This window comes from Vigna radiata, chromosome 5 (genome assembly GCF_000741045.1).
Source record: "Vigna radiata var. radiata cultivar VC1973A chromosome 5, Vradiata_ver6, whole genome shotgun sequence".
NCBI classification, from domain to species: Eukaryota; Viridiplantae; Streptophyta; class Magnoliopsida; order Fabales; family Fabaceae; genus Vigna; species Vigna radiata.
In genome coordinates this window covers 10,206,639-10,278,727 of record NC_028355.1, presented here as the reverse complement: position 1 = coordinate 10,278,727, position 72,089 = coordinate 10,206,639, and the positions used below count along the sequence as shown (strand labels likewise).

At 34.2% G+C, this 72,089-nt stretch overlaps 2 protein-coding genes, 1 long non-coding RNA gene and 1 pseudogene across 8 annotated transcripts; 1 reads left to right on the top strand and 3 right to left on the bottom strand.

The window, feature by feature from the left end:
- The first annotated feature begins 457 nt into the window (after positions 1-457).
- Positions 458-2,417, top strand: LOC111241604. The gene is made up of 3 exons (XR_002667628.1): positions 458-537; positions 1,558-1,795; positions 1,878-2,417. It is a non-coding gene; the product is annotated as an uncharacterized LOC111241604 (long non-coding RNA).
- A 2,270-nt stretch (positions 2,418-4,687) lies between these two features.
- Positions 4,688-18,587, bottom strand: LOC106762703 (F-box/LRR-repeat protein At5g63520). The gene is made up of 10 exons (XM_014646739.2): positions 18,292-18,587; positions 18,092-18,199; positions 17,917-18,009; positions 17,707-17,841; positions 17,094-17,195; positions 16,948-16,987; positions 16,369-16,527; positions 6,920-7,095; positions 6,555-6,673; positions 4,688-5,460 (listed from the first exon to the last, which is right to left on the bottom strand). The coding sequence occupies exons 1-10, from the start codon at positions 18,538-18,540 to the stop codon at positions 5,019-5,021; spliced, it is 1,623 nt and encodes a 540-aa protein (XP_014502225.1). The 5' UTR covers positions 18,541-18,587; the 3' UTR covers positions 4,688-5,018.
- Positions 18,588-48,481: 29,894 nt separating this feature from the next.
- Positions 48,482-52,745, bottom strand: LOC106759633 (squamosa promoter-binding-like protein 13A). Of its 6 annotated transcripts, none has more exons than XM_022780592.1 (5): positions 52,423-52,745; positions 51,722-52,296; positions 51,227-51,603; positions 50,225-50,358; positions 48,482-49,317 (listed from the first exon to the last, which is right to left on the bottom strand). In XM_022780592.1, the coding sequence occupies exons 3-5, from the start codon at positions 51,577-51,579 to the stop codon at positions 48,707-48,709; spliced, it is 1,098 nt and encodes a 365-aa protein (XP_022636313.1). In that variant the 5' UTR covers positions 51,580-51,603; positions 51,722-52,296; positions 52,423-52,745; the 3' UTR covers positions 48,482-48,706. The 6 variants fall into 6 exon arrangements, with proteins under 6 accessions (XP_022636313.1, XP_014498399.1, XP_022636314.1 ...); XM_014642913.2 differs by having other exon boundaries at positions 52,234-52,296; XM_022780593.1 differs by lacking the exon at positions 52,423-52,745 and having other exon boundaries at positions 51,722-52,416.
- A 4,064-nt stretch (positions 52,746-56,809) lies between these two features.
- LOC106760310 lies at positions 56,810-59,613 on the bottom strand (annotated as a pseudogene).
- Positions 59,614-72,089: the final 12,476 nt, after the last annotated feature.

Sequence of the window (72,089 nt, the reverse complement as noted above, 5' to 3'; positions counted from 1 at the left end):
GTTTTACTCTGCCAAAGTCATAGTTTCTTTTCCTTTCCTGAGAACGTTAATTTTCTCTTTCACTTTTCAGAAACTTAACGTGTCAACAGTAGTCAAATGTTTTTCCTCTTTTATGATATTTAATCAACTTTAATAAAATACCAAAATGTCCTTTATTGAAGTGAGAAGAAAGGGATTGATTTTAATAACTCTAAAATAATCCCTACAACTTTAATACCTTATATTCTAATAATCATCACATTAGAATTTGTACATCAAAGTCATACTTTAAATTATATGAACCAATTATTAAATTAATATAATTTAACATTTATTTTGTTTCTTTCAAGGTGAATGTAATTAGTGAGTTAATGCTTCTTCCTGCATTTCCATAATCTTGTCCTACATCTCCAACTTTTTTTTATTCTTAACATTTTTTACTATCACAATTTTTACCTCTATCACTCACTTCTGACATTAGAATCAAAATGTGTGATAACGTTGCGATGGTCTTCCTCTTATGGTCATCTTCTCGTGATTGTTGCTCCGCTACTAAAGGTTAGTTTCTCTTCCCGCTTCTGCTCATTTGTGTTATTCATGCTTGTGTTGAATTGAGATATTGTGAATTGAACATAGATAAATGTATATAATTTAGATGTGAGAATGCAGGGATGAAGGCTTAGAAGTCATATTTCAAAATACAGTTTCGTCAACTTTCAAAAGTCGGTTAAGGTCTCGTCATAATTCAAAATATGTCAAAACCTTAATTGGTTTTCGAAAGTCAGTGAAACCTTAACCATATTTTAAATCATGTTTTTATTATTTAATATGTTTTTATGGATTTTTTTTGTGTTTCTAATTTTTTTTTAATTTTTTATGTTTTTTTATATATTTTGTGTGTGTATTTTAATGTTTTATTTTTGTATTTATATATATTTTATTTATTTAGAAAAAATATGTTATTTAATTATTTTGTTATTTATTCCATAAATTTAGGAATTTAATTTAGTTTTCTTATTTGTATTTAAAATTTGTAATTTTATCATTTATTTATTTAAATATTTTTTATTTTGTAATTTTATAATAGATATATTTTGTTATGTTTTCTATAAATTTAAGAATTTTTTTGCTTTGTTTTATGTTTATATAATTTGTAATATTATATTTTTTTATTTATTTAAATATTTTTTATTATGTAATTTTATTTTAATTTTTTTAAATATATTATATATATATATATATATTATTATGATTTTTTTATAAATTTACTAATGTAATTTTCTTTTGTATTTTATTTTTAAAATTTCAATTTTATAGTTTTTTATTTATTTAAATAATGTTGATTATTTTATCTTTTTTATTACATATTTATAATATATTTTTAATATCCTTGAGAAATTTAAATTTTCAAATATTTGATATATTTTAGCAATAATATTTTTATTTAGTGAGTTTGTATTATATTTAGTGAAGTATATATATATATATATATATATATATATATATATATATATATGGTTGATAAATATGGCTAGAACTAGAGGTGCGCTTGTTCACCGTGGTGAGAGTTTATCACAGGGTGGGAGGAGAAGATTTACAATATCAACTCATAGAGGACATATAGAAGAAATTAATGTTGATGTCGTTGAGGATCAATTGATTACTTAAGAGCACAAGAAGTATATTGAGCAAGACCATGTTGAGCACAAGCATGTTGCTCAACAACAACATGAAGAAGGTGGATTCCCAGGAACAGGACACCTTGCTGCTTACCCATTACATGTAGCATGTTGCATTTGCCTTATGGCAAAGCTGAGTTAGTACCCAACCTAAATTTTAATTCGTACTTAGTTGGTTATATTTATTTTGTTATATATTTTGTTCTTGTTGTTATGTAGGATCGAGCGGGGGGGCAAAGTGATCTCTCATGGCAAAAAGAAGTGAAAAAATTTGGATTATATCATGAGACTGTTGAGCTTTTTATCATGATGTCTGGATTGAATTCCTTAGTGAACTTATCCTACGAGTACGCCGATCATGGATTGATCACAACATTTGCGGAGAGCTGACACTTGGAGATGAATAATTTCCATCTTCCAGTAGCTGAGATGACCGTCACATTAGATGAGATGAACAATCTGTTGCACCTGCTCATTAAGGGTTATGATTTAAGGAGGCTCGATCTCTTACCATGAATTTAAGGATCGAGCTACTAGAATTTTCCATCGCTCATTAGAACCGTTTCCTTAAGTTCTATTAGGAACTCACTCTTGAGGTAAACTTTGATGCCAACCGAAATTACAGGGAAAACAATAAATGGGACGGGGGGAGGGAGGGGTGAATAGTGCTTTTAAAATCTTTTCGCAAAGCAATATCTAATTACTTATAAAAAGAACGTGTAAGGGTTTTAAGATGATTAGATGTTAGGTTTTACAATACGAGCAAATGGAAAACGTTTTGAATAAGAAAGTGATACATTGTCGTTGAAGTTATCAAATTAATACTACTTTACAAGGTGACATCAGTATTTCCAAGTTAGTAGTCAAGAAAGTAGATAGGGTTAAAGTAACCCTAAGTTGTTTCTCAATGAATACGAAATTGTTTTTCAATACTTGACTCTTATGAATACTCTAGAAAGGTTAATAAATGCTATGTAATGCTTAAAAATAGGTTTAATACATTATTTGGTCCCTTCTTATGGTGCTTTAGTTCAAAATAGTCCCATCTTTGAAAAACGTTCACTAAGGTCCCATATTTCAATAAAAATTGTTCAATATCGTCCTTTTGGCAGACGACATTAAAATCTTAACGGTGCATATGCTAGCATGACCAAATGATGATGAACTGTTATATTGGAAGCTTACATGGCTGTGTAAAGTCATTTACATGTGTAAATAATTAAGATTAAAATTAAAAATGACAAAAAAAGGTTAAAGTAAAAAACCCTTACCCTTATCTGATTACTTTACGCCATTTCTGGGTTTTGTACTATTGTGAAAGTGGTCATTTTTGGATTCTACTACTGATTCTACTGTTGAATCCTTGAAGGCGCAAGTGGAACTTCGTACGGAGGTAAGGTAAGGGGTCATTATCTGAGCCTATTTCGTTCATGTTGTTTATGTTTTATTTGGGGGTTAAGGTTTATTTTGAGTGTATAAAAAGTTGTTCTTTAAATATGATTAGAATCTGTTGAGTTGTTTTGTAATGCATTGTGTATTGTGTTTTAATTTATAATTATATTTAGTATATTCTGAAAAAAGATATTTTGTGAATTTGTAGTGTGAATTGGATGAATTATAGCATTAAGATTTGTAGGTGATAGCTGAGCATAGTAACAGATCGCGTTGCTGAATTGAAGATTAATGTGAATGTGATGTAAAAGATGGTGAAGCAAGGGACAATAGCTTGCAACAAATTGACTGATGAACCTCTATTCTTCAATCACTGTAGAATCTGATGACGGTCACTGATAATCATGTTCACTACCTTTATAATGAGGACCCATCAACCTTCTCCACAAGCGAACCCTAACTTCAAAGAACCCTAACTCACCCCTTTTATTAACCTCAATTTTAAACATTTCAGCCAACACACTTCATTTCACACAGCCACGTAAGCTTCCAATTTGACAGCTCATCAACGTTTGGCCATGCTAGCATCTGCACCGTTAAGATTTTAACGTCGTTTGCCAAAAGGACGATATTGAACAATTTTTATTGAAATATGGGACCTTAGTGAATTTTGTTCAAAAGTGGGACTATTTTGAACCAAAACACCATAAGAAGGGACCAAATGATGTATTAAACCTTAAAACTAAGAATGAAAATCTATCCTAATGAATTTAATGTTGAAGTCTGTCGTGAGTTTAATTAAAGAACAAATGAGAAACTTAGAAACAATTATAATGAAATAGGCTAATTCCAATACTTTTCCAAGATAGATTTATCATAGTTATCTGCATATTATTGTTCAGGTTTCAAATTAATTAAAGTACATTCTTAATTAATTTGAGGGCGATCTTACAATCAATCAAAGCAGATTCTCAATCAAAAGCAAGACATTCCTAGATTATTCACAATGAATTCAACCAAAGTACATTCTCGATCGAATCTTATTGTGTTTAATCATGTCTATTCTTAAAACTCCTAACCATATTTCATCTTATGTTTTCCTTGCACTTTTTCTTCAGTGATACTTGTCTTGTTTTTATGTTATATAGGAATAAACAAGTTCTAAGTGTATGTTTGGTGTCATGTGTCTGAGTTATGTGAATGTTATTCTTAAGGGCCAAACTACACTTTAAAAAAAAAAAAAAAAAAACTGAAATGGAAGACCAAGAAGCTTGAAAGAAAAATGCTGGTAGCATACACCAAATCATATAGTATGGAGCTATAAATTGGATTAATTTTTTTTCTATTTCTAAAATAATGGTACCTTAAATCGTTATCTGTAGCTTTTTCTTATTTATGCATTCTATGCTGCTTAATGTTAACCAACGTTCAACTGTTTTTGTATTTTGTTTAGAGTCGACGCTTAATACTCATTGTTTCACGTGGAGGGTTCAGATGTTCAACTCATTGTTCAGATCACGCCGAACACTGAATGGTTAATTAAGGGTTAACATCTGAACGCCTCCAACTACGCCACCTAATTGTGGTGGATGAACGCGTATAATAAATACATCAGTGAAAACTGAACTGCGAAAACAAACACCGAGGAAGCAGTGAACATTGTATATATAACTACCACAAGTAGGACTTTGGCTCCAAGATATTAACCTTCATCTCCAGTCTCCATCACAACACCCAGCAATCTTTAGGTAGCGGTTCCCAGCAGAAACAATGACTTCATTTCATTGTATCCTGTCCAGCTTCTAACTTCAAGAATTTGTATTTCAGAAGATATGGACAAAGTTTCATAATGCTATTATGATAGATAAATAAAAAACACAAACTCCAAAACTATTAGCTACTAGGCAGAGGGTAAAATGGCATCCTACTTAACTAAAAATTTACACTATGGAAGGAAATTATGAACGTCTAATCTTCCACAGAGGGAGGAGTATAAGACATTGCCAAGTAGACAGTGCTGTAGACATGCAGACAACAACTAAAGGGGCTTGCTCCTTCACATTGACCAATCACAGTGGTACAGGGGCGCACCATTTCTCCACCACAAAATATTCCAGAAAAAGGCACTCCTGGAAAATTCTCCAAGAAAGGGGAGCTATCAACATTGGGACGTCCAAAGAACGATTCTCCCCGGCCGTAACAAGCAAAGATTAGACCTCCAAAAACATTGGCAGCACTGTCTCCATCACCCTTGAAACTCTTGGAATTTCTTTCCAGTGTAATATTCTTGAGGGCTTCATGGACCTTGGTTAATGAGGCTGAGGCAGTGTTCGGATCTGAAAAGTAGAATTGAAAGAAATCTCCTGTTTTTATGCCGATGCCGTCCACATACAGATACTCTTCATCACCTCTGTCCAGACACAAAAACTTAGCCTTTTTATTAAGAGCACATATACCTGCTACGGAAATCGAGGTCTCATAAAAGAGCAAACAAAAAAAAACAAACCCACACATGGTCATGAGCCTCATGATGCCAATGGTGACAGTTTCACTAGAGGGCTATGGAGAACCTTAGATGCGTGTTTTAAAGGCCAAGGATTGCAAGTACACCCATAATTTTACGTGAAAGAATGGGAACAAAATTGATTATATAACAGGGCATGTCCAAGCTCCACGAAAAGAAACCAATATAAAAACATCAAATGGCTGTCATAAAAGCTAATGAGATTCATTTCCAATTTCAGCAAAAGCATCTTTCCCATTATTTCTGTCTGGGCACCATTTTTAATATTTAAGTGATCTCAATATTAAAGTAATAAATTAAAACCATCTATCAAAATAAAAAATTAGCTTAGACTTACAATTATGTTCAAAAATATTGTGTGCATCCGTATTTCATTCTGGACAGAATTCATGTCATCTAGGATTGTACAAAAAGAATTTAGGCAATCATGCATACATGCATTTGTCCTTTCTCAGAATTTAAGCTCAGATTAACAGTTACAATTTAAACACACGTAGGAGGATTTATGCCTTACTCAACCTCACAAAATCACCAAACAAGCATTAAATGAATTAGAAGATTGCTTCTAGTTCCATATACTCAGCATCCAGGAATTTAAAGTACAATAATAATTGCACATTGCCACTCCTACAATTGTTTTTCAACATAGCACAAGATTCCAAAACAATTGGTAAAACAACTTTTTAAGACTAAAGGAAAACAATTTACCAAATTTGTAAATTTAGACTACCATATCTTTTAGCTGAGTTGGTTATAAGCACTGTAATTCATCACCTATCATCTAAGCTAGATAAACCAAAATTAATATCAGCAGTTGAAAATGACAGTGGATGGAATAATGGGATTATAAGATATAGCACTAAAAAGGTAGATGTCGTAAAATTGAGTCCTTTTCAAAAAATATTAAAACGAATCCAGAGAATGAGAGAAGAATAGATATTGATGAGGAAGTAGAACATCTAAAGTAGTTTCAATCATACCCCACAATTCCATGATATGCAACACAGGTTCTTGGCATTGGCTTCTCTGCTCCCGTGGAGAATTTCCTATGTTTAATTACCCCGATGTACAGATCGGGAGATTCAATATGATTGTCCAGCTGCAACATTTTTTAAGTTGAGAAAATAAAAACCATATTTAAGAAGAAATAAACCCCATACTAGAAATCCGTACCTTGCAATTGGATCCAAACAGTCATTTGTAAATTTCTTCACAAGGGTATTTTATTTATTACATGAAATCTAATGGTCATTCTTTAAAACTTCGTTTTGACGAATTCTAAATAATTTAAACATATTTTTTCCATATTTTAATTTTGCCTAAAAATATGCATATAAATGCGCACCAAATTATTGATATCAAGTAGAATACTCTGACCATCAAGAAGTTCTTGTTGCCCTTCCCTCCTAGCAGTTAGCCATGTTGCACAATCAGTGGGGTTTGATCTAACTGAGGCTGCCTTGTATCTGGGACCCACAGTTGAAACACCATCTGACAATGCAACATGAAACCTAATAGTTCCTGCAGTGAAATCAATCCATAGCAAAGGTAAGTAACTTGTAAGAAACAAACTATGTTAAAAGACTAGTAAATCATGCCATGTGACTGGAAAATTTCACAACAGTCAAACAATGCACAAGATAGACTATTATTCAACTTGTTCACACATACAAAGGCAGAACAAAAGAGAGGGAAACATGGTAAAGAAAAAACAATGAGGGTGCTTATCCTACGATGCATGGATACTAGAAAATTGGTGACATTTGTATTCAATATTGATAATTTGTGTTTTTGGACACGATTAGGTAAAAAACTTAATAAAGCTTTTATTCAATAAACTCTTGACTTTGATTCAACTTATTTTGGAGAAATAATCACTTATTTTTGCCAACTTCCTCAGACAAATTTTAAAAGTGACCACTTCAAATTTAAGATTAACAAACATGAAAGTAAATACTGGGGTAAGTGTCATCATCATGAAGCTCACTAAAACAAGTCAACTGATAGAACTCCATAATAAGTGATTCTATCAAGTAAATACCGGGCCTGAGCCTGGTTCATATCAGAGATCCTCCCAAGAAATTTCAAGTCAGGCAATTCCTTCCATTTCATTAGTACTTTTGTTTCTCGTGTCCTTCTTAATGGTGAAAGCTTCTTCAAGCTGACTTGCATCTCCCAATCCTCACCCAGTATGGGGAAGTGGTTGACCCAATCTAACATATCCTGTCCCGCAAAAGGCTGAACATCTCATGCATGGGAATAGATATTCATGAATGGTTTGATAACAACCGATAGTGAGTAACACAATAAGGTCAACAAACCTCTAAGATAGTGACAAGTTTCAACTAATATTTTTAGCCTGAATTAGAACTTGTTATGAATTATGATTTAGTTTTATATCACAAACAACAATGAACATGGAAACTCAAGGAAGTTTAGCCACTGAACACAAATTTAATCTAAGCGTACATGGAAACTCGAGGCCACCTCAAGAAATAAGCATACAAAGTATATGACTTCTTGTTTATGGCCTGCTTGTGGGAAATATCGTTTCTACCTTTTTTATGTTTGTTATATTAGCTAGCTAGATATTTTATTTTCTGTTACTATGGTAGCCTGGCTGTAATTCCTTTTTCTTCTTTTTCGTTTTGTGCAATGCTGAATATATATTCAACATTCTCAGACTCTCTGAATAAAATGGAATAGTGAGGATTGAAGTTCACTTTATATTACATTACCATTTCTCTGTCATTGTATCATCACTAACACCCACTGTTTCTTCCACCTAAGCTTTCTTTTCCTCTTCCTCATTTTCTGGCAATGGCTTCCCTTAGCCATCATATTACACAGACACCAGATCACTTAGTGAATCCGGCGAACCCGCTTTACCTTTATCCTTGGGAAAACCCAGCATTGGTGCTTGTTTCACCTCTTCTCATGGAGAGCAACTTTCACCAATGGGAAAGAGACATGGGTGTAGCACTGGAGACCAAAAACAAGGAGAAGTTCATTGATGGTACTCTCCCTTGTCCTCCTATCACAAGGCTTGGCGTCGCTCCAATCGAATGGTGATGTCCTGGCTCACACGTTCCATGACTCCTTCAATCAAGCAATCAGTGATGTGGATGGACACCTTCGCCTTCGAACCCTACCGATAAGCTCAAGGATGATGACGATGATCATCTTCCAGATCCTACTCCTTATAGGAGATTAATTGGCAAGCTGCAGTATCTAACAAACAGCCGACCTGATATTTCTTTTGTTGTCCAGCAAGTTAGTCAGTTCATGTCCAAGCCCAGATCCTCTCATCTCAATATTGTTTTCAGGATCTTGAAATACATTAAAGGTTGTCCTGGATTACACCTTCTTTATCCTTCCAGAAATCCTTACAGACTTCAAGATTTTTCTGATTCAGATTGGGTTGCTTGTTGCATCTCTAGAAAATCCACCACTGGTTATTGTGTATTCTATGGGAATTGTCATATCTCTTGGAAATCAAAGAAGCAATCCGCCGTGTCCAGGAGCTCTACTGAAGCTAAATATAGAGCTTTAGCCTCTGTTGCTTGTGAATTGCAATGGTTGAAGTATGCTACGGATGATTTATATCTTAAAATTCCACTTTCTTTCCCTACATTTTGTGATAATCAATCCGCCATTCAACTAGCTAAGAATCCCTCATTTCATGAACGCACCAAACATATTGAAGTGGATTGTCATCTTATTCGTGCTAAGGTTCTTGATGGGCTCATTGTTTTTTCCCATGTTCATTCGGAGCATCAACTGGCAAATATGTTCACTAAGCCACTCTATCTCAGGCCTTTCAACATCAATTTATCCAAGATGGGCTTGCTGAACATTCACCGCCCATCTTGAAGGAGGGTATGAGAAATATCGTTTCTACCCATTTTTGTTATGTTTGTTATATTAGCTGGCTAGATATTTTGTTTTCTGTTACTGCGGTGGCCAGGTTGTAATTCCTTTTTCTTCTTTTTCGTTTTGTGCAATATGTTGAATACTCAAACTCTCTATAATAGAATGGAATAGCAAGGATTGAAGTTCACTTTATATTACATTACCATTTCTCTGTCACTGAGAGAGAATATTTTGGTGTGAAAGAAGAAAAGGAACTATCAACAACTCAACTTGCTCCCTGTATTTCATAATTATCACATCTTCCTCAAGCTCAATAATGGACCTAGTGGGTTTTATACCATTCCCAATTGGAAGTGTAAAATCACCATGCTCTTAAACCTCTCCCCAAATTTGGAAAAGCAATCATTCCATGATAGGTTTAGGGGGAAAGTGTATGTTAGGAGGAATAAAGATAACATGCAGTTATAACAATCTATGGGGTAGGTTGTTGTAAACAGACTACTATATATAGTCTGTATATGGGCTGTTTTTAGCAATTTTTGAGAAGATTGTAAGTGCAAGGAAGGGAGAGACAGGTCCTCTCAAAAGACCTGGGCTTTTGTTCTATGTTCTCAGTCATTAGACATAGACCAAGCTGTTTGGTTTTCGTAAGAGATCATCCAAGAACCTGTCTTGGAGTTCTTTAGAGTGTTAATAAAATTTGGGTACTATCAATTGGTATTCATGGTGCTGTGGTGGTTGTTGGGGCAAGGTGAATACAAAAATGGAATCAAGATTGGATGGCCAGAAAAAATAGTGCGGGGATAGGACAATGAGAGTCATAGAAGGTTCCACCATTTGGAGGATATAACTAAGGGGCTTACAGTGGTGGTAGAACGGTCAGCGTCATCTGATAAACATACAAAAGATAACTCTTTTGTTGCCAAGGGAAGCAGTGACGACAGTAGGGAGAATGAGGGGGGAGGTTCTGTCGTGGCTTCTTCAAAATGGAGAAAGTTGGACATTCCTGTATTTGTGGTAGACGAGGCTTATGGCTGGACTAATAGGTTGGAGAGGTACTTTTGTTTGAAAGAAGTCAATGAGAGGGAGAGGATGCAGGTTGTTATGTTTGACTTGGAGGGGAAAGTCTGAAATTGGTTCAATGGTGGGAAACCTGTAATTCGAATCCCACGTGGTAGGCTATCAAAGGGGCAGTTTGAAGTATTGATTAGGCTGCACCAAACTAGGCTGATGGGAGAATATATTGAGCAGTTTGAACAATATGATGGATTATTGAAAGGAATACAACAAGATTATCTGATGGGCAGCTTCTTAAATGGGTTGAAGGAAGAAATAAAGGCTGAGGTTAAGCTGTATGAGCCCAAGAATCTCACTGAGATAATGATGAAGGCTCAAATGGTCGTGGAAAGGTTAGAGTCACCTCCAAGGGAGGACCTTTCATGGTATAGCGTCAAAATACTAATTTCAAGCAACTACCATCTACTAGGAGTTATTCTAAGCAAGGGGGAAGTTCAGTGGAGTTTCCTAACTCATCCAGAGGAGGTGGCAATAGCAGTGGCTCTGTGAGCACTGTCAACAACTCTCCGGCTGGTACCCAATAAAGGGGAGCACCATTTAGGAAACTGTCCCAAGATGACCTGCAAGATAAGATTAAAAAAGGCTTGTGCTTCAGGTGTGATGAGAAATTTGGACCAAACCATACCTGTAAAATAAACAGCTCCATATGTTGCTTATTTTAGACGAGATTAAAGAATTAAGAGATGTCAAGGACAATACACCCTTACAGGAGGATGAAGGGGAAGACACAGAACAAGACTTGCAATTATTCCAATGCACCATGGCTAGGCTCACTACAAAAAAAAAATTGTGGAAGCTATAAGGAAAGATTGGCAAAGAAAAAGTGGTGGTCTTGTTAGATTGTGGAAGATCTCACATTTTTATTTCCCAAGAATTAATAAACAGATGTGAGTTACCAAAGGAAGCAACCCTACCTTGTGCGGTTGAACTAGGGGATGGACACAAGGTGCGTTGCCAAGGGAAGTGCCAAGAGCTTATTTTGGAGGTACAAGGCCAGCAAATTCAGCAAGATTTCTTTGTGTTCTTGCTGAGTGGTGTTGATATTGTGTTGGGTTTCGAATGGTTAGCATCCATTGCGGAAGTCAGGGCTGACTTTGGAAATCCAGGATTGACCATAGGATTGACCATAGGAAAAGGCAGGAGGAGCATGTCTTAATCGGAGATCCCACATTATCTAAACCTGAGTCCTCCTTGAAAACAATGTAGCAGGATTTCAAACAGCAAGGGTCATGTTTTGTTATTAAATGGGGGAAAATTAAGAAAACTGTGGATGGTCCAATACCGGGAGAAATTCTAGCAACTTTGGAAGAGAATGATAAGGTCTTTCAAGATCTAGAAGGACTAGCCCTTAGTAGACATCATGATCACAATATACACCTCCAAGAAGGAGCTGCTATTCCTAATTTGAGGCCCTACAAGTACTCCCATCAACAAAAAAAATGAGATTGAAAGGTTGGTCCAAGAGATGTTACTAGCTGGGATTATTAGGCCTAGCATCAGTCCTTATTCTAGCCCAATTATTTTAGTCAAGAAGGGCATGGGATGGAGATTTTGTGTGGACTATAGGGCTCTAAATAAGGTCACCATTCCTAACAAACTCCCTATTCTGGTAATAAAGGAATTGTTAGATGAATTAGCGGGAGCAACCGTGTTTTCCAAAGTGGATTTAAAATCTAGTTAGAACCAAATTTTGATGTGCAAAGAAGACATTCAGAAAACTGCCTTTCGCACCCATGAAGGCCATTATGAGTTTCTAGTCATGCCTTTTGGGTTGACTAATGCTTCCTTTACCTTTCCGGCCTTGATGAACCGTATACTTCAGCCATTTCTAAGAAAGTTTGTCTTAGTTTTCTTTGATGATATATTGATCTACAATCCCACTTTAGTAGCTCATGTCACCCACCTAACTGATGTTTTAAGGGTGCTGCACCAGCACAAATTAAAACTCAACAAGAAGTGTGTCTTTGGGCAATTACACCTGCAATATCTGGGCCATATGATTTCCCAACAATGGGTGGCAGCAGACCCAAAGAAGGTAAAGGCCATGGAGAGGTGGCCAATTCCGAAAAATTCTAAGACTTTGTGAGGATTTTTGAGCCTTATGGGCTATTACAAACACTTAGTACAAGGATATGTAAAGATTGTTAAACCACTCACAATTATTATCTAAAGATGGCTTTCACTGGACAACAGAGGCTCAAAATGCTCTTGAGGCCTTGAAGAAGGTTGTTTCTCAACTACCAGTTTTGGCAGTCCCTGATTTTTCTTAAATCATTTACCCTAGAAACGGATGCTTCTAGCAAGCTGTGTTAATACAAAAAGGGAGGCCTCTAGCTTTTTGGAGTCAAGCTCTATCGGGAAGAGCCCAACAGAAGTCTATCTATGAACAGGAATTAGTGGTCATAGTCCAGGCAGTTACGAAATGTAAACATTATCTCATAGGCAGCCATTTCACGATACTAAAGACCAGAAGAGTCTAAAGCTTCTCATGGACCAGCGATTGTTGATAGAGGACCAATTCGAATGGGCCTCCAAGCTCATTGGGTTTGACTTTGACATACGGTTCAGGCCTGACAAAGAAAATCAGGTGGCAGATGCCTTATCTCGTAAGGACTATTTTATGGATATCTCTATCTTACAACCAAAGCAATGGGGCTCTTGGGAGGAGGAATTACAATAGGATTAGTTTCCGTGATCCAGGAGTTGCAGCTAAATCCTATATCTCATGAGGGTTATGAATTACAGAAGGGTAGATTGTCCTAAAAGGGTAAATTGGTGCTACCTAAAGGCTCTTCCAACATATCGGCCATAATTAAAGAGATGCATGAGTCCCTTATAGGAGGACATAGTGGTTATTCTCGGATGTATAAGAGGATAGTTGGGGTCAGTTGAATATAGTGAAAACTCCCTTGTGTTCAATACACACATAGGGTTTTCTATTTATAATAGAAGAAATATGGACTAAGCCCAAAAAACAAATAAGAAATAATAACAAACTAACTATAAGATAAAAGATAAATATAAACTAAATATAATATCTCTAACACTCCCCCTCAAGCTGGAGCATACAGATTGTATGGACCAAGCTTGGAATACATAAACTCAATTTGAAATATGTAATTTGTCTTCAAGAGTGTGCGGCAAGCAAATGTGCAATCACATGTCGACGAGCAATTTATGGACAGTGGTGGACAACTACAAAACTTCAAATAGCACCATGAAACTTCAAGTAGGACGACTTTGACAAAGGAGAATAATGACAACCTGCAGGGACTGGATTGCCATCAAGTAAGGTTGGGGCTTGCATCAAAACTACAGGGACTGCCATCACTGACTGATGGGGCCTGTAGTGGCTAAAAGTGACAAAAACTACAGGGACTGCCATCACTGACTGATGGGGCCTGTATACAGGGACTGCCATCACTGACTAATGGCAGTCCCTGTATATAGGCCCCATCAGGGTCCTCTATTGGAAAGGTATGAAAAAGGACATTAAAGAGCAGGTCCAACAATGTGAATTGTGTCAAAGGAATAAAGCTGAAACTCTAGCTTTGATAGGTTTGTCGCAGCCATTGCCTATACCACTCAAGTATGATCTGACATTTATATGGATTTTGTAGGCTGGTTGCCTAAGGTCCAAGGTAAAGACACAATCCTGGTGGTGGTGGATAGACTCACTAAGTACACCCATTTTTTGGCCCTGGCCCACCCCTCACAGGGGCAAAAGTAGCTCACTTATTCATTAAAGAAATGGTGAAACTTCATGGGTTTCCCTCTACTATTGTCTCCGATAAAGACAATATCTTAAGCAACTTTTTGGTAGGAGTTGTTTAATCAGTAGACACAAAACTCAAGTTTAGCACAACCTATCACCCCCAATCGGATGGCCAAACGGAGGTAGTAAATCATTGCTTAGAAACTTATTTACATTGCATGACCTAGGTAGAATTTTGGTTTAATACCTATTATAGTGCCTCTACAAAGATGTCCCCTTTCAAGGCCTTCTATGGTTGTGACCCTCCTGTGATGTTAAAGGGTACTACTATCACATCCAAAGTGCAAAGTGTGAATCAACTACAACAAGAAAGGGATGACATATTGAGAGAACTAAAAGGAAACCTATGCAAAGCACAAGAATAAAATCGGGTGCAGGCAAATAAACATAGGAGGGACGTGGAGTTTCAAACTTTGCACTTGGTATACCTTAAGTTGCAACCCTATCACTTGAAATCGTTGGCACGCAAATATAACAAGAAAATCAGCCCTAGGTTTTATGGTCCTTACACAGCTAAGGAATGGATAAAGGTTGTAGCATATAAACTAGATCTCCCTGCTCACAGTAGAATCATCCAGTCTTTCATGTCTCACTCCTCAAGCGTGTTGTGCAACCAACCACTTCAGTTCAACCTCTTCCTCATGCACTTACTGAAGATCTGATTTTAGAAGTGTATCGGAAGGCATTGTTGGATGTCCGCACTTCTACAACTGGTGAATTGGAAGTCTTAATTAAATGGAAAGACCTCCCATCCATTGAAAACAGTTGGGAAGCTGCAACAACCATCAACACTGAGTTTCATGCTTTTCACCTTGAAGACAAAGTGAAACTTCATAGAGGGGATATTGATAGGTTCAGGGGGAAGTGTATGTTAGGAGGAATAAGGATAACAAGCAGTTATAAATGTTTGTGGGGTAGGTTGTTGTAAACAGACTACTATATATAGTTTGTATATGGGTTGTTTTTAGCAGTTTTTGAGAAGATTGTAAGTGTAAGGAAGGGAGAGACAGGACTTCTCGAAAGACCTGGGCTTTTGTTCTGTGTTCTCAGTCATTAGATATAGACCAAGCCCTTTGGTTTTCCTAAGAGATCATCCAAGAACCTGTCTTGGAGTTCTTTATAGTGTTAATAAAATCTAGGTACTTATCATTCCAACGTCCACCTTGTCTTCCTCTTGGACTATGTTTGGTTTGAAATATCATTCCACTCGAATGATACACGCATTAGCACTATCTTCCTTAAATATTGAACTTTCCATCTTCCTTGCTCTAGAGCTAAATATTGGATCTAGCCTCCCCTCCCTAATCTTTGAGTCTTAGCTTGTTCATTCAATGCAACTATAGTCATCCTCTCCCTCCTTAGTTCTCACAAAATATACACATATGTGAGTTCACCCTATCTCTTTCAACAACTACTTAATCTCATTCAGCTGTAATTGGCTATCTTCTAGCAACTTTTGGACGTTGTGCTCCAACGCGATACTCCATTGGAGTGCATGTAGAGAGCATACAAGTCGCCACAATCAAATGCCATGATACCAATTGATAAGAACCAAAAAACTATGATACAACAAGTCAACTCTAGTTGTATTAATAATAGCAGTTTTAGCCAAAATCAACTAAGATTTTGAATTGGAAATACAATTAGCAATACCAGAAGAAAAGCAATTAGAGTGTCCAATTCTCTTCCAAATCCACGACAATTCCAGCCTACCTCCCCTTTACCTACAACCTCCTATTTCTACTTTCTCTCTCTATCTCTAACAACTTGTGCACGCTGCACACCACTATTTCGAGAGAGCAAAATAATTGAAATTTTCAGACATGTCTAATCAATCTTGAGGGGAATTTTCACTTGTCTTTTCTTAAAATTTATTTGATTAACAGTACATTTTTCCCCTGAATAAAGGAAAAGGATATATGTTCGTGAAACATCAACCCTGTGATCCTTCAAGGAATAGAAGAAAATGCATTCCTCGTCAATGAAATAGGGCAGTATGCAATGTAGCAGTTACATGGATTATATCATGGATCATGTGGCAAGGGCTGTCAAAAGATAACAAGACATACCCAAAGACCTGTCTCTGTCCTGAGCAAATACCAGAGCAACAGCTTCTACGTTTCCTCTTTTACTACAAATGATTCTAGAATCATTCCCACTTTTGTGTACAAAGTCAAAGGAGCCTCTCTCATCACCCACAACGATAGTCTCCATTGGCATAGCATAATCTGAAATGAAAACAAGACATCATTTTTGATGAAAAATAATTAATGAAATTGAAGAGCACAAGCTTGTAGTAAAAGGGTACAAATTAAAATAACGATCTAAAACACATTGGTAGAATACAGTTTCTAAATCTAAAGTCAAGAAGAAATTACAGTTATCTATCCCATAGATATTTTACAACAAAAGTTTTAGAGTAAGCACGAAGTTACATCTTTAAGTAAAAAACTTTTGCACATAATAAAGCCCATGAAATAATTTCCTTCCTTGCACTTTTGCCTACCAAGCAGCACGCCAATTTTCTCTTACTATATTCCTCATAAAGTAAAGAGACAATGAAAATGAAAATATTAAACAAAAGCGCATAAGAAAGAAACATAATAAATACAGGAATACCAAATGATATGCATATAAGTATCACTCACCCAATTTCTCCAGAACCAATTTCATGTCACTGCTTGCTTCCTACGCAGCCAAATCAGAGTTATCAGAAACATATCCAAGAATCAAATAAATAATGAAAAAGATCATAAAATAAAATTAGTATATATGCGTGCAGCTATACACTTACTCCAAACAATATGATCCCAACAGGGAACTGGCGACCTGAGGCAATGGCGGAATATTCCTTAATATCCTTAATAAAATTGTCGACCCAAGGTGCTTGAGATGACTGGTGGAAAAAAATAAATAGAAGAATAAAGAAAACCCTCATTTAAATATAATTAATCAGTATAAAGATGAGAAAGGGTGCAACTAAGGAACTGAGGTGAGGCAACATTAGTGACTCATACTTGTTGAACCACACACTATGCCTTAATGCCATTCTGGTTCTGAGCTTAGACAAGCACATCTAAAAAACGATCCAATATGCTAACTGTGATGTTAAAAGAGATCAAATAGTCATAGTGTTAGTCTATGGATTGAGACTCGTCTTTTTAGTAAAGTGTGTAGTTAATAATATGAAAAACCAATGCAAAACAGACAAATATTTTACTGTCGTGTTCTTTTTATGTTCTTTAACACCTGCCTTCGATAAGCCATCTCTAGCTACTTGGCATCAACCCCTAAAATTGGTTGTACGAACATTCATTTTCACAATGTCTTACTATCTCTATCTCTCTTAGATTACATATTCATTTCCTGAGAATACACAAGTCCAAATTCTTAAGGGATTTTACTACCTTTTGTGGCCGCCGCAACGGCACAGCTTCGACTTTCAATCCCGGCAAGTAGCCAACAGTCAAAACTAAGCCTTCGTTTATAGACTTTGCATATGTTTCCTCACCAAAGCCACTAAAAAGGGCACCCCATTTGACCTACATAAATCACCCTGCGTTTAGTCGAGTTCAGAAAATCTCTACCACAACAGAAAACAAATATCAAAACCCAACCTCTTTAAACTCGTCAGTAATAGCATCCCTTCCAATAATACCATTTGCCACGGTAACAATAATGGGAATATTAGATCCCAATGACTGTCTAATCTGTAACATAAGCATTAAGCCAATTGCATAGCAAACACAATAAAGCAAAAAATCAAAAGAGGTGAAGGTATTAATTCCTTACAAGCCGCAGAGTCTTGGAAGTGCAGAATCCTGTTCCAGTATTGGCAATAGCAAAATGTGGTCGAATTGGCTCCGACAGAACCCTTTGCACAACCTCGTTAACAGCATCCTATTCGAAATTGTACAGCGTTAACCGACGTCATTCCGTGGGTTTATTACCGAACCCTAATTAAGTAAAATGTGAGATAGAAAGAGACGTACGGGGAGCGAAGGGTTGAGAGAGAGCGCAGAAGAGAGTTTGGGACGAGAGAGGATGCGATTGCAGAGAGAGTTCCATGCTTTGCTGACGCAGGCTGCGGAAGCGAATGGTACAGCAGGAAGCCTCGCTAGAATGTTCTGAAGAAGATCCTCATTCAGCATACTCAAGCTGGTGTTCGCATCGCTCGAAGCTTTCACCTTCGTGCTCGATTTTCGCGACGACGATGGCTTCTCCATGCTGTTCAACACCATCTACGTGAACATCGCAGAAAGTACCGAGAAAAAAATGGCGAAACATTTTTTACACGGGCCACAGATTGGGCCGTGGAACTTCACAGAAATCTTACGAGGGATTTTCCTTATACCACCACATTCTTCTTACCGTACCTCTCCATTTTTCCATTACATTTGCCCCCATGCGAAAAATATTTAAATTTGGTGATTAAACAAAATTTAATTTTCACCGTTATTTTAACTTTCAACTACTTCATTTAAAGCAGTCTCCACTATTTATGCATCCTCACACTCCATCAATGAAATCACTTTGCTTTCATTTTAGTTCTTCTTTCTTTCTTTTTATCTGTGCGCATTATGATGTGCTTGTTTATGTATTGTGATGTGTTTGCTTGAAGTTGTGAGAATTTCATAGAAGAGGTTTTTGATGCAATAAGGTGATCCGATAGTCATACGTGATAGTGATGGCTAGTAGGATTTTGATATTCGTCGAAAGGTTTCAAAGATTTGTGTATTCAATTATTTATTTATTTTTTATTGTTTTATTTTAATTGTCTATTGTTTATAATGTTAGTTTATTAATTTAATAATTATGTAGATATTTTTTTATGTTTTTATATTATATTGTTTAATAATTTAATAATTATATAGATAAATTTTATTAATTTTTTTTTTATATTAGTTTAGTTAATTATGATTTATGTTAATGAGAGTTATTATAATTTTCAGATCTACAACATATGAAGCTTTTAGAATGAAGAAAATAGTAGATGTTGAAGAAGAGAGAAGAAAAGAAGAAAATAACAAGCATAAAAAATTTGGCTACACCGTTACTCTTCAAGAATACAACCATTTGATACCTTTCAAGCTCAAAGGAACAACCTCATCAATTATTAGACTACACATGAACATCTTTATCCTGTCTAGAAGATTAACTTAAGTTTGTAATTATACATGTGTCAGTGTATAAGGTACTAAAGCTAAATGTTGGTTAAAACAACCGATATCGATAGAATCGCGTAACGAAATAAAAATAATAAGCAGAAAGCGTGTTCAGTCACTACTCAAGTTAAGATGGTCTGTTTTTATAAAATTAATTTTCTTAGTGAAATTTTATCGAACAGTTAATGTGCAGAAATATAAATAGTGTAGGGAGTAGAAAAATTCACACACAAAATTTTTATACTGGTTCAATTCAAAAAAATCTACATCCAGATGTTAATCACTATAAAAAGTGATTAACGTTTTCACTAAAATCAATTCAACAGATTACAATAGAGTGAAAGAGAATATAATGATAAAACCTTCCTTCGACGAATGAACCGAAAGGGTGCTTCCTTCGACCAACGAACTGGAAGTGAGCAACCTACACTATCCTTTGACAAACGAACCGGAATAGTGCAGAAACAATCTTCCTTCGACCAACGAACCGGAAGACAACAACTTTGCCAATTCGAAGAGAACCGCTCCGACCTTGAGACCAAGCAGCAGCGAACCAACTTTTTAGAACTTCCTCAGTTACACTGTATTCTTAAAAAGCTTAGAGTTAGCCTTCTAAGGGTTTAGAACACCTATATATAACCTTTAGGTCTAAATTTGAAAATACACATTACAACTGGCAGTGATAATCGATTATTGTAAGTCATAATCGATTATTCAAGTCCGTTATAAGGCTTTTCAAAAAGTGATAATCAATTATCCTGAGGAATAATCGATTATTCCAGGGACTTGGGCAGTTCTCATCAGAACTTGTGATAATCGATTATTTGGAGTAATAATCGATTATTCCATAGCGAAATGGTTTTTCAAGAATGCTCAAGATAATCGATTATTCAACACATAATCGATTATATGCGTAACTTTTCTAGAGATACGAAATTTCTAAGTTTTACATGCTTAAATTATTTCCTAATACATTTGCAAACTACTAAAGTGTTTTTAAAACAATTATAACAGATTCTTCAAGTTTATCTTCTTACAACATCATCAAAATCATATATCTTCAAATTTACCAATGCTCCTCATTAGTAACACTAAATTGACCTTCGAAGGGATTAAAGAAGACTACTCTTAAAACTTATGTGATCAAGAACTGTCTTTATGTTTTCTTTCCAGTCTTTAAAGTTATTATTGTTGAGGATCGAAACTAAATTTATGTTGGCAGACATTGAAGGAATCATAGTTGTATTCCGTACAAGAGAAATAAAGGAATTAAGCTCACATCATAAAATTAATAATTATATAGATATATTCAAATAATGGTTTATCCCATCTCAAGACACCCAATGCCCCATCAATATCAAGTCTTTTGATAGTAATATTAATCGTTAGAGGTATCTTGGTGTAATGATAAAACACTGATAATAAAATCATGTCCAATAACAAACCTATCTTTGTATTAATTTATCATTGACATGTGAAACCTTATAATTATCACACGTTTACCATCACAAGTGTGTATGCAATCCGTCCAAATATTAATATTCCTTTAGGTAGACCAATACTCGTATAGATATACATAAATATCAACATTCATAATTGCTCTATGAACTACCTGGATAAAGAAGATTCACTTTGGTGATTTCTTAATTCAAATAGCTCATTCAAAATTATGAACAAGACCAAAATTAAATTTTTATTATTTATTACAAACCCAAATTAATTATTAATTTTATTTTATTTCAAAATATTCATTAAGGTTTCGTATAGCGTACAAACTACTGTGCGAATAAGATCTACAACGTTGCTCAACCTTCGTAAACTATATATCAAACTGTGCACCACCCATGAGCCACTCCCAACAACCAAAATAATCCAAAACTACCAGAATGAATTTGCACCAAAACTCGTAAAACACCGTGAACTAACTAGACTATTGTAAGCCACCATAACATTCAAACCCATAATGCGCCACCACTACAAACCAGAAGTGGGAGTCTTGTACCTCGTCGTGACCACAACGATGGAGGAGCAAAACCTCAAGTTTTCGACAGTGAAAAGTGCTTCAAAATAAAAAAGGAGGAGCCACATCTCTATCGTTGAAACTCCATCATAGACCACGAACAACTCTTGTCGTGACCACTACGACGTTGTTGCATGGCGAGAAACATGAATCACCATAGTGACGTAATGCGCCTTCTATTGTCGCAATAATGAGAACCATTGCAATTGAAAACCATGGAGCACCTCTAAATGGCCATCGCACGAACCAACAAGAACTATTATATCAGACTTGAGCGCACCACTAAAGGAAAACCGAAAACCGAGAAACCTTTGGGTAATTGAATAAGAGAAAACCAGAACAACCACGACTAGGTTAGATCTTCCATGGGACTAAAGAAAAAGAAGAATGAAATAGACGCACCAAAACATGAAAAACAAATTGAGGATTTCCCAATTTTAGGTTTTCCAATTTTCAATTTAGTGTTTTACACAATAGGGTTCTAGATTGAGGTTTTGAATGATTTTAATAAAAAACCTCACTAAAAACATTCATTAATTAAATGAACCAAAAAAGGATTTCAAAAGCAACATGATCATTGAAAAATCCCTAAATTTAATAAACAAAATTTCTTTAAAAAATCGGGAAAACCAAATTAGGGTTCATGCCAATTAATCATAAACTAACATGTTTTGATCCATTTGTTATGTTATGAATCACATATCAATAATTAATGAGCAATAAATCTTTACAGAATATAGCAGTTTCCAATTCCCTTTAGAACAAAAAACGGAAGTGTACTTGAAGGATCAAACATTGGGAACACTTAAGAAGGTATATGATCTTCGTCCTATAGAGCACCTTAGGTTCCCTCTTTATTTTTTCTTTTGATGAGGATGAAGAGAAAGAAACATGAATAATATGAGCGTGCTCACAGATGGGGAATATGACCCTTTTATATAACCTCTGTCAGTTACTTTTTCTTAAGTTTCAATATTTTAATTTGGTCCCTCGGTAAATGACATATTACTTATGGTCTCTACACAATAATCCTTTCATAACATATATACCCTTAGTCATATTTACTTAATTAAATCACTTTATAAAATTGGCTAATTTCATGTAGGAGTGTTAGTTGATTTTCCTTGAATTGTCTTTTGTTCATGGACGTCTTGAATAAAATAATTGAATGTATCAATATTTTGTTCATGTCTTAGAGATTAATATCCTTTTAGTTGTCATTGTTCTTAGTAACACCCAACTTGTTTTATAAAATACTTTTCGTATTCAACATCTTTTTTTATATTAACCATGACATCAAATCGAACATACTATCTCATAATGGTTTGGCTTGTTGTATTAAAATTTACTTAAGTATTTGTGAGTGAAGTCTCAATTGTAATTTAGATATTTAACAAATTTAAAAGTGAATTTGAGCCTTGAAGCATTAAATATATTGAATGTTACATCTTCCATGTGGAAATTTTTTAAAAGAATCATTTGAAGTTGTGTAATTTGAGTCTTCGATAAGGCTGGGCATAATTAATGTAATTGTATTGAACTTTAGTTTATCTATACCTTTTTATACTATAAAAACTAAACTACTTGTACTAAAAACTAAATTATACTAATTTCTAGTTTAGTTTAGAGAAACTAAACATTTGCATTTGTAGTTTAGTTAACTGCATAAACTGAATCGTCACACCCTCTATTAATACAGACTATGTCAGCAACACATGTAATAACATCTAGATGCATAGGGAGTTGAGTTAATAACGTTCTTTCTGTTGTAATTGACCCTATAAGCTGGTTGACATTTTTTGTTGTGGTGATTCAACGACTACCTTCAATATTTTTGTGAGCATTATATGTTGTTGTGTTAGTTTAACCATATGGATCATAGTTCAACCATTTGGATCATGATCACTAGATTTTGAAATTTCAACTACAGATAATATCATCCATTATAATAGTAAAACATTTTTAATACATAAAAATCTATAACCACATGATTGAAGTGGTCTACTGTTACAATTGAATTGTTGTAGAAGATCTTGATCCTAATAATTTTGTCAATAACACAATGACATTATATTTCAATCATCTATGTTTCCTTATTTTAAATTCTATATTATATAATGACATTTTCTCAAATCTAGAGGGCCATATATCTACAATCAATGATTTACAAAATGTACTAACCATGCGGGATTTTATTTGTAAACCCATTGAAAAAGGAACATATGGGAACATAAATATATTAACATCATAGTTCATAATACATATTCATACAATAAAGTTCCAAGCTTTAATGGACTTCCAAGCTTGAAACAATAGAATGTAGTTGTGTAGATTTATAGAAACAACTTTATGAGTTAAAATTAGTGCAATTAGCAGTTCAACTTATAATGTAGTTTAGTTTAATTCAGTCCAGTGTAGTTTGATAGAACAAAAAATAGTTCAATTCAGTTTGTTTGAACTAGTATTTAATTCAGTTCAGTTCAAGCGAACTATTTTTTAGTTAGCTATGGATTTTAACAGTTCAGTGCAGTTGATGGAATTCTGCCTGATGTACCTTTCTCAGTGTCCTCATTTTGTATTTTTTTATTGCATATGTGTCTTAGCTTGCAAGAAGGTATGGTTACTATAAATACCCAACTCCTCTCTTTATTTTCACTTTTGAGATTAATGAGAATTGAGTTTTCTGAAACCAGAAACAATTCTCTCTTGAGAGTCAAGGCTAGAGAGTCTAAGGACTTCCTCTAGCCACCTTTCAAGGGCACTACCTTAGATGGAATCCTGCCTTATGTACCTTCCTCAATGTCCTCTTTTTATATATTTACATTTTATTGTATAGGTATCTTAGCTTGTAAGGAGCATGAGTTACTATAAATATCCAACTCCTCTCTTGTATTCCTCACTTTTGAGATGAATGAGAATTATATTTCAGAACCCCAGAATTAATTCTTTCTTGAAAGTCATGCTAGAGAGTCCTAGGGATCTACCTCTAGCCACCTTCCAAGCACACTCTTCCATTTTCCATTTTTCCACTATGCTTCCATTTTCTCTCTCATCCATGCTGATCCATCTTTATCAGTAACCACATCCTTATGCGTCAACGTCTGTCGCGTCTTCATTCATCACGCTTCAGATCGTACTTTGCCACATCGTCCATTACTTCGAGCACGCAAGCCTCATGCTCACATTTAAGCCTTTCGAGTCATTTCTCACAAATTCTTCATCGCAGAAAGGCATTTCACTCACTCACTCACTCTCTCTCTCTCGTTCTTCAAGTAAGTGTCCTTCCTCATTACAGATTTGCATTTTCTCTTCACGATTCACCTTTGAAACAGCCATTTTCGACCTCATATCTCTTCACGATTCTCCATCTTTAAACCTTGCCTTCCACTTAGGGTTTCCCCTCCTCTTCACCATTTCCTCCATTTTGGCCGATTAAAACCACGTTTGAACCGATTAAAGTCATTCTCATAGTTTAATCTTCACTTTCCACCGATTAAATACCATTTTATACCAATTAATCGATTCGTATTAGAGTTTCTGGTCCAGATTAGGGTTTCTACTCTATTTAGGGTTTCTAATGAGTTCATCCTCTGTGTCGAGCTTTTCTCTCGGTTTCCTTTGAGTCAGCTCTCGATCTAGAGCTTCGTCAACATTCCACTGTGTACTACTCGTCGGAGGAGTTGCATCGCGTCTTTGGTGTTCTTCTCGGAGCGCTCTTCCAATAACCTTCATCTTTCATTCATCCATTTTTTATCCATGGTGTTTCTCTCTCCTCCACGACGTTGCTTTTCACCATTCCACTTCATCCTTTCTCGCGCATCAGCTGCCACATCTTAGGCTTGCACTCGCTTGTCAAGAGCCACATCTTTATTACATTTTTCTCTCAAGGAGTATCATTCGCGCATCACAACTCTCTCGAACATCTCATTTCTTCCTCGCAGAAACCACATCCTCTTCATTTTAGGTTTTTCTCTCTCGAGCTATCATCTTCATTTTCACGTCTTTTGCTTCTCACAACCTAGAGAAACTACATTTTTCTTCAACCACATCTTGCGCCTCAAGGTATTTCTTCCACTTCACCGATTCATCTTCTTATTCCGCTAGAGGTTTCCCCTTCTTTCACCATTTCCTTCCACTTTTGAACTGATTAAAAGCTTTTCCACCGATTGAAAACCCTTTTCCACCGTTGAATCTCAACTTCACACCGATTAATCGGTTTAGATTAATGTTTCTTTGTCATTCTAGGGCTCATTTGTGTTTCTAGGGTTTTCTACCGAACAAACCCTAGTTCCTTTATTTCTCTCTCGATCTTGAGTTCTTCGTCGATCTTGCGTTCGATCTCTGTGTTATTTTCACTAGAGGAAGCTTCGAGGAGGTTCAAATCGTATTCAGATTGCATGTACGATGTTCTTCCTCAGGTACTTTTCCATTAATAGTTCAACTAAATTTACCCACCCCTAATCTTTGACGTGTAATGATTTCATAATCATTCAAATGATTAATTTATCACACTTAAATTAAATTATTAGTTTATCAAAATATAGTATTATTTGTTACAATCAAAATCATAGAATTTTAATATTAATATTATTAGTTAGATAATACAGAACTATTATGAATACATATTCTTTTAGAATTTATATGAAATCGTGAAGTCTCCACCGCCAAGGTTGAACTAAAATTGGACTGAGGTAACCCACAAATCAATCTATAAAAAAAAACAAATCGCATGATTATAAAATCAATCTATAAAAAAACAAATCGCATGATTATAAAGACAATGTTAAATTAAAACTTCAATTAATTCAGTATTATGAATTTTGTGAAATTTAGAATAACATAAAATTGATAGACAAAAAAAATAATGTTATGAGTTTGGAAACCTAAAGTTTATAGGGATTAAAGAATGAGTTGATATAACATTTTTAATTCTTTAATTATTTATATTTCATGTATTATGTTTTGTTATATGTGTGTATTGTTTAAAATGATTATTTTAAACTTTAGATGAGTTGGAGGATTCATTAGACTATCCAGTATCATAACAAGTCTTGTGATAGACAAATTAATTGATCATGAGTTTTTGACATGAATTGAATTTATAAACTAATTGTAATGATCTAAAATTTTATAGATAATAATTAAGTGTTTGAATATTTTGAACATATGTAATATTTGGAAACATGTTTATTACAAATGGTCGTATAACATATACTTAAGAAAACAAGTGAACTAATGTGTTTATGATTCATTTTTGTTCAATGTTATGTATTCAAAACTTTTTTGGATTGTTTATAAAATAAGAGCTTTTCATATTTAGTATCTCTAAGCAACGTAGATGGAGATTATCATTGATGATCAAACACAATTATCATTCCTATAAAAATATGCATAGGTTCTTTATAAAGAGCACTTACTTAATTAAACATTCTAAATCAAAATAAAAAAAAAATCAAAAGATATGTTTTATAAAATAAGTGATATAAATTTCATTTAATGCTTGTTGAGAACAATAAAATACTTTTTGATTTCCTACCGTTAGGTAACATTTTACAATTAAGTTATTTTACTCGAAGATATCAAACGCATAGATACTTCATCACAAGAGGAGGTGTTTATTTAGCTCATGGTATCATTTTGAACCAAGTAAACACTTCCTTGGTTTTTGTCTCTTTTTAGACAGATAGCGTTTAACTTGCTCAGGCTTTCTTATGTGTTTTAATAATTAAGTCTTTTAATTGTTTAGTTGAAGACATTGTCTCAACTTGTTTTTGTTTTCGAGAGAAGCCAAATACTTAACCCAGGTATTTTAAGCATTGAGCATTTAGCTCAATTCTCTCTTGGATGCCTTTAGACAAGATATTGTCTAGTCATGCATATGAGTGTTCTAGCCTAAGTGTTTTTCTCAAGGTTGAAGTTTTTGATTGTTGGGGTATAGATTTTTTTGTGCCTTTTCTACCGTATTTCAATAATGAATATATTCTGGTGGCGGTAGATTATGTGAGTAAATGGGTAGAAGTAGTTGCTTGTCCTAAAAATGATGCTAGCACTGTTATTAAATTTTCTGAAAAGGCAAGTCTTTGCCCGATTTGGAGTTCCTAGAGTTCTTATCAGTGATGGAGGATCTCAATTTTGCAATGCTTGGCTTGCAAAAGTACTCAAGCATTATTTCGTGAGGCATAAGGTGGATGCACCTTATCATCCACAAGCGAATGGACAAGCTAAAGTATCTAATAAGGAGATAAAGAAGATTCTTGAGAAGATGGTTGCTTCATCCCAGAGGGATTGGTTCCAAAAGTTAGATGATGCTCTTTGGGCATACAGGACTGCAATGAAAACGAATTTAAGGCTATCTCCTTTCCAATTAGTCTATGGAAAATTGTGTCATCTGCTAGTGGAGATGGAGCATTGAGCTTTGTGGGCTTTACAGTTCTTAAACTTTGATCCCTATGTTGATCATGCATAAGACTTTTCATCTGTTGTATATTATTTAAGTATGTGAGCACCATAGTTGAAGCTTGATTGACTAAGGCATCATTACTTCTTGACTAATATTTCTATGGTAAGCAAACATGAGTAATTACTTGTTCTAGAAGAAAGTGTTTTGTGATGTGCTAGACTATTGTAGTTTATCTATGTTGTTTAGGCCAAGTTACATTTTGCTTGAGGACAAGCAAAGTTTCAAGTTTGAGGTTGTGATGACGGTTGAATTTACCGTTATTTGTGATGCAACTTTGATATTAAATCAACTCTATTTGACTTAGAAACTTGCTTGAATTCTTGTTTTGAGTTTGAATTGTGTGAAAAAGAGAGTTGAGGTTATACTTGATGATTTTTATCACTAATTCCCTTGATTTTGTAGGTTACTGGAATGATTTGGAAAAGGAGTTAAAGTATCAAAGAGTTGGAACCTAGAAAGGAAAGAAAAAGCACCAGAAAAAAAGGCTATAGAAGGTCATAGGACGCCTGGTTGCCCTTTTTTGAGACCTGATAACGGCTTGAAACATCGTTATTTGCTATGTAATTTTGATACTAAAAGCACCCTTTTTCACTTACAAACTTGCTTGGACTCATGTGTTTTCAATAAATTGTATGAATAAGAGAGTTGAGGTTCATTTCAACAGTTTTCTAACAAAATCCCCTTGTTTTGACAACAATTGAAGCAATACTGGAAGAAAAAGTGAAAAGCTAAGAAGATGGAGCTCAAAAGAGGTCAAAAAGGCACCAAGAAGAGGGAAAACTTGAAGCCCAGGCGACAGAAATGAGAAAACAGCACAAGCCAAATCACCGCTGGTCACCCGGGCAACAGCCCTGACGCCCGGGCGACGGATGCTCGAAGCTTGGGCATCCAAAACTGGCGCCCAAACCCAACATGAACCCTAATTCACGCTTAGACGAGCTCCCTGCAATGCTTGAGCGTGATTTCACGTGGATCGAGCCCTGGTTCTGCTCTGATTTGATTCTTTTGGACCGAGCCACACTTTGGGATGCGTCTGACACTATTTAAAGGACCATAGGGCTCTAGGTTTTGCATCCTTGGCAGAGAAGAGCATAGCAATACACTCTTAGCCAATTCTTAGTCTCTCATTCTCTCTTTCTTTCTTCCATTGTTCATAGGGTTCCCCCATGTTTATGGGGAACTAATTTCTATTTGTTGTTAGGGAATGATATAACCTTGTAAACTCTTATGTATTTGAATTGATTCTTAATTTCATATGTTTTTTTTTTCATTAATTGTTAGAGTAATTTATGTGTTCTTACTGCTTGCTTATACAATAGCATGATCTGTGATTTGCATGAGTGTCGATAGGTTCCTTTCAATTCAGGTCTTTATTAAATTACTCCTAAGGGATATATTGCTCAGACATGAGGGTATAGGTCTTTGTCGTCTTAACTCCTGATCTTCACATCATTTTACCAGGAATGCTAGGAATTGTATGAACTGGTAATTAGGGACAGGCTTATTTACCGAGACATCGGATTTAAGTGTTTTAGTGAGGTATGTTGGCATTAATGAATAAAGAAGAATTCTTATATACATGAGAGGGAACGTGGTGAAGTCTAACCCCAACAACATACTCATCTCATATAAATCAACCTCCATTCATCTTTGTGCTCTTTTGCCATTGATCAATTTTACTTTGCTTTATTTTATTATTTTGCAATACAAACCTATGATCTCTTTTCTTTTAAGTCTTAATTAATCTTGTTTTCACACAACTGTTCAGCGCTGAGAGTCCTCTGGGATACGATACATGGTCTTACCATTTTATATTGCTTGTGCGACTCGATACACTTGCCGATTTGCCCCAACAGGACCCTGGGCATAAGTGCTCACGCACCACGCTTGATTGCCCTTTTCTAGGGCCCTCAACGCCAGGTAGCTCGCACCAGCACGTGGTTGCCCTCTAGGGGGCACTGAGCGCCAGACTCCACGTACCGTAGAACACTTGCTTGCCCCTTTTAGGGCCTTCAATGCCACCTCTCTCTCGTAGGGACGCTTGCTTGCCCTAAGTGGGGGTGTTGAGCACCAGCATTTTGAGCCTTTGGACTCGTTTCTGATCTATTTAAGGATTTGCTCGCCCTAGGGTTTGTATCTTTTGGTGGCTGAAGTGCAGAAACACTTTTTTCAACCCTTTGGAGGCAAACTTGGATGTAGGAGCTTTCCTCTTCACTTTTAAGTGTTTTTTTATCTCACTTTCATTCCATTGTACACCTAGGTTCTCCGTGACAATGGAGAACTAAGCTCATTTGTTGTTGGTGAAGATGTAACCTCTAAACTTTCATGTATTTGAATATGTTCTGAATTATTTTATGCTTCTTTTTGTTGCATGCATAGTTTACTCTAACTTTGTAGATAAGCTTTTCTACACACATCCACAATGCTATAGATCAAATATCAAAAGTAAACATTAGAGACAATAGAGATAATCATGGAATATTCCTCTCTTGAAGCAAAGTCTAAAAAGATCATACAACCTAGTTCAAGCTAAGGACGGAAAAAACATTCCTTCTTTGACAAAGTTGACTTACACAACGACTTGTTACCAATGAAGAACATTGGTATATTTCAAGACAAATGATTTTGATGATGTTACAAGAAGATAGACTTGAAGAAAACTGTTATAATTGTTTTAAAAGCATCTTAGTAGTTTACAAATGCATTAGGAATGTATTTGAGTACGTAATGTTGAGATTGTTGACAACACAATATCTATATCACTTAGGTTTTTGATGATGACAACACATTTCTAATAACACATATGTTATTGAAGCTTTACATGTTCTGTGCTTATTGATTGATATTTGGTTGAACATGTTTTTGTGTGTATATTGATATGTGAATGCATATTTACTGAGCTTATATATGTTACATCATATCGGTTGCATTACACAAATTTTGAAAGATGAAAACCACATGCACTTTAATGAACTTACACTGTGTGGCATAATTGCAAGTTGTAAGTCGACTTCATTATGAGGGAAGTCGAATTAAGCTCGTGATTATGCACAGATTTTGTGAAACGGTGCTATGTGAGATTTTGTGAAGGAAAAAATTTCAAAATGTTCTGACATGTTGTAGTCGACTATATGTGTCATGCATTCGACTGTATTAGTTGCTTGGTTTGAAATTCTGTTGTGCTCAGTAACGAGTATATTTTTAAAAGTTAGTTGAGCAATGAATGATAGTCAACTGCTTTGACTGTGTAATTAATTGGTTTGATTGAAACGCTAATGTTGCGTCTTAACTGTTATAATTGATTTAGTTTAGTCAACTGTATTAGTAGTGTAATCGACTGCAAGAGCGTCTATTTTATAGAAATCTATAAATAGACGAGACCAGAGTTTTTTCAGAGAACTTTTGGAAATCAAACACTTTCATATTATGTTTCAGATTATTCTTTGAAGGAATTGAGCTCCAAGAACTCATCAAGAAGACGATTGTGATCTTTCTTTGAGGAGTTTCTAAAGGAGAATTGTGCTGCACACACTGCTTGATTAGAATATGCACATTGAGGTGCTTATAGGTTGATCAAGATACTTGGTGGCATCCGTGGTGATTGTTGTTAGTTGTTGTGACTACAGGGGTTGAACTCGTGGAGTCTGGTACACTTTGAGGATTGTTCAAAGTGGGGTGTAGACTGCAGGAGAAGGGATATCTTGCTGCAAGTCTTGTTATATTATTGTTGCATGTATTTTAGTTAGAGGGTTAGAGAGGTGTTTTATATTTTTGACGTGGAGGTCTTCTATAAAAACCTTGCTGTAAAAACCTTGACCATTATAGTGCATTTGCTTCCTGGTATTGGAAGGACACTGGATGTAGGCATTAAGGCCGAACCAGTATAAAAACCTACGTTTGAATTCTCTATCCCTATTCATTTACATTCAGTTGACTTTACAATTCTTGTATTCAACTTCGTTTTTCCACTGCACTTAATTTTCTATTACTTGCGATTCAAGAAACTTTGCAAAGTTTTATAAAGATTGTGAAAAGACTCTGATTTTGAAAACCCACCAATTCACCCCCCCTCTTGGTGTTAAAACGAAGCCTACCTGTTTCTCAACAATTGGCACCAGAGCTGGTTTTCATAAGATATTTTAAAAACTAGTCGACTCTGTTTTTCTTTGAATCGACTATATAAACCTGGGGATGGCTTTTGTTTCGCAATCTAAAAGGATCTGGGATTTTAAAATGATTTTGTATTTGCCCCTTGTAATGAGAAGACAAAATCTGTTACTAATGGATTTTATGAATTGTTTGAAACAGGTAACTTGCAACACAAGGCTCTATATGATGGAAAACATGTCTCTGGATCACCAAGACTAAACCTGCTTGCCAACAAATTTACAAAGTTTCTTGACAGAAAGGAGACACCGACAGATCAAGAAAGGATCAAAAAGACCAAAATGGAAGAGGAGCTGAAAATGATGGAAAAGTTTAGAGTTGTCAAAACTAATATGAAACATGAGCAAAGAAGTTCAACATGGTATCTGGACAGTAGCTGGTCAAGACACATGACAAGAGATCCTACAAAATTCTCAGACATCTCTTACAAAGCTATTGGTCATGTTACATATGGAGACAACAACAAAGGGAAGATCATCGACATAGGTAAAATTAAAACCTCCTCATCTTATGAAATTAAAAATGTTTTGCTTGAAGAAGGGTTGAAACACAACTTGCTCAGCATCAGTCAATTGTGTGACAAAGGTCTGAAGATTACATTTGAGCCTAAGTATTGCTTGATCAGCGATAGGACAACAAATGAGTTACTATTGGTGGGAAAAAGATTTAACAACATTTATGTAATTGACTTGAAGGATAGTTCATTCGACTCAATTGTTTTCCTGATGACCAAAGAAGAAGATGCTTGGTTGTGGCACAAGAGATTCGCTCACATAAGCATGAATCAACTAAACAAATTGGTTTCCAAGAACTTAGTGAGTGGTCTGCCCAAAATTCGTTATATGTCAGACAAATTATGTGATGCATGTCAGAAAGGAAAGCAAACTAGACAGTCGTTCAAAAGTAAGAGAAAAATGTCAACTAAGAGACCTCTACAACTACTTCACATGGACCTGTTTGGACCATCAAGAGTCAAGTCTCGGTGGAAATTCTTATGGACTAGTCATTGTTGACGATTACTCATGGTACACATGGACCTACTTCATTGCAACTAAGAATGACACTTTTAAAGTATTCAAAAGGGTTGTTGTTGTTCAAAATGAAATGGACCTCAAAATCAAATCTATTAGAAGTGATCATGGAGGAGAATTTTAGAACAAGGAGTTTGATGACTATCTAGCTGAAATGGGAATATCACATAACTTCTCAACACCTAGAACTCCTCAATAAAATGGATTAGTTGAAAGGAAAAACAGAGCTCTTGAAGAACTAGCAAGAACTATGTTGAATGAGAGGGACATGCCAAAATACTTTTCGACTGACGCTGTTAGCATTGCTTGCTATGTACTGAACAGAACCATAATAAGATCAATCTTGAAGCTAACTCCTTATGAGCTGCTAAAGGATAGAAAACCAAACATCTTGCATCTAAGAGTCTTTGGAAGCAAATGCTTTGTGCTAAGCAACGGTAAGGAAAATCTTGGCAAATTTGACTTCAAAGCAGATGAAGCTATCGTCATAGGGCATTCCTCAACTAGAAAAGCTTATCATGTGTGCAACAAGAGGACTATGAAGGTTGAGGAATCTGTACATGTGGCCTTTGATGAACACATTCAGGCTTCGGACACATTCGAACACATCAAGAGAACCACTGAAGAAGAAAATTCAGCAGGGGAGGAAGAAGATCCTGTAGAGACAACTGAAAAGGAAAACTGTAAAGAGCTAGTCGACTCTCCTAGATAAGAATCGACTAAACAATGGAAAGTGCCAAAGAACGTGTCATTGGAAACATTATTGGAGAAATCTCAAGAGGAGTTTCTACTAGAGGACAACTGAATCAGTTCTGCATGAACGTTCCGTATGCATCAAAAATTGAGCCTAAGAAGGTTGAAGATGCATTGGATGATGAAAATTGGCTGATGGCCATGCAGGAAGAATTAAATCAGTTCAAAAGAAACAATGTATGGGAGCTAGTTCCCAGAACAAATGATTTACAGGTGATAGGTACAAAGTGGGTCTTCATAAACAAAGTGGACGACTCGGGTGAAATCATAAAGAACAAAGCTAGACTTGTTGCTAAAGGCTACTGCCAGGAGGAAGGAATCGACTATGATGAGACTTATGCACCTGTAGCAAGATTAGAGGCAATAATAATTCTTCTCGCAATTGCATCTGCAATGAAGTTTAAACTGTACCAAATGGATGTCAAAAGTGCTTTCCTAAATGGATATATCAAGGAAGAAGTGTATGTGGAACAACCACCTGGTTTTGAAGACTTTGAACATCCAAACCATGTTTACAAACTCAGAAAAGCTCTGTATGGATTGAAACAAGCACCAAGGTCCTGGTATGAACGCCTAAGTGATTTCCTTATGAAAAAGGGGTTCTCAAGGGGTAAGGTTGATTCAACTTTATTTATTAAAAGTTTGAACAAAGATAAATTGTATGTACAAATTTATGTTGATGATATCATCTTTGGATCAACTAATTCTACACTCTGCAATGAATTTTCTAAGGCAATGCAAGATGAGCTTGGGATGTCGATGATGGGTGAGCTAACATACTTCCTTGGTCTTCAAGTAAAACAAGCTAGCGATGGAATCTTCGTTCATCAGTCAAAGTATTGCACTGATCTACTAAGAAAATTCAAAATGCTTGACTATAAGGAAGCAACTACTCCTATGGCCACAAACTTCTATTTAGATCTTGATGAGACTGCAAAAAGTGTTAACCAAAAAATGTATCGAGGTATGATTGGTTCATTGTTGTATCTAAATGCTAGTAGACCTAACATTATGCATAGTGTATGTCTTTGTGCTAGGTTCCAATCCCCTCCTAAAGAATCACATTTAACCGCGGTCAAAAGGATTTTCAAATACCTAAAAGGAACCAAAAGTCTTAGACTATGGTATCCAAATGGTACAAACGTTTTTCTGGAAGGTTACAGTGATTCAGATTTTGGAGGTTGTAAACTAGACCGAAAGAGCACCAGTGGTACATGTCATCTACTTGGATCTGCATTGATCTCTTGGCACTCAAAGAAACAGGCATGTGTGGCTTTATCTACCATATAAGTCGAGTACATTGCAGCTGGAAGTTGCTGTGCATAATCTCTTTGGATCAAGATTCAATTAGAGGATTATGGCATTAAGTTAGAAAATGTTGCATTAAAATGTGATTGCACTAGTGCCATAAACTTGACAAAAAAATCCTGTTTTACATTCGAAAACAAAGCATATTGAAATAAGGCATCATTTCATTCGAGATCACATCCTCAAGGGTGAAATCAAGATTGAATATGTTGATACCTTACATCAATGGACTGACATTTTCACGAAGCCTCTCAACAGGGAGAGATTCTTTACTATTCGTAATGAATTAGGAATTTTAAATGATAGTAGTATAAAATGAGGATTGATTCGACTTTGCATAGATTGAAGTTGATTATGCATGCTTGAACTGTTACATATCTTTGCATATTCACTTCTTATGGATTATTTTTTTTCTTGCATAACTAATTGCTTGATCTGGAAGAGATCTTTGAAAGGTTTTGCAGAAAACATTTCTTAGAAATCACTGATGGAGCAAAAAGCAAAGTTGTAATCGTTTATAGGACCTTGGTAAACGATTACACGAACAAAATCTTGGATTTGTAAAGAAAGTTGTACTGTAGGAGCCAGTTTTGGTAACCTAGGGTACCATAGTCTAAATTTTTGTATTTTTTGCATAAACACAATGTTTTTTGTGTGACTTTGTTTTTTAAGTGTGATTTTAGTTTGGAAAATCAAGTTTGGGCACCCCATATTCGAGATAAGAAACCATTTTTTTTTCATTTGAACAAGTTAGTTGAAGTTTTACAAGGTCTGGAGTAAAAATCAAAGCTGTAATCATTTACAAGACCTTGGTAAATGATTACACGAACAAAATCCTGGATTTGTCAAAAAGTTGTACTGCAGGAGCCAATTCTGGTAACCTAGGGGACCATAGTCTAAATTTTTGTTTTTTTTTGCATAAACACAATGGTTTTTGTGTGATTTTATTGTTTATGTGTGAGTTTAGTGTGGGAAATCAAGTTTGGGCACCCCATGTTCGAGATAAGAAACCATTTTTTTCATTTGAACAAGTTAGTCAAAGTTTTACAAGGTCTGGAGCAAAAAACAAAGTTGTAATCGTTTACAAGACCTTGGTAAACGATTACACGAACAAAATCCTAGATTTGTACAAAAAGTTGTACTGTAGGAGTCAGTTCTGGTAACCTAGGGGACCATAGTCTAAACTTTTGTATTTTTTGCATAAACACAATGGTTTTTGTGTGATTTTGTTGTTTAAGTGTGATTTTAGTGTGGGAAATCAAGTTTGGGCACCCCATGTTCGAGATAAGAAACAATTTTTTTCATTTAAACAAGTTAGTTGAAGTCCTTTAAGGTCTGGAACAAGTTAGTCTAAATTTTTTCATTTGAACAAGTTAGTTTGGTCTATACTCAAAGACCTTTCAAATTTTTTGACATTTATACCATGGTTGAAACTTATTTTTAGTGTTTAAGTGCGAGCAGAGACTAGGAAGTCATGTTTGAGCAATCTATGAAAGCTGACATTATATTGCAATAAGAATCTGTACATAAATATCATTGTTTCTTACAAAGACAAAAATCCATCTTTGTCTACATACAAAGAAAAACTCTACAAATGAAACTAATCCTACAACAATCCAAATTTTTGTCATGCTTACATTCTTTTAATGTTGTCGTTGTCGAGGATCCTGTCGCATACATATTTCTTTACTTGGTCAATGTCAAAAGCCACAACCTTGAAACCTTTACTCGGTCATGGAGTGCGGGAAAGACAGTGTGCGAAGACGAAAAGCCCCAACCTTCGAAAAACACCAACCTTCGAAAAGTTCCCTTTGAAAAGTCTCAACCTTCGAAAAGCCCGAACCTTACAAAATCATCAACCTTCGACGAGCAACAATGGTGAATGCCAAAGAGACGAACAAAAAAAGGAAGATAAGAGGGAAACGTGTGAAAGAGTTCAAGGAAAAGCGCCAATGCAAGAGTTCAAGGAAAACCGTGAAAAACAATACGAGAGACCCACAACAATGCTCAGGCAAATGAAAGAGAGAGAGAACTTAAAGAGCGAAAGAGAGAGAGTGGCGATGAGAGAACGAGAGAGTGATATGAGAAATGCGAGATGTGTGAATGAAAGTGTGTGAATGAAAGAAACCGTGAAACGAATTTTATTTTTTTTTCACCTTTCAAATATGTCCCTACCTAATTATTAAAACATCATTTCTTTCTTTTCAAAATCGGCCAATTGAGAAACGACACCTGACAATATCAAAAAGTTTGATGTGAAAGAAACATTTTAAGTATGTTTGTAAGAAAATAGACTTAAAAATGCTGTGACAGTTTTGGTAAATAAAAACTAGTTAGTAAAGTTTGTTGTCGAGTAACATATGTTACCTTTTTAACATAGTTAAATTAATATTTTTAAATCTGATAATTATTTAACGGGCTTAAAAAAGGTCTTTTAACTGAATGCTTTCATTTTTCCACTTGGAGACTCTTTAGACCCTTTTCATCTTTTCACTTCTCAGCCTTTTCAGTCTAAGATCCAACTCGTCGTCTGGCCTTGCAGCATTGAACTCGCTATCAGAGTTCCAACAACGGCAACTTGCAACGGCGGCGTGCAACGTTCCATCATTCCAAACCCTTTTGTTAGGGTTTATTGCAAACACTGCATTTCTCTCCTCAACTTCACAGCGCCATAGAGGGTGTTAGGGCTACTTCTGCCTGGGTCGCCCGCCGCTCCTCCCACGCCCTCGCCAACTCTGCGGGTTCATTCCTTTCATTCTCAACCTTCCTTCTTAATTTTCTAATAATGCTTTCGGAAATGAAATGATAATGCGTATTTGTCTCTGGTGTCGTTTTTAGGGATTTTGAAGGGATTCACTACTTTGATTATGGACCATTCACCAGTACTTGTTTGTTCTAAAAGTTTTAAATTTTTGCTTTTGGCCTGGTACGCTGTGTTTATATTTTTCCGTTTTTTATACACATTTATGTTTGCCGTTGATATTGCTTAGAATCTTTAAACACTATGGCAAAGACTGGTTAATTGCATGCCTGAAAACACCTTAATCGCAGTGTTAATGATTATCTGTTTTTGTATGGATAATGATATTTAGACAACATTTGAACATTGATTATGTGTCAATTTGTGATTGGCCAAAAATTACTCCACAATTAATAATAATAATCATAAACATTATTGTGGAATAATTTATGACCAATCACAGATTGACACATAATCAATGTTCAAATGTTGTTAAAAAAATGTTGTCTAAATATCATTATCCTTTTTGTATTTTCTTTTAATTGCTATATTTTTTTAAAAACGTTCTAGTTTATCTTAGTCACATGCTGAAATTAGTTTATATACATAGAAGAAGATAGCGAGACATTTGTCATTGATTGTTTGTCTATGTATCTCAATTAAGAAGGCCTTTATTATCGTGTTACAAAATAAGCAAGTCAATTTACCTACAGAGCATGTTGTTGACACTTTATATATATATATATATATATATATATATATATATATGAACATGGCTTTCATCTTACAAACATATCCATCACCCTAGCTTTCAAAATTATAGATCTCATTATAAATATTATCTTACATTTCTTCCCTTGTTTATGGCATGTTTGAATAAAAAGCCATGATAAACTTTAATTTTTAGTTGTAAATTATAAGAAATGAAGAAGATTTGGATAAAATGGTTGGGTTAGTTTGTGATATATAGGAAATTAGAATATTATTGACTTTGATTTCTTGGTTAACTGATAAACAAATAATTCTCTTAAATGTGTCATAATTGTCACATAATTTTAGCTTATGTAGTTTTTTTCCTTGGTTAACTGTGCCATTTTTATTATTCTTTTTATTGCTCACATTTCTTCTCTTTTGCTAATAGATAAGGATTTGAATTATAACAAGGTAACTTTATAAAATGATAAATCTCTCATATAGCATGGATTATATGATTTTATGTAAGTTATTACATAATAATAATAATATTGTTTGTATTAGGTGTTCGATGATCATTAATATCAAAGAAGGTTATATCAATAAAATAACACATTAATGGACAAGTTGTCTTCTCCAACATGGAGATTAGGTTTTTATTAGGTGTTGTTTAAATCTTATTTATGTTACATTTAGACTTAAAAGTTTAAATTAGACTTTGTTTTGACTACAACTTTTAAGTTAGACATTTTAATGTTTATTTTTTATATCAGAACTTCTTATTATGTGCTTGAAATGAACAATTTAAAATACATATGAAAAATTTGTTGTTCTATAGTCACAATATATTTAAATTTGTTGATAAGAGACTTAAAATCTAAGTTTATAGGTCAACAACATATTTAAAATAATAGCGACTCCACTCCATATTCCTTATATGTTGGCGTTAACTAATGAACAATTACCAAATCTCCAATTGTAATATACACTTTTGCTACAAAATTACAAGAATTAAAAAATTGTTACAATTGACACAACACTCAAACAAATCTTTAACTTTTATATACATTATGCATTATGCATTGTTCCAAACCAAAGCCGTAAATATATATATATATATATATATATATATATATATATATATATATATATATATATATATATATATATATATATATATATATGGGGTTTGCTAATTTNATATATATATATATATATATATATATATATATATATATATATATATATATATATATATATATATATATATATATATATGGGGTTTGCTAATTTATGTAAAGTGATTTTTCAGTTGGTACATTTTAGTAAATTGTACCAAATTTTAGGTTACAAAAATATTCCTATTTAAAAAAACATACTTTAAATATAAGGATACTTTAGTAATTTTAAAATTTAAATAAAAAATAAAAAAAAAGTAGTTATTCATTAATTGTTTTTTAAAATAAAAATAAAAAGAAAGGTAGTTATTTTCCACTACTTAAAGAATATTTTTAATTATAATATTTTTAAATAGATATAATTTTTATAGTTACGTTGTTTTTTAAAAATGGGTAGATCACATCCATAGGCGACATATTTTCCATGACTTAAAAGGAATATCTTTTAAAAAAATGTAATGGTTTAGGGTTATAAGAACCCGTGAGTTTGTAGAACCCGTCTGGGTTTATAGAACCCGTCTAGGTTTATAGAACCCTTCTGGGTTTGTAGAACTCTTTTGGTTTATAAAACCCGTCTGGGTTAAAAAAACAATTACCTTTTATTTTATTTTTTATTTTAAAAAACAACTACCTTTTAAAAAATATATAATAAAAGCTAATAAGGAACAATCAGGATTTTTAATAATTATCTTTTATTTTTTTTATTTTAAATTATATTTTAAAATTATTAAAATACCCTTGAATTTAAAGTTGGTTTTCTTTTCTTAATAGGACATTTTTGTAACCTAAAGTTTGGTACACTTTGCTAAAATGTACCAACTGAAAAACCCCCCTTACATAAATTAGCAAACCCTTATATATATATATATATATATATATATATATATATATATATATATATATATATATATATATATATATATACTATAACTTATACACTGCATTTAATTAAGGAAAAAGTCTCTTTAACAACTCTTTTTTTTGACAACTTTTTAACAACATACGTGACCGATTGTGATTGGTCCGTTTCAAATATTTTTTTTAAAATAAATTCAAACATAACAATAAAATGATAACACGTGTCCTGTTGTCAAAAAGTTGTTAAAATATCATTCTCCTTTAATCAAACCATAAAATGCCAAACCAAGGATTTAGTCACAACCCAAAAACATATTAATTAAACATCCAACCCGCAAATTCCTCTGTCCAAAACATAAAACACCATTCCCAGATCACCGCCTGCTTTTTACGTAAATAAAAATGAAACAATCACTACCCCACCATTCTGAATCCATTTACGAATAACCAAAGCCCACCATGCAAGAAAATCATTGTGGCATCACCAAATATAGCGCTGCCACTACGTAAATAAAAGAACAAATACAAAACCCTCAATGCTAAACAAAAATCATTTCCAATGCAATTGACATTTCACAGTTTAACTGCTAGATTGTGCAAGACTTAATAAAAACCTGCAAAGCATCATATATTGCCATTATATACACTGCTAAGTATATTTGTATATTCAATTTTTTATTAATAATTAAAAATAATAAAATTGCTATTACTACTACTACTATTATTATTATTATAATAAAATTAAATATAAATAATTTTTATAATTTTGTTGTAAATAATTTTCATTTTCTTTATATGTAGTTTTATAATAAAAAATAATCAAATTTAAAAAACGATCAAATTGAAAAACAGTTAAATTTATAAAAACACTCATCTAAAGAATGAAATGAATAAAATAATTATTTTAATTTTAAAACATATTATTTAAGAGATAAAATTAAAAAACAAATATGAATATAAAAAAGAAAGGTATGGTATAGATACAACAAAACCCACCAAATAAGACTTCAAGGAAAATATTTCTAGAATATTCTTCATATTTCTCAATGTCTTTTTCTTGGATCGAATGATTATGATAATACCTTTCTACTTTAATGATCTGCACAAATATCAAGAATAAGATAAACAGGCATCAAGATACTTTATCGTACATACATTAATTATTTTGAACGTTGATAAGCGATTGCATGTTCAAAACATTTTGTCACTTGTCATTTCATTAATGAATGCATCATTTAGTAAAGCATGATCATCAGATGGTGTAAGACATTAGATGCTTGAAAAACTATTTTTAAATGTAGTGTTTAACGGTTGTTAAACGGTACATTTCATAACATGTTTTGCTTGAACTAACACTATTTTGAATAAAACATATTTTAAGCATGAGTGTTATCAAAAAGATAAATTATTTTGGTCATAAAATGCTAGTTTGTAAGACGTTGTTCATTTAGGAGTTTAGATGTTTAGGGATGGCAACGGGTCGGGTCAGGCACAGATAGTGCCTACCCGCAACCCGACCCGACAAAAAAAATGCACCCACTATCCGACCCGCTACCCCCACAGATACACACTTAAAAAATATCGGTGGGTATTTTAAAATTCGCAGATACCCGTGGATATCTGTGGATACCCGCAAATACTTTAAAAAATTATATTTTTATAAATTATTAAAATAAAATTTAAATAAAATTACAAAAAATATATAAATTAAATTAAAAATAAATTAAAATTCAATTTTAATTAAATTTAATCTTGTAAAATATAAATTAATGTTAATTTTAATTAAATTTACTTAATAAAATATAAATTAAATTTTTATTTTTATTTTTTGCGGGTAGCGGGTAGCCGCGGGTACGGACAATATAATACCCGTATTCGGCCCGTTTATAAGTGGGTATTAAAATATCCGCTACCCACAGGTTGTGGGTAGTAAATATCCGCGGTATCAATTATCCGACGTGGATTTTATCCACGGATATCTGCGGGCGCGGATTTTTTTGCCATCCCTATAGATGTTATTTATAAGTTTAATATATATTTTCTCATTTTGTAGGGTCTGTTCGAAGTGATCCTCCCTTTCTTCAAAAGTTCACTAACATCCTACTTTTCGCAAAAACGGTGCATGTTAGTCCTTTTTGCTTACGACGTTAAATTTGCTAATGGCAGAGCTGCCCAGCTGGTAAAAAACCGATGAGTTGTACAATTGTGGTTGTGGTGGCACTGTGACTTCATTATATGTGTTAAAATAAATTAATTTAAAATGACATGGAATAGGGAGAAGACGAAGACAGTTTCTTCCACCATGGCGGCAACGAGCAAGAAGAGGAACCAAAACAAAGGAAAGCCACCACTGCTGCAATGCAAAACTCTTTTAACCATCGTGACGATGAACGAAAGGAAGAAAAAGCTTGACCTCCATTGCATGACGTAGAACGTAAACGGAGAAGAAAACAGTGGTTCTAGCGCACCAGATCGCCAAGAAAAAAAACAAATTGGGGATGAAACTAATTGGGTATTTTTCCCCTTTAGGGCTTCATAAACTAATCTTCAATTTTAGGGTTTTAATTAGGGTATTTTCCCAATTATAGATTTCTAGAAACCATTAGGATTGTTAATTTTAGGGCTGGTCCCAGTTTGCAAATTTAGGATTCTTAATTAAGATTTCTCCAGCACCACCAAAGAAGAAGAAGAAGGAAACTGGTAAATATTAGGAACTTTTCTTAGAGTTTCAAATTTAGGGCTTCTTAATTGTAATCCTTCTTTGCCCGTTGTCTTCAAACAGGAAGAACAACTTTGTGAAGAAGTTATCCCTAATCCTTTGCTGTTAAATTTTAGAACAAATGTAGCATAATTCACCAACAACCCCTAACTTTGCTTTTAAATTTGGGAACAACAACCATGAATCACTTTGCTTTTAGAATGAATCAGCAATTCAATTTAACATGTCAACCAAAACTGTACAACTCATCAATTTTTTGCCAGCTGGGCAGCTCTGCCATTAACAAATTTAACGTCGTAAGTAAAAAGGACTAACGTGCACCGTTTTTGCAAAAAGTAAGATGTTATTGAAATTTTGGAAAAAGGGAGGATCACTTTGAACAGGCCGTACAAAAAGAGGGACCAAAATAGGTATTAAACCTTATTTATAAAACATTGTTTGTTGCCCATATCATCTATCAGATGATTTAATAAGAGAGATGCTTTCTTTTCTTAGATATTCTTTCTTTAACACAAGTTATCATACAAAACGATATTTCGTTAATGTTTTTGTTAAACTTCAAAACCTGAGTTGCTTAGAGAGTCTAGTCTCTAGACGATTTTTTCTTAACATTTAAAAAATCATCACCCCTCCAAATATATATAATGTCATATGCTAAACCATTAATAACATATGTGTATGTGTTTTTCAATAACATTATTCAATCCCTCACCCCGTTCTAGTGTTTTCAGGTACTTCACTTTCTACACGAAACCTTAAGGCAATTGGTTAATGGATCTTCAACTTTATATGGTGCTCTACTTTCTCATTTCTATCCAATGTGGGACTATTCTAACAAGTTATATAGTGCTCTACTTTCTCATTTTTACCCAATGTGGGACTAGACTCACAATTATAATTCTAATAAGTTATATGTACAAGATCACCGAAAAACTAAAGAAGTTTTACAAAGTATAAAGAATTACTTATAGAAACATCTAACTAAAACACAAAAGATCACTCGGTAGCATCGTCAGCCTCCACTAATGGCATGTCGGCACCTAACTCATCCTCTGTTCACACCAATCGGTGATCACTGCAAAAGAAAAACAACACACAAGAAAATAAGGGTAAACTAGAGTTCAAAAAGAAAACTACAATAAATGATTGAAATATATAACTTATTGGTTTCACATTTATAACATATCATAATTCATATAAGCATACATACTTTTGACTCTAGAATCAATTATCTGGATACATGATTTGACATAGAGTTTCACTATGATCGATGTGCACTTGTAGTAGTACTTATATTCTCCAAAGTCATAAGCACAAGAGTTATCACCCTACTACTCACGAGATTAATCTTTTACACTTAAGGCCAAAAGTCTAGGGTAAAGGCCTCCTACCATTCTCTCTCCCACCCCACTCATTTCTATATGAGATGAATGGATGATAATATATCAGGATAACTTCTTTCTGAACTCCCAGATGTCAAGCATACACTAAATATTCACCAAGACATAATTTCTCCTTGAAATTCTCTCAATAGCCAAACCACACATCAACATATCAAGAATTGTCATATATAAGTTCATACAGTCGTTATACTCACCACCAATATCAAGAATGATATAAATTAATAACAAACAACGAAAGAAATAAACCAAAAACATGGAAGATGAATTGGCTCTGAATGGCAAGAATGGTGCTTAGTGTCATTCTTCTCATAAAATGGCTCGCTCAATGACATCATTCTGTCGCTTAGTGACTCTAGACCTGTAGTGGAAAGTGGCGCTTAGCAATATCTTGCCACCACTCAATGCTAGACCATTCGCAAACTAGTCACTAAGTGGGAAAAAGTAGCGCTCAACGGTTTGAAGCTAAAATGTTTCCATACTTGTAATGTTAAGCTAGCCCTTAAAACTAAATCAATCTTTCTCATCGTCATATCAGAAAACAACCACTTAAAATATGTGATTTAGGAAATTAGAGACTTGTTTAAATGATCAAAATAATATTCCTAACTCAATGTTTGGTTTAAAAATAGTTCTTAATGTCAGAATGAACACCAACTTGCTCAAATAGTCAAATCCTCAATTTTCTCAATCACCATAGTCCAAGCATAATAAACACTTAGTTCATGCAATTAAACACACCATACAATTTATCACCAAAACACAATTATGTTCAACTTACCAAATTCAGCAAACAATATCCAACTCATGTAGACTAAAGCATCTAACTTCCCTTACCTTACATATACCAAAAACTCAAGGGGTCCTAAGACATCTCCACAATCACAATACACTCTATTTTCTCCTACGAATAACAAAAACATGATCAGGGTAAACCGTTAAGATCATTGATCAGTAGAGAGTTATAAAGGACTCAAACCTTACATGCAAACTATGATCACTTACATGCATATATAGAAAAACGTGTAGACTAAAGAAAAGAGTAGAAACTAAATTACTTTCTTCTAAAAACTGATAAGCTAGAATTGAAGACCCCGTCTTAAGGATTAATTAAGCATTCTCTGATCTTCAAACAAATGAACAAAGAGTCAAAATTCTTAAAAAGAGAGGATAAAAAGATTTAGAAAATGGAAACTTAGAAAGATAATATAACTTTAGATAATGAGACTTAATTATGAAAATTTTATTTATACTTTAAACTTTTAAATATTAAAATAACTTAACATCAGTTATTACATCCAAACACTATTTTCAAGACTTTCACATTTTTAGATTAAAATAATTATTATATCAATTCTACTTTTTAAATGATTGTTTTTTTAAATTAACTATTTTTTTCAAACTTAATATTCTTTTATTATAAAACTACATTCAATATAAACAAAAAAATATATTAATATTATATTTATAATAGTAATAGTAATATTTTTATTGCTTTTTATTATCATATAAAAAATTATAGAAAAATGGAACATGAATGTGCACACGTGTTTCAATAGTAATTTCTAACTATCACTATACTAGTAAAACATATATTTCACTCGTCGTAGTACTGATGCTTTTAATTATAAAAATATAAAGTTCAGCGAATAAATTGGAACGAGTTGAATACTGTTTTCCATATTAAAATTAATTTAGCTGATTTTCATTGATTAGTTTAAAAAGTTGATTGATCTTAAAATATTTTAGTTGGACAAACTTAGAGTTCAATAATGAAAATAGCTTATGTTACCACGTATAATAAATTTATTTAATTTATATAATTACTTAAAAATCACATTAATAATTATTTATCATCAATTAATAGCGTAAATTTATTTTATTAATTAGTATATCACTCTAAATTCTTCTATCAAATATGCTTTTTGTTAGTAATAAAATTGAAATTCATGTAGAATTCATAATTTAGCGACTTTTTAAAACCTACCTAATTTATTGGTATTCACTTAAATAATTTATGTATCATTTTATTTCAATTTTAAGGTTTAATAGTATTTTGGTCTTATGTAACCCTTATATTTTTCAAAAGTAAAAATAAAAATAAAAACTAAATGTGATTACTTTGGTTGGCGACGTTAATATCATCTTTTCAATTTTATTTTTAGGATTGAATAATTTATGAAATACATTGAATCTTTTTAAAAATATAAAAATTACGTAACAAGTACATAATTAAATAGAGAAAAAATATTGACCCATTGATACCAACAAGTAGATAACTAAAAAAAATACTGTTAAACCTAAATTTCAAATGAAAATAAAAATATATTAAACAATACCTGCCATGCAATTCATTGTTTGTCTTTCTTTAAGGGTGTATTGAAGAAGAATAAATCCTATATCAAGTTGATGAATTGAATGAGAATGAAATTCGAATTTAAAATTATAAGACTCAAAACCTGAATCCTAGGTAGTTGGACTTCATAAGAAAGAAATAGAATGTCGAGTGGAGTTGGTTTAAATATCCTTAAATTTAACTATTAAAATCAACAAAATCTTAATTTATAACTGGGATAGTAATTACAAATTTAGATTATCTTGATTTTTTGTATTATATTTTTGTTATACTTTGAGAATAAATTGATGTACCTTAATTTTAATATTTTAAAACATATTAAATATAAAAACATCCAAACATATATGTTATGTGAATTTATGAGTAAATACTTTGATAATTACTTGAAAATTTACATAAAGTCCACGTATAAATGTGAATATTTAGAAAAACATTACTTTATTTTGATTACCAAGAAAATAAAACATAAGATTTATACAGATTAGTTTATTTAAAACGTAAGTCTCATAACATAAATTTAAATAAGTAAAAAAAAGCAAATTATATCAAGTAAAGTAAAATTAAAAGATTTTGAATTAACATTTCTGTTCGACGACGTCCCGACTTCCTTTAACTTTGGAAAGTATAAAAGGAAAGCAAATTCGTTGAAAACATTTTACCAATATAAATTTCTAATTAAAAATAATTTAATAATTACCTTTATATAAAGACAACTAGGTAACTTTATAAGTAAGAAGACGCAATTTGTTTTTTCATTCCTAACTCTAGATAAAAATAAAGGAAAAAGTAACTTTAACCCTACTTTTTTAACAATTTTTTGACAACGTTGATAACTTGTGATTGGTCCGTTTTTAATATTCTTTTAAAGATCATGATATTTTGACAACACTTTTTGACAACTTTTTTGACAACGGTACACGTGTCATCACTTTATTAATCTATTTGAATTTATGTTTTAAAAAATGTTTAAAACAGACCAATCACAAGTTGTCACGTATGCGTTGTCAAAAAGTTGTTAAAAAAGTGTTGTTAAAAGAACTTTTTCCTTTTTTTAAACATAAATTTAAATAGACCAATAAAGTGATGACACTTGTCCCGTTGTAAAAAAAATTGTTATTGTCAAAATATCATCGTCCAAAAATAAATTAGCAAGAAAGGAAAACCCAATAGAGATAACCAACGTATTAATCTTACTTAAAAAAGAAATATTTTTTAAATAATCACCGAAAATAAAGCTTTAATTAAGATTTATCATATATATATATATATATATATATATATATATATATATTAATATATGTTCGAAAACGAAAGTACATGTGACATTATTCCGTTTAAAGGTATACATGTAAATTTTGGTTATACAGTTAAGTTAGTGTAGTGAATGGCATGTAAAATTGTTTAGTTTTTGTTGGTGTGAAGATACAGATAAAAATAGCAGGATTGTTCATAAGGGTTTAAGGATTGATGAGGAATGATTGGCTTAGGATAAAAATCAGAATTCATTAGGAATGAAAGACAAAGTGTGATTATGAATGATTGGCTTACGATGAAAAGGTCTATTCCCATTGAAAGGGGAACAGTTGAGGGGCTTCATTGCAGTGGGATCCATCAGAACCCAAGCTATACATGGAGGAACAGTGGTCACTCCCATTGGGAACCAACACTCGCTCCACAGACTCTAAGTTGCTGTTATCCTGCAGACTCAGGCCTAAGGGCTGCATCAGGGACATCGACGGTGCCTGCACCATTTGATTCAAACCATTCCCAGGTGTGTGCGTCTGTGATGATGACAGAAGAGAGAGAGCACAAGGAGTGTCATGCACCGAATTTGTTGTTGTTAAGCTTTCACAGAACATTTTGCTTCTCGCTCCACAACTTTCTGATAAAGGGCTGCTCCTCAGAAGCGTGTGGCACACAGAAGGAGACGGAAAGGGAAGGCTTTGGTTGCTCAGTGCACCTGTGGAGGGATGGTTACCGTGTAGGAATGCCACTTGCTTCCCTTCTTTCTGAGAAGATCCTAGAAATAGCTCTTGATGGTGGTGCTGGTTGTGCAACCTAGCATCTGCAGAGGAAGTCACAAGCCCTCCACTCCAAGGGGTGCTCATCATGGCACTGGAAGGATACACGTGTGGATTTGAGAATGGTAGCAACTGAGTACCTGAAAAATCTTGAATTTCTCAACTCTTATACTTTATCTCAAGAAAGTAAGTACTATGTCAACAAAAATGTAGATGCTCGATCAGAATATATCATTTATCAGTAATCTAAAGTTTGGTATGATGCACATGAGTGAGAATTTGTATGGTATGCGAAATTAGAAAGAACGTAAAACTGTAGTTTTATCCAGGACAAATTATTTTATTGTATAATCCTGTACCTACCACATGTTACATTAGAAATATGATGATCTCAAATCATATAACAGTTCTGATTTGTATGAACAAATTTTGCAAAGCAAGACACAAGATAATTAGCATCAAAGATATGGTCTTATGGTTTCAGCGATAATTTCTTGTGGATGACAGTCTAGATCAATCTCTCGAAAGAAGCAACTTCCAAACAAAGTCGAATACAAGCTCTTAAAATGGTAAGCATAAAGTATTATTGTATAAAGTTTTGACTTGCAAAACGTCATTTCAGTCCCCTATGAAGTAAAATGATAGAGAAACGAATAAAAATGGATAGTTTTTCAAAAAACCAAGAAGAAAAATAAGAGTTATATGAAGTCAAAGATCAGAATGATTGATGCATAGACTCTGAAGCACATGGGAGTTTACTGAAAATGTTTTTCCTTTTTTTATGGTGTATATGTAGTGACATATTTAACTAGTGGCCACTAGATTGTCATGAGCGTGGACATAAATGGACCAAATCAGCCATATCAGGTATGTGGGCAGCGCACTCATTTAGCTAAGTGCATTGTTTCCACATGAAACTTCTTACTCTTTTGAGACTCGTGTACCTATGTGGATGTGTATCTCTAGCTAATACCTGCATGAAATCCACGCATATATGCACATGGGTCCATTCAGATAATGTGGTATTAGAACAACAACTACAACCATAAAGCTTACCTTGGTAATTCGATAAAAAACTACCAGGTCGGGTGTGAGGTTCTGGCTGAGGCTTTCTTCTCCGTCTGTTGTGTCCATCTAAACGCTTTCTGCAGCTTCTTTTTCTCTCATCAAATTGCTCCAGCGAATGAAACCTTCCAAAAACAGTCAAGTTTCAGAATTTCAGCAAACTGAGACACGCCAATATGACATGGAAATGGAATGAAGAACATAAAATCAAATGCACAACAAACTAAGCGGTGAAAAATATTTACCACGGATTTACCACAACTCCTACAAGCAACATACACATACACAGGGTATATTAACAGAACAAATCAGGCAAGTCATTCTCTCATATTATTATTATGTGTAAACTTCTGTAATTAATTTTGTTCCGTGCACCGGTATATTTTCAGCTTGATTCTCCATGTATATAGCAGAGGTATTTGGTTTGTGAAAAGTGCCACACAAAAAGAGTATAAACATATAACGACAAACACCAGGGTTAAGAACTAGTATTTGTAAACTGCAGTAATCATAATAATTCAACAGGTTTCGTATGTGTTGAGATTCGTTTTGGTTTAAGAAATCAGTATGGAACGAATCTTTTTCTAATTCTCTTTCCTAGATTTAATGCGGTTTTAAATTTTTTTAAAAGTAAAAACAAAGAAAATTTTCTATCTTTAGAAAATGAATGGTGAGGAAGTAAATACTAAGAGTATAAAAACCTGCTTCTTCTAAAGAACGCTAAGTGAAGATGCTAATGGTAGGGGAAAGCAAAATAAAGTAATTTGGTGGCGTATGAGTACTTGTGAAGCTAACATGAATAATGGATACGGATGCAATGCAAACGACACAAATTAAATGTGGATGAGGTACAATGAAAAGAAAAGGGGGGCAAAAACAGAAAAAGAAGAAGCAATAATTAAGAGGACAAACCACAGCTTACAAGCAATCTAGAACTCAATTTCAAGCAAAAGAACAAAAGCTTCAGTATATATGGTATGATATGATACAAACCTGCTACATTGTTGGCAGAACCTTTGCTTGAGGCCACCGATTGTGACCTCTGGGGACTTGGAATGGAGTTCACACACCTTGTGTCGCCTATGATAATCTCTACAGTTGCTAAGATCAGAATTGCACCCGTCCACAAGGCATGACACAGTCAGGGTTGTGCTGTTAATGGCTCTAGCTCTCTTAGAAGACCCTGAAGGTGAGGAAGCCACTTTGGAGACTCCAGCACCAGCAGCAACATCTTTGAACTTGGCTAATGCTGATTCAGTGCCAGAATTCCCCACATGACCAAGCTTCAAGTCCACAGAAAACTCTCCCTCCATTCTATAAACTCCAAATCTGTTATGCTCCTCCATCGAGTCTATGTTGGGTATGGAAGCCTTATCCATATCCACCAAATCCCAAGAAGGTGCTTTCAAATTCCAGTCCATAACAAAAAATAATAGAGAAAAATAAAACTCCAACCCCCCCTCCCCACCCTTCCCTTTGTATGGTTACCTTCTATATGTGCTATGTACCATAGGTTCAGAATTGCATGAGGAGCAACAGAGAAAATTATGCAGTGAGAAAGGCATGAGGTTGTATTGCATAAATAGTGAGACAGTAAGGAGAGGCAAACTTAAATTAAGAAGCAAGTGAAAAGGGGATGGGTAAAAGTCCAATTGAAGAAGAATGGAAAGTGATAGATGATGATAGAGGGGGAGGAGGAAATCAAGAAAAACTAGACAGACACAAACAGGCAATTATAAGACAAACACATTGGACAAGTTTTTGTCCGTACTAGGAAGAAAGAAAGGGTTAAATTTTAAGAAGAATTAAATAAGTAAATAAAGACATGACCGCCTAGAGTTAATGAAGTAGTAGGAAGAGTTCCAAGGAAAATGGAAGCATAAATTGAGAAGGTTACCAAAGAAGGCACAGTGAAGCAACTAGAAAGATAAAAGTAGAAAGGAAATAAATATAAATAATAAATAAACAGTAGTGATTGAAAGAAGGAAGGGAGAGAGTACTTGCAGTTGCAGACAAGAGCAGCAATAGGATGCTCAGTTCTTCCTTCACCGACCAGTGGTTGCCTGACATGGATTCCATGAGTAGCCAATGGAGTGAATGAAATAAAAAAAGGTTATTTTGATTATTTTATAGATGAATGAGGGAGAGGTTTTTGTGAGTTAGGTGAGAGGGAATCCCAAAAACCATACCTGTTAGAGAGTTAAAGGATGTGAAGTCATGGATTTGTGCACACAGTGGAGTGGATAATGTATTGAAAGTTGATACTGAAGAAGGAGGAGAGAGAGGCAAAAAGGTCTGGATGATATGCTCCGTCTTAGAAGTTGAACCAAATATTTTAATATTTATTTTTTCCAAATATAGGGGCTTCCTCACCTCCTCCAGTGAGTGTAGTAGGTTGAGAGAGAAAGAAAGGAAGATGGATAATAAGGACAGCCTGTTGGTTGCTTTCAACTTTTATGAGTCAGGAAAAAGAAGTACAAAGAATGGATGCTCAAGACAAGGCATGTGGCATTATGTTTCACATTTCATGGCATGTCTTTCCCCCTCCTCTCTTTCCTCTCTTCTTCTAATCCTTCATTATTTACTTCAAATCTCTTCTTTCTCTCATATCTTAAAGGATAATAATATATAGAAAACATTTTTTTGACAACATTTAAATATTATCATACATGTTATTATGTGATTGGTCCAAATGATACAATAACATTACCATAAATCAATCACACAATATCAATGTATTTAAACCAATCACACAATCACATATACGATGATTTTTAAATATTGTTAAAAATATGTTCTGTAACTATCTTTATCCTACCTCAAAAAGGGAACTCAAGTGATTAACACTGTTATTTGTGATGATGAAGAATGTAAAATTTCAAAGGTTGTGGTAAAAGTGGTGGAGTGGAGTTTGTTGTGAGAAGGGTAATGATGAGTGATGTGGTGGGTCCATGTAGTAGACGTCCACTTTTAATTTTGAGGGCTCCAGGTTTTGATAGTTTGCTGATTTAGGCCACAACAAGCATGCCACCCTATCAAACCTTCATATGCCATAACCCCTCCAGCATGTGATCATTTTTACCCTTTCTGCCATCTTCATGTCAATTCTGCTGTGGGGACTGTAGCATTTATTACCATCCTCACACCATCCATCTTTCCAGATACACTACACATACATCCTTATTTTTCAGTCAAACTTTTCATTTTACACAACTCCCATTTTTCTTATATGCTTCCAACCAAATCTTTATTTTGTTCTTTAATAACCTTCTCGTCACGTTACATCACTGTTCGCTATGCTGCTATAAGATTGTGTTTCTGCATCCATCACATATCTGTGTATGCTGTGTTTCCTGCACTTAATTATTTATTTCTTTCCTGTACCCTCGTCAAAGTAATCGTTTATTATCATTCAAATGTTTCTTTTCGCTTCTTAAATCTTTAACCCATTCACATCATTTGAACAAGTGTGTAAGATGTCGCTTTCTGGCAACAATTAAGTTTGCAATTGAAATTAAGAAAACAAGTGTAGATGAAAATAATGGAATATGACTAATCGTTGAATATTTCGAACACCAAGGTCCTCCTGTAGGAATGCATTGATCAATACAAATTAACGAGACGAGACGCATTGACTTTAACTTTTAAGGCTAACTCAGCGGAAGGGCTTTTCTTCTACTTCAACTTTGGTTGAATGTTTACTCTGTGTATATTATAGATATTTATAAATATGCAGTAGGTTTTAGGTTGGTGTCGAAATGTTCTATTAAAAGGTTGAATACTTTTTTTTTTTTTTATATATGAAAGGTTTATTTAATGTGATTTTAATTTTTTTTTATCTTTAATGTAGTCTTCATTTTATTTATAGAGTTAATGTTTTTTTATCTTGATATTGTTATAGCGTGTAAATGATTTTAGTCTTTTTTTTTTTTAACCTTTCAGTCTCTCCGTTTCCATTTACCACATTTGCTTTTATTATCTCCATAAAAAGACATGGAGGTGTGGTGAATAAAACAAAACAAAAAAAGTAAAAAGTTGAAGCAACCTATAATTATGGACATGTTGACACTTCCAAAATGGTGTCAACAACAATTTATAAAAAAAAAATACATTAATTTCTTTTAAAATTGAAATTTCACATCGAATAATTTGCAAATATTAAGAAAAAAAATGTATTAAACATAACTTTAATAGTTAAGGATTTTTAAATTTTTTAAATGATCTGAAAATAGTATTAAGTTGAAAGTTAGTCATGACTATCCAGATATGGATATGATGTGAGGATTGATATATTATATTATATTATTTTCTTTTTAAAACACATGTGTGTAAATATAATTATTGAGCAATTCATAATTGATAAATATATTTTTTATGATAAGAGTGATTATGGATATAAAAGTTTTAATTATGGTAAGATTAATTCTGTAACCACAAAAATTATTGAAAATTTGATTAAATTTAAATAGCTTAATTAACTATTTTTAAAAAAAGTGTGAATTAGTTAAAAGAATTTTATAAATAGAAATGGTGGGAGTATTATTTTTTATTTTTAAGCTGAACTTCATAATGAATTTATTTTGGTGTCACTATAAAAAGTTTGTTTTGTTTAGAGGTTATTTTGTGGAAGTTAAAATTTTTTTCACAAATAAGATGGTTATAATGAGTTGTCTATTAAGTAATAACTGTGGAGGTTTTAATTTTTTTAAGAGACATTCACAAATTATAATACAATTTTTACGTTTCAACCTTTACACTAAATTTTTTCAAAATTTCTCATTTTTCTCCAAATTTTGAAACCTAAATGCGACACGTTTCAAATTTTCTCAAATTTCTACTTAGCCTTCTCAGTTATCAAATATGGTGTTCTAAGTTTATCTTACCAATGTTTGTCTCCATAATCGCTCATCAATCAAGCTTCAACAATTGCGTTTTTCTGCCACGGTTCAGTAAACCAGTGTGCTCGTCAACCTGGGTCTAGCAAACTTGTGCACAAGCTTCTTCTCTCTCATTTTCAGGTGGGAGATATTTTTCTTTTAAGTTTAGGTTTTGGAATACAAATGTTGCTCAGTGTTGTATTTCACTCTAAGGAAACCTGAAAACCTTCACCGATCTCATTTTGAAGTTTAAGGTTTGGAATCCAGAACTCGATCTATCTTGTAATTTGTTGTTAATTTTTGCAAATGGATCGCTGTTGGAGTTTAATGTGGGAATGGTGAGTTGATTGCATTTTGGTGTGTTTGTTTTATTGTGTTTCAGGTTTGCATTTGGTGTGCTGGTGGTGTTTGGATTTGGGAAGTGGAGGTAATTGGTTTCTATTTTTCACCATCGCTGTGATTAATTTTTTTGTTGTACGATCGATGATGCCCTTAACCTTTGTAACTTGTTACAATATTTTGACTAGGTCTGATTATTTTGTGGACTCTATGGGAAAGGAATGTATTGTTGTTCATGCTTATGTTTTTTATTTCCCTTTCTAATCAAATTGTTAAAATTTTAAAGATTAAATATCTTTTTTGGTCCTAGTTTTGGTTGGTAACATTCGAAATGGTCCCCATTTGTTTTTTATTGTTTACTTTAATCCTAAAAAACGTAATTTGTGTTCAATTCAGTCATTTTTATGTAATTTGTGTCCACAAAAAAGGACTAAATTGAACACAAATTACATTCTTTAGGACTACTTTGAACATAAAAATGATTAAATTGAACACAAATTACGTTTTTTAAGACTAAAGTGAACAAAAAAAACAAATGGGGACCATTTTGAATGTTACCAACCAAAACTAGGACCAAAAAAGGTATTTAACCAATTTTAAAGCACACGCTTTAGAAACTTAATCAATTATATAATTGAATTGGTTGATTACATGTGATGTTAGAGCAGTGGAACATAATGGTTAGCGTGTACAACAAACCAAGAGGGGTGGTGAATTGGTTTCTTATTGGAAATAATACTTTTAATAGTTTTCTCGTAAAATATAAATTCCTCAATATTGTTTACATCCTGGCAAGTGTAGCAGATCGTATCAAGTAATAATAAAATGGTAAGTCCGAGTATCGTTTTTCCAAGAGACTCAAGACACTAAACTGTTGTGCTTTTGCTTAACCAATCAAAACTATAAAAACAATATTTTGGGGTTTTTGAATGTAAAGTACAGAAAAATAAACATGAATGCAATTTGATCAATTTAAACATAAAAGTGAATGGATGATGTTGATAATATGAGATGAATATGATATTAGGATTTAGAGTTCACCTAATCACTCTCATGCAACTTTCTAAATTACTCTAAACTCGATCCCTCGGTGAAAAGAGCCTATTACCATAATTACTAGTTTAATATCCCTAGTCTCCTTAGTAATTACTAATGCATTAATCACAGAAGCTTAAAGCAATTGACCGTCCTATTCTTATCCCTAGGCAATATTTCATAATCAAGAGAATTGCCCAGATCGTGATTTGTAGATATCTCATGATACCAATCTTAGGGTGAGAAGAGGAAAGTTGTCCCCTTCCCTAATTCCACCTACGCTAAGAGTGCGATATCTCCTCATGATATTTACAAATCATAAGATTTATGCCAAGCATTTGACTAAAGAAGAATATCTCTAACAATTAATGAAAGAAACATATATATTCATGAACAATTCAAATACAAGAGAGTTTAGAGGTTACATCATTCCCCATTTTCTTAATGATATCTAGGTATATTTTGCTCAATGATTTACAATGAAATGAATTTGTTATAAAGTTGTCATGCACTGTATACAGAGGTATATCTTCTGAGTTCGCCTTGAACGCCATAGACATAGTAATTTGCTCATCTTTTTGATGAATGAAGTTCACGAATGTGGATGTCCGACTTTTTCAAGTGAGAGTCGTACACTCTTACAGAGTGCTTTTCCATCTTTTCATAATCTTGTGATGTGCTAAAATATTCAGTGTTGTACAAGATCGGTCGCTCTAGGGAAGAGCATACCCGACCTACCAGGCGATCAGCTGGATAAATGCATCCATAGAACTATAGTTCTGTTTCCAAAATTGGAAGCATAGAGCCGCCAGGTTTGAACATTCTTTTGGCAAGACATCCTGACTAAGATACTCTATAAGATTCTTAGTTGTGCTATTAACTGTTTTACCATATATCATTGGCATATATATCTTCTTAACTATACTCCTAGTTAGGACCCAATCCAAAATCTCGCATAGCTTAGGATTCTCCTTATAAAGAGAAAATTTGATGAATTGAATTAATTCAATTCTGATGTAAGAATAGATGTCCATTATATTACTGCCGGTATCAAAAAGATTGGTTAGCATGGCAAAATCAAAATCAAGAAGGAAATATGCCATCAGTTGATAAGCGCTAACGTTAGCATCCTGAGTTACAGGAACACTATTAAACAACTCGGATAACATAATCCTTTTTTTACCTACTAACGCATAGAGACTATAATTCGATAGAAATTGTAATGGCTTTTTAAGCCTAATTAATGGAATATTTAAAAATAAATCATTCAATAAGCACCGTTTCATATCCTTTAGAGCCTCCTACTCATTTATATATGATTTATAGAGGAATCCAGTAGCGATTATATATATTTTGTAAATTTCCGCTTCCTCTATCGTATAATCCTTATCAGTATTCGTAAAGTAAGTCTTTCTACTTTTATTTTGACAATATATAAATAGTAGACTTCGGGTTAAATCTCGCTCGTGGAAGTGAAAAATGCCGCTGCGATAGATTCGACCTCTCAAGTCAATAAAGGCAGGAAAATACAAAGAATACCCATNGTAAGCCTTTGCCAGATCTAAAATTGTACACTCATAACGAGCCCGCTGCATATTCTTCATCAATAAAGCATGCACATCACTAAATTTGAATATTGTTTGAATATCCTTATTCTTATCAAAATGACTTCTAAGTATCCCGGAGGCATNGGGAAGTATAACCTTGGAAAGAAATTCGGGCATCAAAAACCCAAGTACTTCAAAATTACCCCTATTCATCAATAGATGTTCAAGGAATAAACTATTGATTTTAAATGCTTGACAGTGTAAGCTACTGACAGTAGTATAAAACTGATTTAGCCTTTTATGACTTTCATTTTTATTATTTTCGCCGAAATAGATGAAGAAATTCTTTGCATCAAGAGTACTCATACACCGATGAGTGTTGTAAATTAGGCTAGTAGGGTTGCTTAAATAACCTCCACAGATATTAGACACATTTAACCACTTTCGATTTTGTTCAGGATTACGAAGCTCCCAATCTTTAGGAGGAAATACCATAGGTAAATTGAACTTAATTGGAAGTAATGAGGGGTTAAACAAGCATTTGACATATACAAAAGAGCTTCTATAATAATTATTATTCTTTTTGACCACCTTTTTGACAACAATCTTCGGAGTATTATCACCACTCGAATCTGATTTATTCAATAAATCCGTATTATAGGTTACCAAGCACAATAGACCACGACTTACTAAAAATTCTACTAATGCAGTTCCAAAGGGATAAGCTTTAATTTTAGCTTTAGTACCCACATCTACTTCATCCACCTCATTATTCTTCTGAACACCCTTCTAATAACGCAAGAATGTGGCATAATGTCTTACATTGCTTTTTATACGATCAATCAGACTAGCCAGACTCACAGAATTTTCAAGATTAAAAAGATACCCAAGGGAATGTACCACTAACACTCTATGGTGTGCTACCAAACTCTACCAACAACAACTTATCACTATCAGATAGTACACTTCTTAGATTATTGATTTCTTTGGCTGAAAACTCTGAGGCACCGGTTTCTAGACTATCACCTTTTCGACTTTGAGCATAAATTGTCATTCTACCGGGATACTCTTTATCCATAAGATACTTACCTCGAAGGAACTCCTTGACACTTGGCATGTTGATTTTAGTTAACATTTCCATAATGTTTGGACAAGCTTTATAAATACTATCTTCAGAGCAGTTCAAAGTCAGTTCCTCAATTTGTTTCTGAAGCGATTCTAATATGTCTTTATCATGATCATTTCTATGCTTCTCTAGAAGAGAAAATATTCTTTTTTTATATGTTTTAACAAAATTTGATTTAGGGACTTTGAGAGTTCTAGTATCTGGATTCACACAGTCCTCAACTCTGTACTTCACATGATATTCATATTTTTGTGTATCCTCCTCAATCTCCTTTAAAGCACCAACCCAGAAAGATTCAATTTGTGCTTTAATATCGCTTTTGGAATCAGGCATAGAATAAGTCTGAGCAAAATGAGGGATCCAACCATAAGTAGATTTACATCGAACACAACTAGCAAAATCTAAGAAATCATGCTTCTTCAACATATGAATCTTAGTAATAAAGGACCTTCTCATGATAATTTGGTTTGATTAATTGGATAATAATACAGGACTTTTCCCTCATTATATATGGGCGGTGGTCGCACCTTATACTAGGTGACACTACAGTCGGCGCATGTCTGTTCAGGTAGTAACCCATACCAAATGTAATAGGACCCTTTCTTTAATTAGACAATAAAGCAGGCATTTTGCCCCCTCTATATAAGGGTAGGTCGCACCTTATATTACACTACATTCGGCGCATGTCTGTTCAGGTAGTAACCCATACAAAATGTCATAGAACCCTTTACAACCATGACATCTGTACGAGCCAGACCGCATTGAGTGCAAAGACACCCAACTAAATGTCTAGTTTCCCTACTATGTGGAGTAGGGCCGCGAGCCATATTATTTCCCTAAAGATAACCGTTGGAGTTTTCTACTTTTTGAAAACCATACGCTGTACTCATTTTAATCGATTAAAACTTGTATTAATCAATTAAAAGCATTAAATGGCTAGTTACGAAGAATGAAAGAGTATTTGCTTGAGTCTATAAATAGGCTCTCCTAATCTACAACAACTTTTCCCTTGTGCTCAAATGCTCAACACTCTTTGAGAATTGTGTGCTCTTGCTTAGCTAAGGAAACTCTTGTCTGTGGTGCTGGTACATTGCTACTATGGAGACAGAGGCATAACTGGTTCATCCTTGGTGCGTTTGAGGTGGTGTGTGGAAGAGGATCATACTTCGTGAAGTATTCGGAGGAGGTGTTTCATCCTTCGTGAAGTATTCAGAGGAGGTGTCTGATAACGATCTACAAACCGTTATTTTTATGCTTAAATATGATATCAAAACACACCCTGTGTAGCTTAGAATGAGCTTAAAATCAAGTAAAACACTTAATTGAGTCATGAGAGATTCAAAAGTTGGTTTTAGAGATATTATGCTTGTTTTTGCATTGTTTTGCAGGGTTTTGATGAGAATTGAAGATGGAAGTGAATTAGGATGGACTTAGATTCAAGAAAGAGGAAGAAAAAGGAAGAAAATAAGAGTATATGAACCGTTCAGCGGCCAAAATCAACACTGAGCGGTCAGAGCGATTAGAGGCAAACCGCTCAGCGGTAAAACTGACCGCTGAGCGGTGGTGCGACAAAGAGGCAAACCGTTGAGCAGTTCACTTAGGCGCTGAGCGGTTATCTATTTTTGTTTGGCTTAAATTCTGTTATCTTTTTGGTCTATAAATAGACCTAGTGCGATTCAAATTGTAATCTTTTGGCCAGCAGAGACGTCCAGAGCAGTTCTATACACCTTGGAGGAGGTTCCTTGGATGCTTAGGCTCCAATCTACCAAATTTAGGGTTTATTCTTCCATTCTTTCATTATTTCTCATCTAGATTCACCATGTCCATGGTGAACTAAACCCTAGGTTATTGGAGAACAATGTAATATTTTGAAACTCTCTTATATCAAAATTCTTATCTTCTTTATATGCTTGCATATGCTTACTTTATCAATTGTTGGGTTCCTTACCTTTGCATAATGCTTTAATCGTTTAACTCATTAGGTAAATGTTGTTTGTCTTTATTGATACGGAGACGTACAATAATGTCATGAATTGGGGGAAATTCCTTGATTATGCTAATACCACCTAGAGATAGGGGTAGGACGATCAATTGTATTTTGCTTCCGTTTATCAAGCATTATTGGTTACTAAGGGAGGCTAGAGATAGCAAGCCAGTAATTGGTAATAGGCTCTTTTCGCCAAGAGATTGGGTTTAGGGTAGACTAAGAAAGTTTGCATGACAATATGATAAATAAGCTAAGTAGATAAGAGTAGATATAAGAGGNTGGATAAGATGAAATTGTAAACCTCAACAACTCCATTCATCCATAGTCTTTTCTAGCCAATTGATTCACTGCATCTTGCATGTTTATTTTTGTTCTTTGCATACAAAACCTAAAATTAATTCTTCTCTCAAGTCTTATGCGATCTATTTACATGAAAAGTAAGGCCTAAGAGTCCTTTGGGAAACGATACTCGGACTTACCCATTTTATATTACTTGATAACAATATGGTACACTTGCCAGGGACTTAAGAGTGTCTCGTCCTTTGTGAAGACTCAAAGGAGGTGCAGGTTCATCTCTTGTGGTATCAAGAGAGGTNGTTNCTAAACTCTTACAAATTGTTTCTTTGTGAATGTAGTTTGTAATTGTTTTGTGATTAGTGAAATGTTTATCTTGATTTGAGATAAGTGACTCGACTTAGGATTGGTAAGATCCGAACCAATATAAAAATCATTTATGCAAATTTCTCTCAACCTTACTCTTTTATTTATATTTATTATTTGTGTAGTAAGATAAATCGATTAGAAATTAAAAGGCACACATTTATATTAAAACCCCTCTTGGGTTTTTATTCCACACTAACCATTCCGCTGCAGCCGCTCTAACAATTGGCATCAGAGCTTGATTTGATAGTTATTCAAATGGCATGATAATTTCAAATATTTGCAGAGGGTGCTTCTATCAATAGACCACCCCTATTCACAGGTGAAAATTATGCATTTTGGAAGGTTAGAATGCAAGTATTTATTGAGTCTATTGATTGTGATATTTGGGAAGTTATTGCGTTTGGTTTGTCTATTCCTACTGACAATATGCAGGAACCAAAGCCCCGTATTCAGTGGACTGATAAAGAGAAGAAAAGATTTCAAAATGATGTGAAAGCCCGAAACATCATTTCATCTACTTTAAACGTTGACGAGTTTTACAGGAACTCTGTTTGTAAGACTGCTTAAGAGATGTGGGAAGTGCCCATAGTAACCCATGAAGGTACATATGACATGAAGAGAGCAAGAAAGAATACCCTAATCCAGGAATATGAAATGTTTACAATGAAGCAAGGAGAAACAATATCAGACATTCAAAAACGCTTCACCAACATTGTTAATCATCTTATTGGACTTGGTGAGTCTTTTGAAAATGATGAACTTAATATAAAAATCTTGAAATCTTTTGACAGGTCGTGGCAACCAAAAGTGACTGCCATCTCTGAGTCGTAAAACCTCAACACAATGACATGGCAGCACTATTCAGAAAGTTGAGGTAACATGAGCTCTATCTTGAAAGACTTGATGAAGAAGAAGCCAAAACTAAGAAAAAGACATTGGTTTTCAAATCCAAGGTCGAAAGGAGCAAAAACAGGATAGAAGATGAAGACTCAGAGGATGAAGAAAATTTGAGTCTTGTGATCAAAAGGTTAAACAGGTTCATGAAATCAAAAGGTAAAGGAAGATTTGGATATGAAAAGAGAGAAAATCAAGGATCTTCCTCAAATTACTAATGCTACGGCTGTGGAGAAAAAGGGGCATCTAAAAGCTGACTGCCCAAATCGAAAGATGGGTGAAGAAAAGAAAGAGAAGAAAAACTTCAAGAAAAAGAAGGCCTACATTGCATGGGAGGATGACAATGAGACAATTTCTGATATGAGCGAATCTGATGAAAAAGCTAACATCTGTTTGATGGCAGATGACGACACTGCTAGCCAAGAATTATCAAAATCAAGGAAGTTCATGTGGTGTCTTGATAGTGGATGTTCAAAACACATGACCAGAGACAAGACAAAGCTTACAAACTTCCAGAAGAAGGAACAAGGCTTCGTCTCCTATGGTGATAACAACAAAGGAAGAATTCTTGGAAAAGGAGATATCGGAAGCAAAGATACCTTGATGATCAAATATGTGCTTTATGTGGAAGGATTAAGTAACAATCTAATTAGCATTAGTCAATTGTGTAAAAAAGGACTCAAGGTAACCTTTGAACAGAATTCTTGAACTATTTATAAAAATGATTCTTCTGAAATTGCTCTAAAAGGAATTAAGCATAACAATATTTATTTGATTGATTTAGAAAATGCATCAAATAGAAATATTTCAGGTTTAGTTGTAAAAGAAGAAAATCCATGGTTGTGGCATAAGTGTGCTACTCATATTCGTATGCAACAATTGAAAAAACTCATTTCTAGAGACTTAGTAATTGGTCTACCAAAACTAGAATTTGTGAAAGACAAGTTGTGTGATACATGTCAAAAGGGTAAATAAGTGAAATCATCTTTTCATTCTAAAAATGTTGTTTCTAGTTTAAAACCCTTAAAACTGTTGCACATGGATTTATTTGGTCCTTCGAGGATAAAAAGTTTTGGTGGTAATTATTATGCTTTAGTTATTGTGGATGATTATTCAAGATATACTTGGAATTTCTTTCTTAATCTTAAAAATGAAGCTTTCAAAGAATTTAAAAAGTTTGCGAATTTAGTTCAAAATGAAAAGGATTTGAAAATAAAAGCTATTAGAAGCGACCATGGAGGTGAATTTCAAAACGAACTGTTTGAAATTTTTTTTGAAGAACATGGCATTTCTCATAATTTTTCTGCACCTAGAACTCCTCAACAAAACAGAGATGTAGAAAGAAAGAATAGATCCTTAGAGGAACAATTTTGGGTTGATGAATATAATGTTCCTAAACAATTTTGGGCTGATGTTGTGAGTACTACTTGTTATGTTTTGAATAGAATGCTTATCAGGCCTATTTTGAAACGTACTCCTTATGAACTTTTTAAGAGTAGAAAACCAAATGTTTCACATTTGAGATTTTTCGATGCAAATGTTTTGTCTTAAATAATGGAAAACAAAATTTAGGAAAATTTGATTCAAAAGTTGATGAAGGTATTTTTCTTGGTTATTCTCTAACGAGCAAAGCTTATAGAGTATTTAGTCGAAAAACTTTTACAATTGAAGAATATGTGCATGTTGTTTTTTATAACATTGTGGACCTTGAGGCAAAACATCTTGAGTCAGATGAATCTGATGCAGGTAATGTTGAAGACTTGTCGAAGACAACAAATGAAGCAAAGAGTGATGACAACCCTCAAGATGAAGATCTAAACAAGATATGGCAACAACCTGGAGGATTATCATTGGACAACATTATTGGCGATATATTTAAAGGGGTAAACACTAGAAGAAATATAGTTAGTTATTGCATGAATGTTGCTTTTGTTTCACAGATAGATGGAAAAATATTAAAGCAGCTCTTCAAGATGAAAAGTAGTGTATAACAATGCATGAAGAACTCAACCAGTTTGAAAGAAATCAAGTTTGGCAATTGATTCCTAGGAAAGACATTCATCAGGTAATTGGAACAAAATGGGTGTTTAGAAACAAACTAGATGAAGATGGAAATATCACAAGGAATTAAGCTAGGCTTGTAGCACAAGGATATAGTCAATAAGAAGGTATAGATTATGATGAGACATATGCTCCAGTTGCCAGGTTAGAGACAATACGCCTACTTCTTGCTTACGCATCTGTAATAAAATTTAAATTATTTCAAATGGATGTTAAAAGTGCTTTTCTAAATGGTTTTATTAAAGAAGATTTGTATGTTGAACAACCACCAGGTTTTGAATATTTTAAATATCCTAATCACATCTATAAATTGAAGAGGCCACTGTATGGTTTAAAACAAGCACCTAGATCTGTGTATGAAAGACTTAGCAATTTTCTTTTAGAAAATGATTTTAATAGAGGAAAAGTTGATTCAGCGTTATTTATTAAAAGAGTTGGAAAACATTTTTTGATTATTCAAGTAGACGTTGATAATATTATATTTGGTTCATTTAATAAATCTCTTTGCGAGAATTTTGGTATGACTATGCAGGGTGAATTTAAGATGTCAATGATAAGAGAACTTACATTCTTCCTCGGTCTTCAAATTAAGCAAATGGAGGAAGGTACGTTCATTTCTCAAACTAAATATTGTAGGGAAATTCTTAAAAAGTTTGAAATGGACAACGCCAAAAAAGCATCTACTCCATGGGAACCTCATGCTATTTAGATAAAGATGAGACAGGTAAAGAGTTAAACCAAACTAAATACAGAGGTATGATTGGCTCTTTATTATATCTTACTACTAGTAGACCGAATATTATGCAAAGTGTCTGTGTGTGTGCTAGCTATCAATCTAGTCCTAGAGAATTTCACCTTACTGCAGTTAAGCGTATATTGAAATATCTTAAGGGAATAACATCCTTTGGTTTATGGTATCCTTTAGGAGCTGAACCTAGTCTTGTATTTCAAATGCATATTATGGAGGATGTAAGATAGATAAAAAAAACACCAGTGGAACCTATCATCTTCTAGGTAGTTCCTTAGTTTCCTGACACTCTAGGAAACAAGCCTGTGTAGCCTTATCAACCACTGAGGCTGAGTATATTGCTGCTGGAAATTGTTGTGCACAAATCTTACGGATGAAATAGCAATTAAAAGATTATGATATTCACTTAGATCATATACCACTTAAGTGTGATAATACAAGTGCAATATATCTTACAAGGAATCCCATAATGCATTGTAGAACCAAGTATATAAAGATTATGCACCATTTCCTTAGAGATCATGTGCAAAAAGGAGTTTGTGAGATAGAATACATTGACAAAAACCACCAATTAGCTTATATTTTTACCAAAGCATTGCCTAAGGATAGATTTTTTTAGCTTAGAAGGGACTTGGGTATATTAGAAATCTATTAATATGTGTTTTCATGCTTAATTTCGTGTTTTTCGTTTTTCAACGTGTTTAATCGACTTGTAAATCAATTAAAAGCATAACCCCTTTTTGTGTTGTGTTTTTGCGACTGGATTAATCGATTAATCGAAGTTTTAATCACTTAGTTAAACGACTAATAGCCATTTTAATCAATTAAAAGCATTCCTGCTCATTTTTTTAAAATTCTCAGCGCTGTCTTTATTGAACTAGCCATTGGCAACGTCTCTTAACAACTATAAACGACTAGTTTATCCATTTTTTGACTGTTTGGAAGCTAATCTTGCCTTATATATACCCCAAATGATGCTTCCTTTCCATACTTGAACCTTCCATACTCATATACTCTTGCCTTCTTCTATTTTCTTCATCCAAAATTTGTTGCATATCCCTTTTTCCTTTCCTAAATGGCTAAACCTTCCAGAAAGAGGAGAAGAAGAAGCATGGCGTTCGAAAGCCGCACTCTGCAACATGACGCAAATCTTGAAGGATGGCTTTCTTGTGAGCAAGAATAACATGAGTTCTTGCAACTTTGGAAGGAGAGGAAAGTTCTCAAGCAAACGTTTATTGATCTTCAATGGTACACATCATATGGCTTCAACTTTCCCCAACTCATCATTGAACAAGGGGTTCAAAACTTGATGGAGCTCCGCGGGTGTTATTATCCAGATCTTGTTCGTGTGTTCTATTACAACCTTCATGTTCATGATGGAGTATTCCACACAAGGGTCAAGGGAGTGGATATCATCCTTGACAATGATATTTGGGCATATTTTGCAAAGATTCTTATTTTGGAAAACTCTCAAATCATTCAGAGTGATTTTTCCCTGTTCAACAAGATCATGGTGTATCAGTCATTTATAGGAATCCACGTCAACACCAAAATAATCGTTTGTTTCTTGTAGGTGGCTTGAAGATGGAGGAACGAATTCTACACTATCTCCTTGTGTGGCTCTCATGTCCCAGAGGGTCCAATCATGCTTAGTACTCTGAAACTGATCTTATGATCATGTATGGGATACTGCAGAGAATTCCTATTAATTGGCCTCACCTTATTCAGAGCATCATGTATAAAGATAAACGATTGGATGCTGCTTCGCTCCCCTATCCGCTCTTGGTTTTCTGTATTTATGAGTATAAAGGTGTGAACCTCTCCAATGAACATGTTGAGAATGTGCTTCCTAGTCACAAGATTAGAGATAATTCCCTCAGAAAAATGGGCTTTATTTAGCAATGGAATTCCTATATTCACTCTGATGATGTTGGTGTTTAAGCTAATGAAGACGATGAAGATTTTCACATGCCTGACCCAACTCAAGTTGCGAGACCATCTCATGTGCAGGAAGAGTTTAGTTTTGAAAGTCTGTCTAGAAAAATGACTGAGATGGTAAGGTTACAACATGAGATGATCTATATTCAGAACACTCGCCATAAGGAGATTTGCACTCATCTTAAGAACCTTGACGAGAAAATTTCTGGTTTAGAGAGGCCTTTTGACGATAGTGATGAATTTTAAATTCTTGTATGCCTTGTTTATTGTATGTTTTGCTTATTGTATGCTTTTATTATTTAAATTAAATAAAACGACTTTTGTTTATCCTATGCATACATGCTCTTTATTAAGGGGGAATTTATGTTAACACAACTTTTTAATTCTGATAAAAAAGGAGGAGAAAATATTTTAAAGCTTATTATTATTCACTAATGCTTTATTCTTTCATGAGTTGTGTTTTTCTGATTATTACTAAAAGCTTTAATTTTAAAGGAGTTTTTGATCATCATTAAAAAGGGGGAGAAGGTTAGCAAAATGGTGAAGATGAAGTTTTGATGATGCCCAAATCAAGTCAAGATATATAAAGATTCAAGAAGATCCTTTGAAGACTTGTTTTGCTATTAAAAGCTTTTTGTAATAATTGTAATTTGATGTTTATAACTTATATTTTTATTAGGTTTTCATTAATGTACTTCCATAGTGTATATTTGCTGTTCAGAATAAAAAACGCATAGTTTTAATGGACTAAACCAAGTATTAATCGATTAAAACGTTGCAGGTGCTGGAAACTCAAACAGGCTCTGGAATGATCGATTAAGACCTGTTTTAATCGATTAGTTAATCGATTAATCCTAAGATTAAAGCTAGCCGTTGGAGTTTTCTAGCCGTTAAAACTAGTCATTGTTCTCGTTTTAATTGATTAACATTAATATTAATCTATTAAAAGCATTAAATGGTTGGAAACGAAGAATGAAAGAGTATTTGCTTAGTTTATAAGTAGGATCTCTTTATCCATCAACGACAACACTTCCCTTGTGCTCTAGACATCTGGAATCATTGAGAATTGTGTACTCTTCTTAGCTAAAGAAACTCTTGTCTATGGAGTTGTTGAAGTGCTACTGCAGTGACAGAGAAATAGCTGGTTCATCTTTGGTGTTTCTAAGGAAGTGTTTGGAAGGTTCATCCTTCGTGAAGTATTCGGAGGAGGTGATTCATCCTTTGTGAATATTAAAAGGAGGTGCAGGTTCATCTCTTGTGGTTTCAAGGGAGGTGGCATCGAAACTCTTACTGTTAGCGGATTGGCAAGCATACCAAATCATTCAAGTAATATAATTTGTAAAACCCAATATCGTTCTTCCCAAGAGACTCGAAAGGCTTTCTCGTTCACGTGAATTAAAATAATAAGACTTGGAAATAAAAATTACATAATTGGATGTGCAAATAAAATATAAACATGTAAAAGAGATTGATTCAAATGACAAGAAGAAAACAATGGATGAATGGAGTTGTTGGGGGTTTACAANTTCATCTAATCCGCTCTCTCTTATTTACTCCTCTTGAATTATTAGTTTGATTAATTAATTGTCATGCAACTTTCTTAGCCTACCCTTAACCCGATCCCTCGGCGAAAAGAGCCTAATATTAATTACTGGCTTGCTATCCGTAGCCTCGCCTAGCAATTAATACAACATTATAGAGCAGAAGTTAAACGCAATTGATCGTCATACCCCTATCCCTAGGTGATATTGCATAATCAAGAAATTACTCACCAGTACATGACATTACTGTACGTCCCCGTATCAATAAAGACAAATATCAGTTATCGAATGAGTTAAACGATAAAGGCATTAAGCACAAATGAGAACCCAACAATTAACAATCAAAACATTGTTTCCCCCAACGACAATAGGGTTTAGTACACCATTTTTATGGTGAATCTAGATGAAAAATGGAAGAAGAATGGAAAAGCAAACCCTAGAAAAGATGAAAAGGAGCCTAAGCATCCAAGAGATCCTCTCAAGAGAACAAAATTAGGTATGGTCGTCCTCCCCTGTCAAAAGAATGACTCTGAACTCGCAATAGGGGTATTTATAGGTGAGGAGCACAACAGAAAATAGGCCCAAGCCCAACGGACCACCGCCCAGCGGAACAAGTGTGGCGCCCGGCGGTTTCCCATAAACCTCAAAACTGCCCGGCGGTGTAAGTTGCCGCCGGGCGGTGCGTCGACTCTTCAAATCTTCAATTTTCTTCTCTTTTCTTGAGTCTACGACCTTTATCTTCAACTCCATTCTTCACTTTCTCCAAATAGCTACAAAACAATGCAAAACAAGCATAATATCGCTAAAAACAGCTTTTGACTCTCTACAGACTCATTTATTGAGTTTTGCTTGATTTTAAGCTCATTCCAAGTAGTAAAGGGTGTAATTTGGTCTAAAATGACATATGAAAATAACTGTTTTTCAACCTTCATCAACACCCCAAACTTAGAACTTTGTTTGTCCTCAAGCAAACAAAACAAAACAACACACAAAACAAAACTTGGCTTTATGCTCTTTCATCCAATGTTTCAACATTCCCAAAATACATGACAAACTACTCAATCCCATATCTTCAATGAACTCAAACTAAGATGCATGCATGCTTTCAATCCAGATATTGTACAACAGATGTTACACATTATGAATGACCAATCCACTAAGCAAAAATGCACTCATGAGAATTAACAGTTCAAACAAGCAAGTGTTTCACTCAATCACTCAAGTGTTTAAGGTGGCACTCCAACTCTCCATTGTTCACAAGTCACATGAAACAAAATTGTCATTCATCTCAAACAATCAACATCTTTACATGCAAATGCCATCAAAAGGACTTTTCCAAGGCTTGTAATGAGGTTGGGCTAACAAGAAAAATTGGTTTTTCCGGAAAACAAAATCCTTGAGTTAAAGGAGCTTTCATAATATTTAACAATTAAGCACAACTCTCTTCCTCACCAATCTCACTCATTCCCAACTTTTTCCCCTTTTCTTTTTCATTGAGCTCCTCTTCATGCTTTTCTTATTTTCTTTTCTTTTTCTCATGAATTTTTCTTTTCACAACATTTGAGCTCAATGCTTCACAATTCTTTTCAATTTTCCCCCATACAACCCCAAACTTGAACCTTTTCATCGTATACATTTAAGCTCATCCCAACTCAAGGTGAAGAATTTCAAGACAAGGGTTCACATTCTGTTTAAGGCTAAGGTTCAAAAAGGGTATAATATTTTCAAGCACTTTGGGTGAAAATTTGGCTAGAGAAGGGTATCATATGACATTCACATGCAATTCAATCAATCATCGAGACTAAGGCAATATCATTCATGTTTTCCTGTGAACAATGCATACAACAATAAAAACTCTGGAGCTTAATACCTCACGCAACATGCTTTCTCACACAGAATTCATTCATACACCCTACCTAGCATCATGACCACAATCATATATTATCACACATCTGTTTCACTGAATATTCACATACAACACAACTTAATTATCATACACATCAAATAATTATCAAATAGCTCCACCATGCACATTAGTCAGTCAAACATTTTCAGAAAAAGTATTCAAGCCAAGAGTACACTTTGAAATTAAAATTCAACCTATTCTAGAAATTTAAAAAGAAATAAAATAAAAGTAAAAGAGAAAAACTAAATCCTTTCTATGGACATCCCTCAGTAGATGTCTACAATCAGCCCATCCTGTCATCGGAGTCCTCCTGACTCTCATCATCAGCATCCTCAAAGTTTTCTTCCTCCGTGTTCTGGGCTCCAGCTGCACTAAAACCAAATCCACTCCTCTGTGCCTGCTGCTCAAGCCATGCCACAACTGTATGAAACTCATCCATAGTCCACCTGTGCACTGGTGGCTGATCATAAAGTCCAATAATCATCTCAGCAGTCGCAACCTGCCCTCTATGAAGGGCCTCCATCCTGGCTTCCATCATGGACATGTACATGTCCCTCATCTGGAAGGGCTCCGCATGCTGGACTGGTACCTCATCAGGTACCTGCTCTTGCTGAGCTGCAACTCTCCTACGACGCCTCCTAGGTGCTGCCCTTGCTGCATCTGCTGCTCCTGCTGCTCCTGCCTCAGCACAGAACTGGTGGAAATAAGCTGCTTCAATGGCATTCCTAAGTCTCTCATATGGGGGAACTGCAATGTTCACCCCAGCTTGCTGGCACAAAAAAGTGATCAAAGATGGGTGCCCCAATGGCATCCTGCTACTAATGGTCATAGCACAACTCCTAATCTCATCGGCAATGATTTGGCTGACGTTTACCTCAATCTGTCTCATCAAGTAGAAGATGAGACGAATCCTGTGCATCGTGATATCCGAGATGTGGGAGCACAGTTGGATGTTGGCATGTGTGAACGCCATCCAGTATCGGGCTAAAGGTATCATATCCAACCTCCTAATGTTAACCGGTGCACCGCTAGCGTTAGTCTGAAAATGCCTTCCAGGGAGACACACAACCCTCTCAATATCAGCAATGTCACCAAACAGACCAGCGGTTGCCGCATACTGGCACTGCTCCCCTGGCCACTCTGTGCCCAAAAAGCTGTTAATAGTGTTGGGGTCATAGCTAATAATCTGCCCCC

Bases quoted from the DNA above. Each gene is read 5' to 3' on its own strand.
- LOC106762703 (XM_014646739.2), bottom strand. From the start codon at position 18,540: ATGGTGTTGAACAGCATGGAGAAGCCATCGTCGTCGCGAAAATCGAGC. The intron at 16,528-16,947 runs GTGAGTGATACT...TTTTCATTTCAG, and splicing joins ATTGGTTCTGGAGAAATTGG to ATTATGCTATGCCAATGGAG. The intron at 7,096-16,368 runs GTATGTCTTGTT...ATTTCACTGCAG, and splicing joins GGACAGAGACAGGTCTTTGG to GAACTATTAGGTTTCATGTT.
- LOC106759633 (XM_014642911.2), bottom strand. From the start codon at position 51,654: ATGGACTGGAATTTGAAAGCACCTTCTTGGGATTTGGTGGATATGGAT. The intron at 50,359-51,226 runs GTTTGTATCATA...TGTTTTTGGAAG, and splicing joins TTCTGCCAACAATGTAGCAG to GTTTCATTCGCTGGAGCAAT. The intron at 49,318-50,224 runs GTAAGCTTTATG...GAGAAATTCAAG, and splicing joins TTTTTTATCGAATTACCAAG to ATTTTTCAGGTACTCAGTTG.